This window comes from Dipteris shenzhenensis, chromosome 4 (genome assembly GCF_047967505.1).
Source record: "Dipteris shenzhenensis isolate YYH24624 ecotype China chromosome 4, Dip_SZ_1.0, whole genome shotgun sequence".
NCBI classification, from domain to species: domain Eukaryota; kingdom Viridiplantae; phylum Streptophyta; class Polypodiopsida; order Gleicheniales; family Dipteridaceae; genus Dipteris; species Dipteris shenzhenensis.
The window spans coordinates 43,097,760-43,169,848 of NC_141599.1; the positions used below are offsets into that span (position 1 = coordinate 43,097,760).

At 42.6% G+C, this 72,089-nt stretch overlaps 1 protein-coding gene across 2 annotated transcripts; it reads left to right on the forward strand.

Moving 5' to 3' along the window:
• Positions 1-16,553: 16,553 nt before the first annotated feature.
• Positions 16,554-51,188, forward strand: LOC147902902 (uncharacterized). 2 transcript variants are annotated; one of them, XM_087374157.1, is made up of 4 exons: positions 16,554-17,382; positions 34,405-34,576; positions 50,340-50,386; positions 50,479-51,188. In XM_087374157.1, the coding sequence occupies exons 1-4, from the start codon at positions 16,784-16,786 to the stop codon at positions 50,792-50,794; spliced, it is 1,134 nt and encodes a 377-aa protein (XP_087230283.1). In that variant the 5' UTR covers positions 16,554-16,783; the 3' UTR covers positions 50,795-51,188. The 2 variants fall into 2 exon arrangements, with proteins under 2 accessions (XP_087230283.1, XP_087230284.1); XM_087374158.1 differs by having other exon boundaries at positions 34,405-34,513.
• The last annotated feature ends 20,901 nt before the right edge of the window (positions 51,189-72,089 follow it).

The window sequence follows — 72,089 nt, forward strand, 5'->3', positions numbered from 1 at the left end:
CTTCAAGCAAATGGAATTGATGCAAAAAACTTGAATTTATCAAAGAACATGTTATGTTCTCAATGTTACAAACATATTGAAAATGAGAAAATGCCTTTGTTGTCTTTAAAGACCATGAAGATGGCTATGAAAAAAACCTTCACCAACCAGCTTAATGACATTGAGGCATGCTTGATCTCAATTCGAATACCTTTTGCTCAAATAAGAGAGCTAAATTATGAAGGGCAATATGGTTTGCATGGGAGTGTTGTTAATTTTTTTGCGATGTTGATAGAGCTCAACAAGTGCTACCAAGATTATGTTTTTGCCGATGTTGATAGAGCTCAACAAATGCTTGATCTCAATTCGAATACCTTTTGCTCAAATAAGAGAGCTAAATTATGAAGGGCAATATGGTTTGCATGGGAGTGTTGTTAATGTTTTTGCCGATGTTGATAGAGCTCAACAAGTGCTAGCATATAAGCATAGCTACATGAGTGGCATAGTGCGACCGATTACCACAATGCTAGCACTATCAGAATCTCCACTATACAAACAGTAGAAAGTAAAAATGAACACATTGTGGGAAAATCATATAAAATCCTATCAAATGAAAGAAAAAGAGCATGAAGAAAATGAAGAAGAAAACATTGAAGGCCATGAGAATGACTTCTTGGACACAGACACTTTGGTCCATGGAATATATACTAGCCAACAAACCCTCATGAGGATTGATGGACCATGGTGCTCAAAGTCATAAGGCCCCCATTATGAGGAGAAACCATGTGTAAGCTGGATGATCTCGACTTGCATGTCAAATGAGGTCCATCTTATGATGGAATAAAGGACCTATGAGGGCCTAGCCTATGAGTTAGGTAGGGCAAGTAACCTGGTAGCAACTTGATCTAAACTGCATCGAGTGGGGACTTGGGACATTTATCAGGGGGCCCAATCAATGGTCCTTGACCGTGGAAGAAAAAAGAAATTACATGTCCTAATAGATGGATCCTGACTTGCTTTTTGGCTCCAACCCAGTCTATAGATATGCAAATTAGCAAACCAAAAGGTTGACCTCGCTACACACAAGGAAAAAGCTCACAAAATTTATGTGCACATAAGGAGAAAGCTCACCAATTTTGTGTGCAAATACGGAAAAAGCTCACCAATTTTTTGCCTCCTAAAAACAAAAGCTCGCCTTACTAAAAAAAGCTCGCCTAGAAAAGCTTGGCAAAAAACTTGTCCCATATAAATGCCTTGAGAAGTTCTTTTTTAAAACAATAATTAGAGAAGGCCAAAGTCCATAGTTCCTTGATGAGAATGTCCCTACCTCTTATGTCTTGAGCTTTAAAAAGAATTTCCCTCTATGTTGCTTTCCCTCTTGTGCACCAAATTCAAAGTTCCTTGATAGAATCTCTGTACCTCTGGCTCATGAAATAGTGCTTTAACACTTTATCGAAGCCTTTTTGCTTTTGTTTCTTCGAGATTTGGCCCACACTTTTTGGCAGATTCCCACATGTTATGCACCCATTTCACACTTTGTTTTCATTTGAAGTCCTGTTTCCTCCAAGGATTTGAAGTCATGTCTTCTTATTGATACTAGACCAACCTACTAAAATGCGAATGAGAATTAAAAATGTGGTCTAGTGAGAGATGAGTCCGAAGGCTAGAAAATCGGGGATATGTGAAATGTTTAAAGGCCGAGGAACTTATCAAAAGAAGCATTTTTTTTCAAATAAAGACATTCAACCCTAGGATATGATGAGTCAAGATTAAAGTGCTAAGCAAATCCATCCCATCGGATTGATGAAAAAGCCTATATTGGGTAGCAACAACACTTTTTTTGGGGAAAGTGGCTCTCATCATCTGAATCATACTTTTGAAATGAGATTCGGTAGTCACCACTTGGGTACATATGGGCATTTTATGCTCAGCCACTAGAATATGCAATTCCAAACTTCCTTCTTGGCAATATTTATTAGTATTATCGGGAGGGGTCACGCCCCATCACTTCTTTCAAGGAAATATTTGAAGCCACACTTTTGGGCAATGGAAGTGAAGACACCGTCATCATTTTGATGCCCTGAGAATGGGTCAGGTTAGACATGGTGATTATCGATTGAAAGATCCCTGGTGGAGTTTGTAGTAAAAGGAACTTTATGGTGGATTACTTCCTGAGTACCATAACAACGTACCATAACTTTATGGTGGATTACTTCCTGAGTACCATAAATTATGCTCTACTCAAATGAAATACAATTCCAATTGTTGGGGAAGGAGAAGAGATACAACACCAAAAAAGGAGGGGATGAAAATTTTCTTGGGGGGAGGCAAGAGAAGAAGAAGTTTGGGCTGCCACACTACAGAGAGCTTCCTTTTCTTCCCGATCAAGGAGATAAAAGTCAAAGATTGCATTGGAAATACCAAAGTTGTGTTTTAGTTTCACATGGACAGGGGGTACTCCATTAATTGGATAGAGCTTATTCACAAGGTTGAGAAGTAGAATTCAAGGTCACAAGTATCTTGGCAATCAATATCAGGAAGTGAAGAGAGTAATAGAAAATTGGGTTGGTATTTCTTGGAAACAAGGAGAGAAATCTAATATTTAAATGAGGAAATAGTAAAGGTGAATTTTATTTGTCTAGGCTTGTCTCACAAAGTCTAGCAATTTTTAGTAAAATTATAGACATTGAAACAAGACGAGATACATTGGATACCAATTGGTGGTATAGGAAGATTGGCATTCACAGCCCGCAGATCCTAGCTTAATTAGTGATTGAAAACATTGATGTTGCACAACATTCTTTATAATTACTAAAATATTATAACTTACTTTTCTGAAACAAGTTATGGTAATAGCCCAACCAAAGACTAGTTTGGAGACCCATCACCATGTGTGGGTTTAAATTATAAATCCCATCAAATAAGAGCCATACAATTGTCCCAAAAAATATTTTGTAAAACAATTATGAATAAAACTAAAGTAAATTGGTCAAAAGAGTTTGGCCTATAACTCCTTCATAACCAATGACCATAACATTGCCAGTGAAGTGTATGCCAGAGATTTCCTGATCTACTTCATGCAATATTGCCTCTATTTCACGTGGTCTGACACTACGCCTAAGAATTGTATTAGCACTTATGTGACATATCTTTTTATATGATCTAGAATGTTTGAATTTGTAGGGTGAGCTTTTTGCATCAATTGATGCTGGATAGATGATTGCCTAGGACTCTGATATATATGAACTAGAACATATCAATGTACCATAACGAGACAAAGTTTGGAATCTTAGCTTTGACTTCAAAAGGTCCACATGTAGGATATTCTCCATGAAAAGGTCCAACTTCTCTCTACTCTACAGTTGGGAGAAGTAGTCCACAATGACGTGCATGGAACCTAGAGCATGCACAACAATAAAATCAAATTCTTATAGGAGTAACATCCAACATGCTAACTTTCCAATAAGATTCTGCATGTTAAATAGATACAACAATGACAGATGGTCCATATGAAACACAAACATGTTGCCATGGAGGTAGTGCTAAATAAATTATTATGAGGACCTCTCTTCCAATGGTATAGTAGCTTCTTTCTGCCATTGATAGGTCCAACTATCATAATGAATTGGTTGGTATTATTTTGGCTATTGTTCTTGCATTAGCACACTACTAATTACAATGTTAGAAGCATCAACAAAGAATGGAAAGGCTTCATCCAATATGGTGGTTCGAAAATAGGGGTGCTAGCACATTCACTAGAGGCATCAAAAGGACAAGTCATATGATTTTAACCAAACTAGAGGAACCTTGTTGAATTGTTTGTTGAGTGATTCCAGCATGCTAGTGAGGTATCATAGCATTTGACTATGCAGGCCCATATGGCCAAGGCAAATGGCATATGCTAATCCTCAAGCTCTCTCCTACATCTCGACTTGCTATTATAGTACATGAACTATTAACCATTGTAGTGACGGTTAACATGTGCCCCTTCTTGCTCATAATCCATCCCTAGATTGTGTCTACCACTGCCTAATATTAGACTTTAGGGCATTGTTCATGATCCTATATATTCAAGGTCCTATGGGAGATGTGGTAAAATGGATGGAGAAACTTCCAAAAATGCATCTCGAACATATCTTTGAAGGTCTAAATATGGTGACCATGAATATTTTGGACACGTACATAGATCTGCATGACTTGAGGGAATAAGGGTCCCTCATTCAAGTTGAAAATTATCTCAAGCCATTGGATGATGTCCTTCTGCAGTGGGTCTAGTGTAGGTATGTCCATGAGGAAAATGATTAGCAATCAGAAGAAGTGCATCATGGCTACGATTGTAGGATCAAGGACTAAGGCGAAGGTATTTTTGAATTTCTCCATCTGAGTTGCCAAGGGAAAGGATGAGCCAACTTTCAAAAAACCAAACTTTGGAAAGTTGTAGGCTATGTTAAGATCTACTACCCACATTTGCTCAAAATTTGGCCAGCTCCATCGGTGGCATAGAGGCATACAGGTGGGGTTGATCCACCGTTCTAGATCCATGCAACAATACATCCTCCAAAATGTTGCACACTTCGAAAAGGGGATCCTCCAATGTGTGTGTGGAACATCTATGTCCAATCGCTCAAGACCAATGAGGCTCGAGTTTGCATCATAGATTGGTACATACCCTGTGACAATAAATGGTCAAAGAAGGTTCTCTTTCCACTTCACAGATATCATCTAGAGTCATGACTGGTGTATCATCAACTGTGCAGTGATGTGCATAACGGTCTAGTGCTCTATGCTAGAGGCTTCAGTGAGAGTGTCTACCCATGAGAACACTGTAAAAGAGCTGCCACTGGGGGGCTTATGTTAAACAATCAAAACCAAGTCATGTTAGAAGAATTGTGTGCCAAGGATCAAGTTGTACTAAAGTGATGACAAATGAATGTCGGACGTAGCCAAGAGATTGTACAAGGCTGATGTGTATATGTGCAGGAACCAATGCCAGAAAATAGTCAATGAAAATGACTATACAAGGGTGGCATGCAAATGTGCAATGATCTTGAATCCGAGAAGAAAGATCACTCTGCCAAGTGTCACACTGAAGTGTTGAACTTCCAAATGCCAAAAGAACTAAACTGGTGTTAGATGTGTGAATGTGTACAACCGATGATAGAATGAAATCGGATTGATGCCGCTTGGAACTAATCGGGTGATATGGCGATGGATTACTTAGCTTGGTGGAGTTGAATCTCCTCTAAAGCTATCATAATCTACGAGTAGACTACATGTAGAAGCACAAAATGTAGAATTGAATTTTAACTGGATTCATTTTATGTGATGTGTATGTTGTAGTGGATCAAGAGGTGGTTTTGATGACGAGGATTTAATGAGACTGACATGTGGAAATGTCAAAAGTCAAATATGAGGTACTCAAAGTGCAGAGCATGATCTAGAAATCGTTTTTTCTTTTCAGACCACCGCAAAGTTCCCCTTGGATCAAAAGTTGTGGCTCTTGGAAGGATGGCCAAATAAGAGGGTGATCAAAATGATAAGGTGTCCTATGGTGGCATGGTAGTCTGACGTCACATGCAGAAATGCCTTGTGTTCGTGAAGAGGCAACTGTGCCTAGCTTGCATTCTACTTAGGTGTCATGCTGATGTGGCATATGACATGGCACTGCCATATGTCATGATGACTGGGGAATATATTCATAGCAATGTGCAATGTCTATGACATATACATGAAACTTTGTTAGGAAGATTAATGGTGTAATCACGTACTCAGTCAATCCACGTCCAACATATGAGTGTTACTCCTCCTATAAGAAAGAGTTTAGTTTGCGCATGCGAACATTTTTTCTTAAGTTGTTCAACACAAGTTTTTAGAAGAAAAGTATTTCTAAGCCCACCCAATCTCATTATAAAGACACCCAATAGCATTTGTGATCCATATGAAAGTATCTTTATGGGCTTTGAATATTTCCATCATGAAAGGAAGTTTGTAGAATTCTGGAGAGATAGAGAAAGAATGGCACATACTTTCAATAGTGAGCTCAATATCCATGATACTTCTATTCTCCAAGCTGAAATCCTGACTACTCTTTCTTTCATATGCCAAGTCATGGGCAAAGTCATGGTAGACAAATGCTATGTTATTCGAGGATTTATCCATGCCATGCATTAACAAATCATTTTTGAGAATTTTTAAGCTATCCCATAGCTCCAATTCATTCCACATAGCCAATTCCAAGTAAGAAAAGCCTTAGGACTTGCTACACAACTAAGAGAAAAAAGTTGCTTGAGCTCTCATGGTACCATGAATAGACAAAAGGAACCACCAATTGCACATATGAGCTACAAGAACAAGATGAAGAATTGTGCAAATTGCTAGTAGCTACAAACAATCTATGGGCAATGAAAAGGGCACTTCATAATGCTTGGATAGTAGCAAAACCAAGAAAATCAATGCAAACAAAGGTGGGTTGGTCTGTAGGAAATGGTTCATAAGAGGGAAGGAGCTGAGCAAGCAGGGTGGCGAGGAAGATGAAGAGACTAGAGGCAAAGTAGGATGGGAAAGTAGTAGTTCAATTTTAATTGCTAGTCATCTTCTCATTGTAGTTAATCTTTATGTAGCTCATCCTTGGCAATTCTATTATTTTATAACCATGTGGGTGCGGGTTAGTAGCAGTGACTACGAGGGGTGTGTGCGAGTAGGTTAGTTGCAATAGCTGACCGTTCGGTTCTCAACCGTTATCTTGTGCGCATGCTATTACTAGCATTTTGACTGCTTTATATGAGTTCTTGTTATGAGAGGTACATCTTACATAGTGTTATGGTGATCTTTCTTCTTCCTTGTTCTTTGTGTTTTTTGTAGATGATGCACTTTGTGTTCATCTTGTATACCTCGTAGTGTCTGTGCAGTATAGTGGCACTACACATTGGTGATCATGATGCACATTCTTACTATGCACACAATGGAAGTCGTGATCTGGCGAGTGGCCCATTGTCTGTAGGGTTGTCCGTTTCCATGTTATCCTCTCCTTGTTGCAATTGCAGAGGAACATCGCATGGTGGGTTGTGGGAAATTCGACACACTCATGCAAAGGCTTAGGAGGAGATTGCAACAGTGAGACGTCACATTCGAGAATTTCAAGCTAAGCTCCATCTGATGTGAACAGAGCCATAACACCCTACTCACGGTGAGGAGAGAGCAAAGACTATACCCTGACCAACCTCATTTGGTGGTCTTGAGAGCAGATTCTGCACTTGCTGTCCACATAGTAAGCATGCATGCGAACACTTTTGTAGGGTCCTCTTGATCCCTTGACATTAACAACAAGGATACATTTGTGGGGGTTAAAGGTCACTGTGCCTTTACCTCGGTTATGTACAATACTCAAACACATATATAAATGAATAAAAAAGAAGATTAGGATGTTTTGCACCCACCAAAAATGTGTGTGGCTCTATGTTTCTCTCTCTCCCTCTTCCGTTTTGCTTCTGTTGAGCGCACTCTCAAGTTGTATCAGAGCATGGGTGATCTAGCTGAGCGTGCATGAATGCTTGGAAGCTTAGCAGCTCTATGGGAGGAAGGAGAAGCTCTGTGGGAAGCTTTGTGGGTGACTTTACTTGCATCCAAGTGCGCAGAGACCTTGAAGGAACCTTTGGAAAAGTCACTTTGGTTTTGCGAAGTGATTTTGAGAGCCTGTCAAGTGTTTTCAAAGAAAAAGTCATTTTTTAAGCTTTTCCCTATTCCGCGTTCGATGACAGAGACTCCGTATTGACTTGTAGAGGCAACCATTGCCTGCTTTTGGTGTCCATTTCACTTCAGGAGCTTGAAAACACCTTCATTCTTGAATTTGGGATCATTTCATTGGATTTCTGACTCACTGTGTCAGTTTCAACGTTTTTCTGCCCGAGTGTTGGAACTCAAGTTTGGAGCAACCATTTGCAGATCTGTCAGTTCTAGTTGACTTAGGAGGTCCTAAAACTTCTATGTTGCTCATCATTCGCACTCTGGTGGAGTTTGCAAATAGTTCAATTTCCAAAAACGTTTTTCAGTCCGCGTGTTGGACCCAGTGATTGGGACCACGGTTTCTAAAACCGTCTGTCCCATTGTATTTCACACGCCTAAAAACCCTTACCTGTTAGTTCTTGCACGATTCGGTGGAGTATTTTCAGCGTTATAGATCTCTATGTATTTGATTTTGTCTCTCTATTATGCATTTTTCATTCTAAGGTTTTGAAACCTTAGATTTATGTCACATGGCAGTGGATAAGTGTTGACTCCCATTTCTCACTCATCGGTTGGGATTTTGGAGTTTCAGCAGAAGAGAGATATTTGCAAATTTCTTGCTGAGTCCAATTATGCAATGGTGCCCATGTTTTGAGGCATCTCATGTTCTATTTTCAGTAGCGGTCATTGCCATGGGACCATGATTTCTTGAGCATACCTTATGCATATCACTCTGGTTGTAGTTTGAGCCATGTGCGCTCATTTGTGGTGTGCATTGGGTTGCAGTGGATGATTTATAGGCCATTTAGATGCATTGCGATCCTTATTGGATGCGCTGATAGGCCAAGATTTCCTTATGGGATGCTATTTTTTTATGGACGCTTTGCACATGGATGTTATTTTATGCCGAGGGACAGCCATTTGACACATTGCAGGTGATGCACTGATAGTGTTATGCCCTCTTGGATGAGATATTTTTGATGCATATGCCCATGGATGGTGTTAATGCTTGAGCCATTTGGCACTTATTGGCATTTTGGATTGCCATTGTAGTTGGCATTTTCTTTTGGGCCAAATTTGCTCATATGGATGCATAGTACATGCACATGAGTCAGCTGTATCTTTTGATGCTTTGAGCTTTGAGTTTTGGTGATATTTCACTCTATTGTGGCATACACATTTGGGTGCACCTGGTATTTGGTGTGATTCTCTCTTACAGGCACTAGCATTTGGGATTTTGCTTTATTTGCATCATGGCGTCCTCTTCCATGTCTGAAAAGGAGTTTTTCAGCATTAAAAAGTTTGATGGGACAAACTTTTCTTTGTGGAAAGAATAGATAAGAGATGTGCTTATTCAAAAGAAGCATATAAAACCCTTGCAAGTGATTGCAGCTAAGCGTACAGCTATGTCCACAGATGAATGGAATGAGTTGGATGCATTGGCAAAGTCTACCATTAGACTTCATCTTGGGGACACAGTTTATTTCACAGTAGTCATTGAAAAGACTATGAAAGCTTTATGGAAAAAGCTGTGTGCTACATATGAGAAAGAGACTGCCTCAAACAAAGTATATCTCATGAAGAGATTGTTTGAGCTACACATGAAGGAGGGAGTATTCATAGCTTTGCACTTGAATGAATTTAATATCATTTTTAGTTAGCTTCAAGCTCAAAAGTTGAATTTCGATGCGGAAATGAGGGCAATATTTCTTTTATGCTCATTACCATCCTCATGGGATACTTTCTGTACTGCTATCAGTAACTCTGCACCTGGTGGAGTATTGAACTTTGATGATGTGGTTGGTAGCTTGTTGGCCGAGGAGATTAGATGCAAGTTAATGGAAGGCAACAAACAGGATGCAGCCTTAAATGTGCAAAGGGGCAGATCACAATCCAAGGGGAAGTTTCAAGAAAGAGGAAAGTCCCGTAGCAAGTCTAGGGCACAGAACATTAAGTGTCACTATTGTGGCAAGAAGGGCCACATGAAAAAGGATTGCTACAAGCTTAAAAGAGAGCAAAAGGATAAGAAAAAGATTGCAAATTGGGGTGCAAATCAGAAGGAAGAGAGTCCAAAGGAGGACAAAGGAAAAGTGAAGATCGAGGAGATCAATGCAGTCACACATGATAGTGATAATGGCATTCTCTTCATGTTTAGTTTATTTGCAGAGTTGCTTACCATTTCAGATGATGCATATTCCCAGGATTGGATTTTGGATTCTGGTGCTTCATTCCATGTTACTCCCCATAGGGAATGGTTCTCCACTTATGACAGTGGAAAGATAGGTTGTGTGCATCTTGGAAATGACTATGCATGTGACATAGTGGGAGTAGGTGACATAAAGTTTTCTTTTGCAAATGGATCTGCATTTATTTTAAAAAATGTGAGACATGTGCCTAAGCTGACCAAGAGTCTCATTTCAACAGGTCAACTAGATGATGCTGGTTTTTAGACTGTCTTTGGTTCTGGGAGTTGGAAAATTCAAAAGGGCTCTATGCTTTTGGCTAGGGGTGCCAAGTGTGGGACTTTGTATCCCTTGCATGTATCAGGGGTGTTTGATCATGTTGTTGCAATAACCAAGCAGCCAAGCACTTCTTTATGGCATTGTCGGTTGGGCCATATGAGCCAAAATGTGATGAAACTCTTATGCCGTTTGGGTTATGTACCGCATTTAATTTTCTCTGATTTTGAATTTTGTGAGCACTGTCTCTATGGGAAGCAGACTAAATCAGCCCATAAAAGAAGGGGAAAGAAAGAGTTTGAAAAGCTTGATTTGGATGAATTGATGCCTGTGGTGTGATGTATGCCACAGAATTGCCAAACCCCAACACAAAGACTTCAATCCCCTAACCACATTAATGGCACAACAACCCTTTGAAAAATGGGGAATTGACTTTATAGGACCCCTACATCCTGCTACTAAAGAGACACAAGTCCAACACATGATTGTGGCAACATGTTATTTCATTAAATGGGTTGAGACAAAAGTGGTACACAAAGCAGATGAAGTGCTACCAAGTCCCTGTATGAAAATGTGATCACACGATATCGTTGCTTTGAAAGAGAACTCCCTACGATCTCCAAGAGAATGGGCAAGAAGAATCTACCAAGAATCATAGGTCGTCAATGAAGTGATCCAAGAACTTCTTTCAAGATTCACAGTTGTACATTGAAAGAGAAATTCCTATGATCTCCAGGAAAATGGCAAGTAGAATCTACCAATAAAGCCCTCTATAGTATTCTCACAAAGATAGTGGAACCCAAAGGCTTTGACTAGGTGAAAAAGCTCAACTTTGCCTTACGGGCCTATAGAACCACTTTTAAGGTTAGCATATGTTTTGCTCTATCCCAACTACTATATGGTTTGGAGTAATAGTCCCATTAGAATTCATTATCCCTAGTCTACGAATGGCAGTATAGGAGCGCTTTGGTGATAAAGAATCCCTGGAATTATGACTAGAAGCATAGCACCTACTATGAAATGACAGTAGACAAAGAAAGGCATGGTTTGATATGAATCTCAAGAGTAAGGAGATTAATGAAGGTAACCTTGTCTTGCTCTACAATGCCAAAGTCTACAAGGGAAAATTAAAGTATCAAGGCCAAGGACCTTATAAAGTCTAGAAGATCAACCCCATTGGCATTGTACTCCTAGAAAGTTTGGATGGAGTGCAATTCAAATCGATGATCAATGGAAATAGACTCAAGTGCTACTATGACAACTCACAACTCATCCATGATAACTTGCATGCCAACATTGACAAAATAAAAGATTTGGAAACCCCAAATCTCCCTTAGTTAGGACTAGATTGTTACACTCGCACTCATTAGCATATGTTTGTGTTTGTAGATGTAGGTAGACCAATCATGCCTTAGATGTGGTAGCTCAAAAGCCCAGCACTCTCAAGGAGGCCATGCAGTTGGCTGAGTTATATGAACCCCAATACAAGAAAAAAAATTTTACAAGTAAAGCCTCAGAGCAAAAGTCATGAGGCAGCCAAGTAAAAAGTTACATATCAAGCTAGAGGAGGATCAAACACAACATCCTCCAGCTTCAAATTATTGCTCTGTAAAAACTAATGCAGTGATGAAACCACACCATCAATAAAAACCAGTTGTTTTTTGCCCTTGTGATTCTTCTTGATATAGGCTAGTACCCAAAATTTCTAAATCACAAGGTCAAAAACGTGTTGTAACATGGGATGAAAAGATTCCAGTAAAAAAGGCACTTCTGCATCCTGAACAGAAGAAGACTCTGGCACAGGCATCAGAGGCAAAGGAACTAGATCAAAATGGATGCAAGACCAAAAAAAATGCCAAAACTAAAGAAGATTTGACGAAAGAGTCCACAGTCTTAGTAATGAGACACCCACCAAAGTTTACAGCCAACCAAAGCAATCGCAAAAGCATTTGTGGTGTAGAGTGATAGCTTTGAGGAGAATTAAATGCATGAAATGGAAGTTGAACTTTCCAATGACACAAAAGCTTTCTTAGAGCAAAGGAACTTGGAGCTTGTTTGAGTGCATACAATCCCTGAAGCAAACACCTACCATGACCACATACATCAACTAATTTCTCCACTCTTATCACTCTAAGGATGCATAGGTTGACAAACATGGCACCATTACTGCAAATTAGAGTCCACTCAATAGTATACTACACAGTATAGTGATCCAAAGGGCCTTTTCACATCCAGCTAAAGGGAAAAAACACCCCAAAAAAGGCATGTCGTTGCCAAATTTCTCAAAATCCATCCTCTCCTTGCCAAGGGCACCAAGTTCCATAAGCATGAAATACCACTTTGCACAATCATTGACCCTAGACTCAAGGAAGCAGCTACATTCCTATCCACAATCTTGGAGGTCAAGTGTGGCAAGAATTGCTCCCTTCCACTCAGCACATTTGTTTTGCTCAATAGGCAAGTGAAACAAGACTAGATCCAGCATTTGATCATGTCCTTCACAAAGAAACTCGATGGTTCATCTGGCCAAAAATGTAAAATTCCTCACATATTGGTAGTAATCATTAGTAAAGAGGTGCAAGAAAAGGAAATGACTCCATCCCTATCGTCACAACCACTTGAGGATCTAGACATTCTCTTGTCACGCTAGTGTAGGAGCCATCACAGTCTTCTCCTCATGACACATTGCCCAATAAGATGGCCCATGAAGGCCTAGCTATGATGGAGGTCGAACATGAAGAATTGCCCCAAGAGATGCTACAGCTCCGTGCATAATTGCAACCAATAGATCTCCATCAATAGCAGAGCAGCAAGAGCCAGAGGCTACATCAATGGTACAAGCCCCACCCATCAGCATCATGCCAGTAAATGAGCCACAAGGGGATCTAGTCCAAGATCCATAACACAACTACTATACCCAAGTGTCAGACCTACCAACAGAGCAAACCCCCCACCAATACTGCAAGGTCATTAGGATGGATGCATGGGCACCAATTGTATCAACAATTTTGCCAAACCTCATCATCATGTGCTATGCTCCATCATCAAGCCAACCAGATTCTTCAAATGCCAAAACTATTCACTAGCTTGGCCAAGGAGGAGCATGCCCAAGATTTGGTACGACAAGTTGTTGGCAGACATCAAGAACAATTCCACAGAATTACAATAGAGGTCATGACACTTTAGGCCCAAATAGCTAACAAGAGGTTGAAGAAGTGAGCATGAACCAAGCTCTCCAAGATCAAAAGAAAATAGTCCTAGATATGACTTCGAACCTCCACCAGAGCCAAATACAACTGACAACAACACTTCACGTTGCAACGATCCTACAGACATACATGCTCAGCAAGCCTTGCAACACGCACTTTTGGCATTGAGGAGCTTACACGGGAATGCCAACTATTAAAAGACCACTACTTTCCAACTCCTTTCCAATAGTTTTGAGGCAACCACTACTCAAGCTCTTGGCCCAATGGTCAAATCCCAATGAAGCCATTCCTCAACAAGAATAGGTCACCTTGTAGATGAAAAAGCTTAAGGGTGCATCTACATCCATCTACCATAAGTATAAGGAAAAGTTTGATGAGCTACACTCCCATAAGGTAAGCATCTCAAATCTTGAACTCCAATTGCTAGTGCAAACCAATGAGGCAATAAATGACATAACAAAGGAAGTTCCACTATGGTGCAAGATTGTGTTTACAAAGAGCTTGTTCTTGCTCTACAAGCAGAACATAATATCAGAGCACGTGCACTCATCCAATGGAAAAAGCTCTATATCAAGGTCATATCTTCTCATCCAAACATAAAATGGGAATTTTCCATAGAGATAGAAACTCTGCGCAAAATTTGCCAAGACTCGTCAAAAGAAGAATAAATTATTTTTTGCTTGTCCACACACAACGGGTTATGCCTCATGGGCAATCCTCCCCTCAGCGTCATTGGTGGTTTGTTTCCATTTCTATAAAAGCCATCACTCTTACCCACAAGGCATGGCCTGTCCAACATCCCACCCTTCACTAATGATCCCATCTAACAAAAAAAAAAGAAGTGCCAGAGGATGACATGGCCTATTGCACATCTAACTTGGCATACCTAACCACTCTCTCTACGCCAATATCATAACCTTACTTTTCCTTATTGCTACCACCATCTTAACCTTTCCTGACCTCCAGTCAAATCTCTACTCCCTTCATTGTCGCTTTGCTCATGCCTCTCACCACTTCCAACTCACCCAACTATCACAAACTTACCAGCCCCTCACTCCTAACTTCTTCCCTACCCTTGCTAATACTACCCCCGAGGATTACCAAGTTGCTCCCTAGTTCTACCCCCCCCCCCCCCCCCCCCCGCGATACCTTCCCACAAATAACACTCCATATTATTCCTCGTGTCCTTAAATTCTCTCTATGCACCACCGTGGCCTTTGATGCCGCTTGAGATGCCATTAGTAGAAATGGACCCGATCTTTGATTTTGATCTAGATAATCTGAACTGCACTCCCATGACGGATTCCAATGATGGGTATGATTATGATGTAATACCACTTTTAAGTAAACCCATCAAGGATTTCTGGAACAAATATACAAATATGAAAACTTGAGGTAGATGGACTTTGCACAACTTCCAAGTCAAGCTCTTTGATGTGAAGTTATTGAATGAATACCTTTGTGCACTTCCCTTAGAACCCATCCCAAGTTCTATGCAGTTCCATGCTTCCACTCCATGTATAGATGGTATATATTAAAATTGTTCTGATATCCCTTTAGATACATTGACAATATTTGTTTGGCTAATGTACCAAATCAATTTTATTTTTTTCTACAAGAGGTCTATCCATTTATCCTCTCAATTTCATGGAGATGTGGCTAACACCTCTACTTTTTGCCAACTCAACAATGGATCTATTCTTGGGACCGAAGCAAGCTTTCTTAACATGGAGATTATCATTACTCTAGTACTTGATGGCTCCTTTGTTATACATAAATATGATGATTTCCTCCCTTTTAAGGTTACTAGATTTATCAAAGGTGACAGTAAAAGATCATCAAAATTGTGTTGTGGGTATTTGTACTCGGATAATTCCTATCATCTATAGTTGTAATAGTATGAGGCAAGCTGCTTACTATATCCGTAAGCTTTCCAGGTTCTTCACTAAAAATTGATGCAATAGTCTACAACTAAAAAGATTTGTAAATATTTTGAGTGTATAGTAATTTTGTATTTGGATTCTACCCACGTACATTTCTAGAATTTAGAGTAGCCCTTCAAAGAGAGGGCAAGCATACCTCTCCTTGAGAACACCAAAAATCCCCCCGAGTAGAGGACCCTGAAGGCCTTATGACATTATGACATTTTTGTGGGAAATGGAAAATTTAATGCCAAGGTGGCATGTGATTCCCCTACCTTTTCTTCCACAAAACCAATGACCTCTTGAGGTCAGTGCTTGAGGTCAGTGGTTTTGTGGGGAAAAAGACATTGAGAAGCATTTTGAGGATTGAAAATGACATAACATCCACGTTTCCCCAAACATTGTAATATGCATATATTTTTTCGAATTGTGTTGTTCCTTTTATTAAGTGTTGAATAGTGCTCCATACGGGGTGACCAATATGAGGTCCTTGGTCTGACAAACTGATCTATGATGATCGATAGTCTACGAATGTCGCCCAATCTTGGTCGTTGATCATGATGGCAACATTTTTAAGGGGGGCTTAAAACATTTAATTATTTGGACTTGATACCTGTGGCCTTACCAAGCAAAGATCTAACCACCACCCCATCCAATGTTTTGTAACTCGTTGAGAAAATTTTGTTTTCATTGTGTGATATAACTAAAAGACACCCTAACCCTCGTTGATCATGATGACAACGTTTTTAAGGGGGCTTAAAACATTTATGTGGCCTCATAGAGCAAAGCTCTAACCACCAACCCATCCAATGTTTTGTAACTCGTTGAGAAAATTTTGTTTTTATTATGTGATATAACTAAAAAACACCCTAAACCTCGCAATCGAAACCCACCATCTGAGCCCGTCGATCAAGATTCCCTTGTCATCACTTGGCCCTGAGGGTGGTTAATAAAGGGGTAATGACACGGTGGGAAAAGGGTTTTCATGGGAAACACAAATTTCCCGTGTTGAATGTCATAATGATTAGTAAACTCTTGTCTGCAGTGTGGGAATAAATGATCACTATTAGCTTGGTCCACAAATTGTATAACGTGGAAGCTCTTGGTTAGTGGTTTTCCCTAGTATGTCAGTGCATCTTGTTTAGTAGCCCAAGGCTGAGCCAGAATTCCAAATTTTCCAAAAGCTGGCCTCAGGTTGGAATGCCCCGCAATTCTTGGAGCAATCCTCGAAGCTATTGTGAGGACACTCATTTTGATCGCTAGTAGTGCCCTATTGGCACTACTAACCAACGCGGGGAGGCTCTCTTAAATGCTTCACAAACTCTTTGCTCCCTAGTTTTGGACCACCAGCCAACTTGACCTCGAATTTCCACAAAAATACCTGATAATCTTAATCATACACCATGACGCTCAGATATGTAACACAAATGGAGTATAAAGTACACAGTTCTTAAGCTTGGCTTCACAAAGGACAGCAGAAACACAGAATAGAATGAGGAAGGAGAGGCAAGATTTGCCGTCAGGGGAAATGTTCATTATTGAAGAACGGCTTCCAAAACAAGAGAAGGCCAGGAAGCCAGACGAGAGTCAGGAAGGGTCCCAAGACGAACAGGAGCGGTCGACCCAGAAATCTTCAGATGGGAAGGTTAGTAAGCAGGGGCAAAGAAAGAGAAAAGTGAGAAAAGGCGTTTTGCAAAGTCCTACTCAGGAAGCGTTCGTTTTCAAGAAAGAGATGAACGATGAGGAGAATAGAGCAAATAAGAAAATTAAAAAGAAGCGGGGGGATCAGAAAATAGACGATGTTGATAACGTGCCGGATGTAAAAGGGTTTGCAGAGGAAAGTTTTGATATAAACGATACCGAACAGGAGCAGAGAAAGAGTAAAAAGACAGAGGAGGTTTCGCGGTCAGGTCTTAGTTTTACTGCTCAAGAAGCGCTCGCTTTGAAGGACGAGTCCGCTCAAGGTATAAATGAGACAAAGAGAAAAAAGAAAAGCACCCGGGATCGTTGGGGTCAAAAGGTACAGGACGCTGAAAATAGCGAAGATATAAAGGAGTGGAAAAATGAATACCAGGCTGCCTGTATTCCACGGTACGTATGCTGTGGATGCTGTAATTCCTTGCCACGGGCAACATGCGGATTAAGGATAAAAAATACAAGTCCGATGTAGCTCTAAAGATGTGTGCTATGGACCTGTGCACTCAGGTTGTGGAACAAACTGCTACTTAGGGGAGCAGCGTGCTTATGAAAACAAAACTTTGGTATACTGGGAAAAACCCGACTCATAGCCTTTCCTTTATGGCCTAAAATTTATGCATTTCAGTTTGGGAAACGAGAAATTGCACATTTCAACCCGTAAAAATAAACTAGTTTTGCGCAGTCCGCTTATTATTTGAATAGGAAGTTATTGTTTTGTTTTGAATCTTCATCATTAGGCTTGGGTCTTGTTGGGTATGTTGTGAATCTCTTCGAGCTCAAATACTATTGTAGTGTCCTGAAGTACACAAGGAATCTTTTGGAGGATCATGTTTGTTAGTTGATGTCGGTTCTGAGGCAATTAGATGCACACCTTGCCATATTGATCAACAAGTGATTCAATGTCATCTTCAGTTCGGATGACAGGTCAAATGTGGCATTCCAAGAAATAGGACTTGGAACTATTTCTTTTTGAGATGAGCTCATTCTCATTCCTGAAACGTATGTACTTCAGGAGAACATTAGAAAAGAATCCCTTAAAATGATGTGCAGGATGGTAATCTGTGAAGCAGACAATGTGTGTTGAGAGTTTACGATGGTTCTTGTTGTTGAGTCTTTTTGTCTTGACTTTTGTGTGGTAGGTTCTCCATGTTCTTTGGGCGGCCAAACTATATGTCCACTGGATGTATTGTTGACACATGGTGTTCACGAAGATATCATTGCTGCAATGATGGCAGAGAGGAGTCTATGAACTACACGGCCTCAATTCTTTGAATGGTTGGAACTTGCAAGCATGACGATGCTGCTTTCGAGGACATTTGCATCGTTGGGATCTGAGTTCATGTGTCCTGTGGGATTGGTTTTCATAGCATACTTTAAAAAATTGTCGATAGACCTATGTTCAATGTTATTTGAATGTTCATATGGTCAAGAGATGGACAATTGTGAAGCCATCTATGTGTTAAAGGATCTAATGGAGGCGTAGTCTCTAGATATAGAAATCCATACTTGCACTTGTGTGGTGCGGTTGGGTGCATACTAGCCTACATGTGTATTTGAGTTTTTTTTAACGAGATGGTAAAGTCTCTTCTATGGAAGTCCTCAGGCCAGCTCTCTGAATTGTACATTTACGGGGCGTGCGCGTCTGTTTAGTTCGATATCATATTGATGTCTTGCATCAATCCATGGCATTATGTGAGCATGCATTGATTCTCGACTTTGGATCTTGTATCTGATGATGTGATGGTTGACCTGTGTGAGTGCAGCGGAAACTGATCAGAAAAGAGAGAGCAAACCATACCACACACAAACTGAACTGAAAGAATGATAGAGACTGCAGGGAAAAGCCCTCTGCACTGGTGGACAAAACCTCCAAAATGAGATCTGAAAGGGGGGTTCTATATGTAGCTCCACCCCTTCCCTTAGTCGGCTGATCTAAGCAGGCTGACCACCTGCTCTAGGTGGGCCGATTGCATGCCCTAGATGGGCGGACTGCCTGCCCTAGATAGGCCGCCCAGGCATATCATAAAAAGGGCTGACCCCCTCTGCCATATAGTGGCTGAACAACTGGCCTAGGTGGCTGACCAGCAGGTCGGCCCACCTCTGCCAGCCACCCCACTGTTGGGGCCTGGTAATCCGACCAGCAGGTCGGGTTTGTTGCCCCAATGGGTGGCCACACAGACCCCCCTATATAGGCCTCACCAGGGCTCGAAAGGGCTGCCATGCGGCAGCTAAACAGCCGCGATCTGAACTACAGCCCTTCCTGGGAAAACCAGCCATCAATGCGTCTCCAAGGTCGCCTGTCCCTGATCCATGCTGTGAACTGAGCTACACTGGCTCACACAGATATGGTACCCCTTTGGCAAAGCACAACACCCTGGTAGAGCCTTTGGACTGGCAGGTCTGCTCCGGAAGAGGCTGGATACAACATCAAAATCCTGGCATAGGCACATGCCCAACTCTACTCTACACTATCCTCACTACCCTGGTAGAGCCTTTGGACTGGCAGGTCTGCTCCGGAAGAGGCTGGATACAACATCAAAATCCTGGCATAGGCACATGCCCAACTCTACTCTACAGTATCCTCACTGGGGGCTGGCACACCCACAACTGAGGCCCTCACTCTCTACCCTAACCATTGTACATTAGGAGTACATGCTACATAGGGCAGCTCTGGGGTCTTCGTAGCTCTCGGTGTCACATGGTGATATAGACTCCTTGCTAGGCAACCTTAGCCTCCCTTAAATGTAGGGTATTTTACCCCTCTTGGTACTTACAGCCATGTAATGAAACGTACCACGATGGCGCCCATTAAATGTTAGCGCCTTTGCATGCAAAATAAACTTTAGACTAATCCTAGTCACTGTGGGCATAACAAATTGTGCGCACATAACATAGGGAATACTCTGGTTGACTGAGGTCAACCCTCTTGAGTGTAATTAAGGGGCTTTGACCATAGGTCGAGGTGCCTTAATCAAAGCCAAGACTCTCCTGCCAGAATTGGGAATATCTTGGTTGACCGACGTCAACCCTTGGCCAAAGCCAAACTTTGTTGGCTGAAACCAACACTCTAGACCATAGTTAGCTCTGGTTAACTGCAGTTAACCCTCTTGAGCGTAATTAAGGGGCTTTGACCATAGGTCGAGGCGCCTTAATCAAAGCCAAGACTCTCCTGCCGGAATTGGGAATATCTTGGTTGACCGACGTCAACCCTTGGCCAAAGCCAAACTTTGTTTGCTAAAACCAACACTCTAGACCATAGTCAGCTCTGGTTAACCGCAGTTAACCCTCTTGGCCTAAGCTAAGTCTCCCTAACCAAGGTTAGGCTTACTTAATCAGGGTTAAGTATATTTGACCGAAGTCAATACTTTGACCAATAGAAACTAACTCTTTGACCATAATTAAATAAATAAAGAACTCCATAATTATGATCAAATAAAATGGTCTATTGGAACTTTGACTTCGAGTATTTACAACTTGGTGACAATTACCTGCCCTAGATGGGCCACCTAGGCATGGCATGAAAGGGGCTGCCCCCTCTGCCATATAGAACGATCAGCCTAAGTGGTAGACCAGCAAGTCAGCGGCCCACCTCTGCCAGCCACCCCATTGTTAGAGTCTTGTAATCTGATCAGTAGGTCGGGTTTGTTGCCCGAAGGGGTGAATACACAGACCCCCTATATAGGCCTCATCAGGGTGTCTCTAAAGGGCTGCCATGCGGCGGCAAGCAGGCCGGCAAGGGCCCTGAATCTGAACCACGACTCCTCCTGGGAACGCCTGCCATCAATGCACCTCCAAGGTGGCTTGTCCTTATGCCCACAAGGCCTCGATCCATGCAGTGAACTGAGCCACACTAGCCCACACAGGTCTGATCCCCCTCTAGTAAAGCACAACACCTTGGTAGAGCTTCTGGATAGGCAGATCTGCTCCAGAAGAGGTTGGATACAACACCTACACATCCTCACTAGGGGCGGGCACATGCCCAACCTTACTCTACACATCCTCACTGGGGACGGGCACACCTACAACCAAGGTCCTCACTCTCTACCCTAACCAACATCTAGACCTTGGCATAGGCACATGCCCAACTTTACTGTACACTATCCTCAATGGGGGCGGGCACACCTACAACCAAGGCCCTCTCTCTCTATCCTAACCATGGTACATTAGGAGGTGCTCAACTCTAATAGACCTTATATAGAAGCCTAATATGTCTTGACAAGAACTATTGTGTGTGACAAGGAATAGTACTGTGCATTCAATTGGACAGCCGTTCCACGTGGAGTTTCATTTCATTCTTGTGTCATCATTTCTATGTGATTGATCTCATATCATCTAGTGCTTGATACATCATTTGCGGTGCATGTGAGAAATCTATTAGGGAGCCCCCACTTGCCAACCATGTCTATTAGATCTTTCATGTTTCTATGATGCCATGAGGGAAACCAAAGAATTAAGCCCCGTATCTCAAACTTGAGAACTTGCCAACTTGCCTAATCTCCTCTTGCTCCAATATTTTGGATTCTAGCTTCTTTGTAGGGGTTGATCTCCTTTTGTAGAATGTTTGTTAGCAATGAGCATTGAGTTGCAATGATGATTGCTTGTTGGATTTGGTACATTAGGTCAAGGGATTGTCGGTCCAACCTAGTCCTTTGCTAGGACTATATGAGTGGAGGTTGTGCCTCCAACCCATCACACACTCACAAGCGACTCCACCCTTCATCACCTGAAGAGAGCAAGAGCGTTTAAGCAGTGTGCAGTGTGGCACATTGTTTTTTCACCTCAATAGTTGTGCAAGGAAGGCTACTGAAATCCAATAGTTGCACAACTCTCATCTCAAGAGTTGTGCAAGGAAGGCTACTGAAATCCAATAGTTGCACAACTCTCATCTCAAGAGTTGTGCAAGGAAGGCTACTGAAATCCAATAGAGGAGAGCGTGGTTTCTAGAATTTTACCTATCGTGGAGCTTTATTTTTGCCTGATTGGGTGGTGTGTATATATATCATGTGTCAACTATTCTTGGTTAAAGAATAGTGTACATATGATATATCGTGGAGCTTTATTTCTGCCTGATTGGGTTGTGTGTGTGTGTGTAGCTACTCTTTGATTTGTCCGCAATAGTGTCTCTTTGTGTCGTCACATCTCAATCAGATAGAGCCCAATGTAGACCTGGTCATGGAAGTGGATCAATAGTGAGAGTGGAGCAAAGCCGTGCCCCTTCTGAAAGAGGTAGTGGTATCGTCCCCGGATCTCATAGTAGGTTGGGCAGATACACGGATGTGCTTTTCTGTCTTGACCTCCCCCAACATGCATAACCTGCTGATCCGCTGCTTTTTGGGTACATTTGCAGCTCTCCTTGCCTCAATCCTCAGTTGATCGGACGAGACCCGCGCTTTTCTGTCTTGACCTCCCCCAACATGCATAACCTGCTGATCCGCTGCTTTCTGGGTATATCTGCAGCTCTCCTTGCCTCAATCCTCAGCTGATCGGATGAGACCCGCATCTGTCCAATAGCAATCCTCAGTGCATGTGAGACTCCTCTGTCCTCCAGGTACTTGGGGTCTGATGATGAGCCCATCCTCATACATACATACATACATACATACATACATGATCACTTCTTAAAAGTAAAAGCTTCCTTTTAAAGCAAAGAAGTCTATCTAAATAAGGAACACTTGATTTGTATTTTAACATCTCCCTCACTTGACCAGATAGGCTTAAACTCAATTTTGAAGTCTCTTGAAGTAATGGATTCTCTCCCTCATTTTGTGAGAATTTGGAAGCATCCAGTAGTAGCTTGGAAGTATGTAAAAACTTTAGAACAAAAGGCTTTCAACTATGGAGAGATAGGTAAAAGGCTTTCAGAGCATTCAAAATCTTCTATCCTTAGAGAACCTTGTTGTTGTAAAAGTAAGAGATTCCAAAGCTTTATTGATGCTGATTTAGGATATGTAGTCACAGCTGATACCTCAATTTTGCTTTCTAGTAACTTAAGAGACCTTTTCATGAAAGGCACGAAATTTCGATTGTACTCTTTTAAAGAGTCTTGCCTTTTAAAAGCTATTGATAAGGGAATCTCAAAGTTTGTTTTGCAATTAGAAGAATGTTTAGGAGTTCAAAATATCTTATCAGAATGGAAAGGGAAGATTTTGAAGAAAGTTGCTTTGAAACTAGAAGAAGTCCCTTCGGTTAATTGCTCAACGCAAAGTAACCATCTTTCTAAAGAAGATGAAACTCTTCTTCGAAAATTCCATAGGAATTTTGTCATTTCTTATCTGGACAAATGTTCCAATAATGTTTTTGTTTGCAAAAAGTTTTACTTAGAATGTCTTTTGAGAGAAGTGAACTTGTTTGCCAAAACTTACGCCCCTGTCTTAGTTTCTCAAAAGGATTTGATCTCAAAACATAAAAGTTTTTGCAAGTCTTTGGGGTTTGTTTGTAATCCAAGTATACCTTTTCTTTGTGCTGCTTGGAAGTTTTACAAAACTCCATAAAAGCCAAGATTTATTGCAGCTTCTTTGTGAGACTACTTTGACGGATGTCTCTAAATGGCTAAGCTACTGCTTCAAAGCCATGTTGCCTAGTGTCCATAAACTTTGGAGGGACTTATTAAAAGAGGTAGATGTCCCCTCGCACTCAAGCTGGATTTTAAATGACTCTGTAGGAGTGATTCCCGTTGTAAAATTTTTTAATTCCTCTTGAAGCATTCAGGAGGCTGACGGACTACAAGTGACGGGCGACAGGATGACGGGCTGAGGCGGCGAGGTGATGGGGCTATGAGTTGACAGGTTGTACGTGTGAAAGATCCAATATATGATCGCCACTAAGCCTAGTGCACACAAGATCAGCGGAAGAACTAAGGAGACTCAAAGCACATTGAATAAGACATGAGAGGGAGATAGCAAATCTATATCTCTTGCAATGTGTGTGTGGCCTCTTATATAGAGAGTGCCCTTTGAATAGTCAACCATGTGGGATCCTCTCATCCACATCTCTCCTTGTGGATATCCTTGATCCACATCTCCACATCATGTAGTCCATATCCTAAGGTGGCTACTTTAATTCTTTCCTATACCATACCTTAGCCTCTAATATGTGCTCATGGCACCATATCTCAACACCTCCCCTTGGTGCCATGATCCATTGGCTATTGCAAGGTGGTCAGATGTGAGTTTACATTCCATCACCTCCCCTTAGTGCATACCTTGCTACATAAGGTGGTCAAGTGTGGTTTTTACATGTCAATACCTCCCCTGGGTGCTTTCATAGCTACTTGTAGGTGGTCAGGTTTGATTTACAAGAATATAGGCTAAAGGTGGAAAGGATGTTGCTTCTCGATACATGTTGTCGATGGCGTTCTCTTCTTTGCTTGATGTAGCATGATGCATGATGCTTTGTTCTTCCTGTTCTTTTAATGCTTTATATATGGATGCCATGTTCTATGCTATGGTCATCTCATGCACTTGTGCTTCCGGCATGCTTTTTGCGTTCATGCGTTGCTTTAGCATTTGTTGCAAAGGTATTATTATGAGCTTTGTTTTGCCTCAATGGCAGTGTCTAATTGCTAACAATGATTATGATCTGACCGGTGCGTAGAGCTCGAAAAGGTGATAACTTTTTCTTTTTGGAGCAGGTGCAAATTCTTCATGGATTGGAAGTTACGGCTTGTCAAAGTTTTATGAAGAAGAGGGGGCCTTGATGATGTGGCATATGGATTCACATGTTGCTTGCAAACTTTTCTTGGCAAGGGGTTATTGTGCTGAGGTGGCCGTATGCCACGTGGCAATCTTCTAACTGAACTGAATTAACCCAAGTCTAAGCAAACTTAACCATGGTCCAAGCAACTGAACCTAACCCGACTAACTTAACCACCCCGGTTAATCTTAACCACATACTCAACCAAGGTTCAAAACATTAACTATGGTGATCTTTAATCTAACCATAGCTCTAACCCAAGATCATGGGCTTATCTGCCACGTGTCTTTACCATCGACTGCCACGTGTCCTAAGGTTACCACCTTAGAGAAGAAGGAAACGGAAGCTTTGAAGCTTCTCTGCAGACGACGGCGACGCGGTGAGGAGTTGGAGTTTTTGCGAAGCACGTTGGTGACGGACTGTCGGGATGGAGGCGCTGATAGATCCGAGAGATCCTGGAGCGGAAGGTGCTGCTCTGTCAAGCTATTGTCCTCTTTGCTACAAGGGATCGTTGGTTGTAGATGATTGGCGAAGGCAACCGCACAGAGTTCCAAATACTTTTGTCTACAATCATTCGACGGGAGACGTGAATGTAAATTAGTTGGGCCAGTATTCCGTCACGCTCCCCGTGTGGTGACGACGCCTTCAAGCATAGCGATGCCTTCACGTGCAGGTTCGTGTTTGACGGAGGTTCTTATGTGACGCAAGATGCCCGACGCTGATCAGCAGCCAAGGTCTAGAACCTTAGGCTGATGTGGCAGCCAGCGTGGCAGCCAAGGTGACGTGGCAAGCAAGGCACCAGCTGACGTGGCGCACACGTGGCAGAGGCAGTCTTGCCAGGTCAGCAGACACGTGGCACACAGGTGACGTGGCGGCCACACGTGCGAGCTGACGTGGCAGCCAGCTCAAGTGCTGATGTGGCATAGGCGCTGATGTGGCAGTGCACAGAAAATTGCTGATGTGCCATATGGACACGTGTTAGATGACGTGGCAGCCAGTCCCACAGATGACGTGACAGGACATGTGGTAGCTGACCTGGACTGCCAGCTAGACAGGTGGCTGAGGTGGCAGACCTGAGGTTAAGCTAACCCCAACAGAGTTAGTTCAACTCTGGTTTAGTTAGTCTGGCCTGACTTGACTCAACCAGACCAGTCTGGTCACTGTAACCAGACTGTGACCAGTCCAGTTGGTCCAGTTACAGACTAACCAGACCAGAACCAGTCAGTTTGGTTAGATTAACCGGTAGTTACCCATCTGGTTACTGTTTCCCCCCCCCCCCCCCAAAAAATAAAAAAAAAGACAGTTGCAGAGACTGTTTCTGCTAGCAGTTTTTACCTATCTGAGAGAGTATTTACTGTCAAGAAAAGCAGAAAAACAGAGAAATCAGAGATTTGCAGAAAAAGAATATGTCGCCTTTGTGCTCAGGAAAAGATGAGTCAGATGCATTCTGAATGTTTTTTTGCAACAGCCAGAAAAGGGGCATTATAGTTATTGATGCCTTGGCAACTTTGTGGGTTTATGCCTTGAGTTGACAGCCCAGTACTGGCATAAGTTATGAATGCAAGACACCTCTTGTTGAGGTAATTTTTCTCTTTGAAAAGCAAAGGCAACGTGCATCAGCTGCATACACAGTGTGTGTGAGAAACTTGCAGATCTCAGACGAGTTGTAAGAAAATGGCTCAATCACCTATCCAGTGGGATTCACAAGATAGGGATGCACATCCAAGACAGAGAAGTGTGCAACAAACTCAGCAAGAATTTGAGCAGATGGTACGCACTCGTATGGAAGAGATGGAAAATCTCAAAAGGGATCCAAGGGCTCAGCATTTGTTTCAAGCAGAAGCTATGTCTAATGCAGCATATGATGTGCCAATGCCAGAGGCACACTCTCGTGTACAGCCAGAGAAAGAGAGATCTCATAGGGGACGGTCTCATAGCAGGAAGAGATCGAGGCATCATCACCGATCTCCTAGTCCATCACTGCTACCTCGAGTTCGACTTCTGTATCTTCTTCTTTATCAGATAAACCATCAAGGAAAAGAAGGAAACACAAGAAGTCCAGGAAGAGTAAGTCTTCCAGAGAGACCAAGGAATTCAAAGAGGGAGGTAAATTTGTCAAGTTTATGACCTACAATGGACAGTATGGTCATACAGACAAAGCATTGCAGTTCATCAGGCAGTTTGATGCTGCATTCGGTACAGACAAGTTTTTAGAATCCTCCAAGTTAAGAATGGTTAGTTTGCACTTGACAGCGACAGCTAGTGCATGGTGGAGTGCACAGACCACAGATGGGTCAGCCCCAAAGAAGTGGAAGGACTTCAAGAAAGCCTTCTACCAGCAGTTTATGCCTAAACAGTTTAGAGATCATGTTCTTCAAGATTGGGACAGTTTGCATATGAATGCAGGAGATACAGTGGATGTGTACAACCAAAAGTTTTGGGATGCTTATTTGCAGGTTGCACCTTTCAAAAAGATCTCCAAAGGAACTCAAATGAGAAAGTACAGAGCAGGTCTTAGTCTAAGAATCCAGGTAGTAGTGAATGCTTTGGGGGCAAAGAACATTCAAGACCTTATGCATTCAGCTTCAGTAGCTAGTCTTGTGCCGTTACAAGATCCATCTACAGTACTATCCTTGCATGCAGGACGTGCTGAAAGAAGGAAAACTGATTTTTCAAAATTAGAAAAGAAAGAGTATCCCAAGGTTGAAAAGAAAGGGTTTTAGCCTTAGAAGCCGAGGGGTACTCAGTTTTTAAAGTCATATAAAGGCAAATCTCCATTCACCCCTGAACAGATAGCTGAATTCCGTAGAGATGGGAAATGCTTCAAGTGCAGCAAAGAGGGGCATGCGGCTGCCCAGTGCCCAGAAAAGCCTTCAACTTCGAAGGGAAAAGAGGCAGAGAAGCCACGGGGACCGCAAAAGCCAATGGCAGGAGGAATTCCTGATATACAGGGTCATGTTTCAAACCCAGAAGAACGAGAATTGCTGCTATCATGGGGCAAAGTCAGAGACCAACAAGCGCTAATTTTATTTGATCCAAGGGCTAGTGATAATTTCATATCAGAGGACCTAGCCCTGAGGCTGGGAATAAAGACGGAGGAGTTGGGCAGGGCTTTGGATGCCGATCAGATGTTCTGTGGGAATCCTGTGCCAGTCACTCCCTTGATAGGGAAGCTCCGTCTTCATGTATAGAGTTATGTGGATCAAGAAGACTTCTTCATTTCTCCACTAAAACATCATGATGTAGTCTTGGGAATGCCTTGGTTTCATGGCAAGGCAGTGAAGTTGACTCTTTCTGAAAGAGTCTGGAGTTTGTGCATAGGGGGAAAAACCAGCGTTTAGTTGCCAGGAATAAAGGGGAGACTATCCCCATTGTATCTGATGTTACATGTGGTAAAGCAATAATGTCTGCAATTTTCGCGTACATGGTTTTTGTAAAAGAAAAAGAAAATGATATGCATGCTGAAATGAACGATGCAGACAAAGATAAATTTCAGTTTCTTGTAAACTTTAAAGATTGCTTTTCCGATGCTTTGCCAGGGGAGTTACCCCCAGAGAGACAAAAAGATCATTAGATAGAGTTAATGCCTGGTAGTGAGCCACCAAACAGACCACCTTATAGAGTTAGTGCGACTCAGAGAGAGGAGATTATGGCTCAGGTACAGGACTTGCTGTCCAGAGGGTTGATTCAGCCCAGTTCTTCTCCTTTTTGTTCCCATGTACTGCTAGTATAGAAGAAAGATGGCTCCTTCCGTATGTGTGTCGATTACCGCGCACTGAACAAAATGACCATCAAGAATAGATTCCCTATTCCGCGCATTGATGATGTGCTGGATCAATTAAATGGAGCTTCAGTTTTCAGCAGGATAGACTTGAAGAGTGGCTATCATCAAGTCAGGATACAACCACAAGATGTGCATAAGACAGCTTTTCGCACTACATTCGGGTTGTATGAATACTTAGTGATGCCTTTTGGGTTGACAAATGCTCCAGCCACATTCAATAGAATGATGGATCGCATCTTCCGAAAGTACAAGCATTTCATGGGTACTTTCTTTGATGATATCCTAGTCTTTTCAAAGACAGAAGAAGAGCACAGGAAACATCTTGCTTTGGTATTTCAAGAACTTTGAAATCATCAACTTTTTACCAATAGCAAGAAAAGTGAATTTTTCTTGGAAGAGATCCATTATGTGGGGCATATAGTATCCAAGAATGGGATACAAATGGATCCTGCAAAGATCCGAGCCATCCAAGAATGGCCTGAGTTGAAAACTGTGCATGAAGTCCGTAGTTTTTTGGGACTTTGCTCCTATTATAGGAGATTTATCAGGCATTTTGCTGATATCGCAGCTCCATTACATGACCTTGCTAAGAAAAATGCAGCCTTCACATGGGGAATATCACAGAAGAAAGCATTCAATACACTCAAGGAGAAGTTGACTACAGAGCCTATTCTTGTAGTACCGGATCTTTATCAACCTTTTGATGTTGATTGCGATGCTTGTGGAGAGTGTGTTGGGGCTGCATTACATCAGAATGGACATGTGGTAGCCTACGAGAGTTGAAGATTGCGTGATGTTGAAAGATATCTGGGAATCTATGACAAAGAGTTATTGGCTGTAATTCATGCCATTCATACATGGAAGCACTATCTTTTGGGTGCATTTTTGACTGTTAAAACAGATCACCAAAGTCTAAGATACTTTTTGACTCAGACCAAGCTTTCCGAGAAGCATATGAAATGGGCAAACATGCTGTCAATGTATCATTTTCAGATTGTCCATACCCCAGGAATTTGGAACAGAGTGGCAGATGCCTTGTCCCGAAGACCCCAGGTCAATAATGTGACTATTGCTTATCATCAGGACCTAAAAGGCATGAGGGAGCAATATGCTAGTGATGCAGATTTTGGTGAGATTTTACAGCAAATGCAAGAGGGGCAATCCACCAGTCACTATTCCCTGAAAGATGGGTATCTAATGAAAGATGATTGCCTATGCATCACCCAGGAGATGAGGAAAAAGATTTTGGAGGAATGCCATGCACCTCCCTATGCTGGACACAGAGGAATTACAGCAACAACTCTAGCACTAGAGAGGTATTTCTTTTGGCCAGGGATGCGGAAAGATATACATCAGTCTGTTATTGAATGCATTACGTGTCAGAAAGTGAAGTATGATAGACGGAAGGCACCTGGCCTACTTATGCCTCTTCCCGTGCCTCAGGCACCATGGGAAAGTATTACAATGGACTTTATTTTTGATTTGCCAAGATCAAAGTCAGGGAATGATGGGATTTGGACTATCATTGATAGATTCAGCAAGCAAGCTCATTTCATTCCGGTTCGCAAAACCATAAAGGCAGATCATATGGCTAAGCTTTTCATGGCACAGATCTTTAAGCACCATGGTATGCCTAAGTCCATTGTTAGTGATCGAGATCCCAAAATGACCAGTCTGTTCTGGAGAGCTTTATTTGATAACATGGGGACGAATCTGAATTTTTCTTCTTCTTTCCATCCCCAGACAGATGGTCAAAGTGAAGTAGCAAATTCTACAGCATTGGATATGCTGAAATGCTACATGGGTGACCAAGGTTTAGATTGGGAAAAGTACCTATCATTGGTAGAGTTTGCTTACAATAATACAGTACACAGCTCTACAGGGAAAGCCCCCTTTGAGGTCATTTATGGGAAGGTGATTTTGCCACCTATCTTGAGGACTCTGTACGCAAAGGCCCTCAGGGCAAGGTATCTTGTAAAATTCAAGAATTATACGGCATTAGATGCCAAGTGGATGGACGAAGACATGTTATCTGATCATCCACAGCTTTTGGATGTTTACAAGGAAGCTTTTCAGTTGAGGTCAACTGAATAGAAGCCGAGGGGATGTCACCACAATGTAAATATCCTAAGTCAAAGTATAGTTGATCATTTATTTGATCATAATTAAAGAGTTTTATATGTGTTAATTAGTAATGTAGAAATTGACAAGTGGCTTGTTGCCAAGAAAGGGAGCCTGAGAGCTCATGTAATAATCATTCATTCACGTTTTGGATTTTTCATGTATGTACAGCGTCTACGTTGAACTCTTGTAACAGATTCTCTCTTCAAGAAATAAAATACCTTCGGGGGGGTCCAGCCCGATGATTGTCCTGGGCCCTAGTGAATTTGTTGAGAGAGGGAGAGAAATGAAAGAGTCTTTGCTGTATTTTACGTGGAGGGTTTTGGCTATCCTCTACGGGTAGATTACATTAGGTTTCATGGGGCATTGGCTCTTTCATTGATGGTGCTGCTGCTGCGTTGCTGGCCGATGGAGATAGCACCTCTGGAGTTCGTGTCTTAGCTTCCAAGGTCCATGATATTGCTGAGAAAATACCGATCAGTCGTTGGGTTGGAGATGGCACTATTCTCAGACTCAATCGTTGACTGCTCTATGCTTTGTTTCTTTCTCTCTTGGTCTTTGAAAGGAGTAGAGATCACTCCTTATACTCTCCCGAACTCTCTCACAACAACAAAAATCTCTCTTTAATGAGTTATACAACACTCATCTACGTAGCCTTTGTGGGCAACCTATGCTCTGATACCATGTGAAAGATCCAATATATGATCGCTACTAAGCCTAGTGCACACAAGATCAACGGAAGAACTAAGGAGGCTCAAAGCACACTGAATAAGACATGAGAGGGAGATAGCAAATCTATATCTCTTGCAATGTGTGTGTACTCAACAATACATGATAGGCCACTTATATAGAGAGTGCCCTTTGAATAGTCAACCATGAGGGATCCTCTCATCCACATCTCTCCTTGTGGATATCCTTGATCCACATCTCCACATCATGTAGTCCACATCCTAGGGTGGCTACTTTAAATCTTTCTTATACCATACCTTAGCCTCTAATATGTGCTCATGGCACCATATCTCAACAGTACGGCCGTCGAGAGGGAGAGGTACGGCCAACCGGAGGGAGAGGGAAGGAAAAGAAGGGAGGAGAGGGGGGGAAGGGGTGAGAGAGACGAGGGGTGAGAGAGAGAAGACGGGGAAGGGGTGTGTGTGTGTGTGTGTGAGAGAGAGAGAGAGAGAGAGAGAGAGAGAGAGAGAGAGAGATGTATTAACGTCTGCAGGAGGCCTCGCGGGCTATGAGACAAAGTACGTAGAAGAGAAACTCATACGAGCCTTAATGGGCTGGAGCAAAGGGCGTGTTAAGGCCTTTGCTGAGTACTAATCTATACGGATTTAATGAGCTCAGTCAAAGCAAATTGAGAGCTGGGACTCAGAAGCCAAAGACCGGCACCGTGGTGGCTCTCCGGTGAGTTGTGAAAATATCTGGGATCTACTTCTGTCGGGCTGTCTCCCGCTGTGGCGGGGGGCGTGGTCTCTGTGATCTCTGAACCCGCTGAGCTATGTCCAGAGTGATCCCTCATCACAGTCTTCATTGAGGAAATCTATGATAGGATGGACGCCAATAGAGTGTGCTCTAGCTGCTCTTCGTGTTGTGAGTGGTCTGTGCGTCCCCCTCTTGACGGCATCGTGTCGGCTCCCTCTGTTGGTCTAGGCTGCCCTCATATCAGCTAATCCTCCTCCTCTATCCTGCTGGGCCGTGGAGCTGACTCCAATGCATAGAAGTCTGCGATGCGTCGCTGTGCTAGGTTAGCCTCTGTAACATGTGGCTTGGTCACCTCCTTCTGCTCTTTGATCGATTGTAGTAGTGTCTCCCTATAGTGTGTGGGAGAGAGATTGCCAACAATTGAGAAAAGAGCATCGGGCAGCCAAATCATTCCCACACCTTTACCTCTTCCTTGGATTTGTTATATCTTTGATGAGAACTATTCTCCACCTAGGTCGTCATATTCCAATCACCCCTAACAAGGCATCCTTCCCTCGATTTGGGATACCAAGAAACCAATGACTAGAGCGTATGAAAAAGGAAATGGGACCCCCAATTATCCATTGTGGATGCTCAAGCTTTCGAAAAAGTGGCACTTTCAATGGGCACATTTCTTACCATCCCTCCTGTTGCCTTTACCAGCAACCAGAGCCTGGGTTCTATCGGACTGTAGGAAGGATTTACTAAATAGTGTTGATGTGAAGGTTCTTGGAGGGTTTGTTGTGGTCTTTAATAGTACGGTTTGGTCCCTTCCTAGACGCCTGGCACATATGCCATCATGGGGGGCATTTTGTTACATCTAGAGTGGACAAGGATGTTTCTACCCTTGGAGAATTCCTGATGTTGTCTTCGTTGGATCCGAATCTGAAATGAAGCTAGAGAACCGCAAGATTAATTTACCAAATCATGTTGCTGTGGTCTTTAAGTAAGGTTTGGTCCCTTCCTAGACGCAAGCTACATATGCCATCAGGAGAACATTTTGCCAACATCTTTCTAGAGTGGACAAGAGGCTTCTATCCCTGAGGCTCTAGTTCATCCCCTTGAGAGTAGGGGTCCGAAAGGCGAGAGCTTCCAATAATGTCTTCACTAAAGCCGAATCTGAAATCAAAGCTATTAGACTGGTGGTTATTGCTTCCCCTTTGAAAGGGATTGACACTTCTTTTGATTGGATACCGTTGGGGAAAATGAAGCGGCTCCTTCCCACCCCATAGAGTTTTCTCCTCCCATGGATACCTTGACGCCTGAGGTGGTGAAAAAGGAGAGAGTTCTTGACTATGGGGATAGGGTTCATTTAACCTCCCGACTTCAAGTGATTTGCTAGACTGCTTCCTCTTTCAAATCGGGCAGCTAAACAAAATATCAACGAAGGATGTTGCTAGGGGTTTACACTTTACTCTTGATAGGAATGAAGTTGGTTGATTGGTTTTACTTTCTTTTTGCAATGGAAATTATCTCCTCTGTGGGTGGTAACAGTTTTCTGCCTTAATGATGTATTGCTCGATTTTGGCACATAATCCCTATATAAGGTAGCCCTGCACGAGTTGCTCTCTACAAATCAAGCCCGGTTTCATCCTTTTGCAAGAAACTAAGTTAACTGATTTTTATTCCACATAGATTGCAAAAGTTTTTCTTGGTTGTTTTGGTTTCTATTCCAATCCGTTGTAGGGCGACAAAGGGGTTTGTGTTTTGATCCAACGACATTGGCAAGCCCCACTTCTGTGAAGGATTTGGGTGGTAGAGCCATGCTTTAAATGTCTCCAAAGAAGAAAATCTAGACTGGAGACTCAGTAGAAATGAACTTGTCAAGGGAAAACGAAGGGGTCTAGGGGATTGGAAGTACCATTGTCATTTAAAAGAAAGTGGGCATCGACATAGATGATCTCTTACCCGTTCCAACTTCCAATGCCACGAGTGCTAGGTAGAACCCTTTACCGATGAATTGTAAAGAATCGGCAGGCAGGGGAGAATGTAGGTCCAAGACAAACTGATTCTCTATGTCCTGAAACGTAGGAAGGCGAGATAAACACTGCACACAAAAATTAACGAAATGTGTCCATACGAGGGGTTTAGGTTATGTCTCTGCAATTCAATGAATGATAAAACCTATGAGTCTAGGGTTGAATTTCTAGAACTTACTTCCATATATTACAAGCATTGCTGCATAAAATAATTGTCTTGAAAAGAAGCATGTGATGGCTTGGACAGCAACACTGTGCACACACCCATACTAGCATTTTTTTCATTTCTTTTCTAAAAAATGCTGCCAGCATTTCTTAGGCTCAGCTTTCTATTTCTGTATCGTAATTGACACCATACTTTGTAATCTTATCTAGCAAGGAGGGCCAATGTGATATGAAGAAAATTTGTGTGAGTGGAATGCCGTACGACACAGCTGAAGAGGATATCTTAGAGTTCTTTGCTGAATGTGGTTCTATTGCTGAGGTAAATTGCAGCAGATTTTCCGACACTGCAAGATTTAAAGGTCTTGCGTTCATTACATTTAAGGTACCACAGCATTTATTTTGTTGTAAGACTCATTTCATCACAGTCAAGTAAACATAGCTTTTATTTGGTTGTGAGGCCGATTTCTCCTACATTGCTGATTTTGTTATGATTTTCAACACAAAGAGATTTGAAGTCAGCCGATTATTATGTACAAGGTATACATGATAATGGCATTTCTTGTGCCCAGTATTCAACTTTTTTGGTCTTTATTGTAGCCAATGTGATGCAATATTATTGTTGGGTTGAGGAGATGTGGTTAACATATAAACATTGTGACACGTCTACGTGGTGGATTGTGCAGTAAATGATTTACTGATGTATGTGGTTTATAATTGTTTGTGCCAGGGTAGCTCTTGGAAGTGCTTCCATGAGTTTAGAATTTAGATCAAGTTAGTCCATTGTTAAGATGAACCAGGTCATGAGATTGTTGCACCTTTAAGACTTTAAAAGACCCATGATGGTACCAACACATGAGCCCATAGAGGTATTCATAAGATTGACAATCCCCTTACATCAAGAATCGGAGATGGGTGCTAATTTTAGTATTGTGTTCTTGGGGCGGTGTGACATGAGAAGTCCCATGGGAAACTGATTTTTTACAACAAACCAATTAATGGAACTATCTCCCAGATTTGCTAGGCCCTAGCCTTGGTCCCTAATGCATCCATTAGCATGGAAACATACGTGTACTACATTGAGCAAGAGAGCCCTAAAAGGCCTCTAGGTCAAGATGTGACATGCTAAAAAGCACAAAAGGACATACACACTCCAATGAGGCTCATTTCATTAGCTGGCTATTCTGGAGCCATTGCAATCCCAAACTTTGCATCATTGTACGCACAATCACTCCCCCTCTCTCCTCTTTAAGGTAGCTATTACACTCGCCCTCAGATTGTAACCTAGAGTAATCCTGACGATCTCTCTCTCATCAACTTAAAAGGAAGGAATGCTTGACCAAAAACAGCACCAAACAGCAGGCATCTTTAAAAACACTTTAGTTGTCTTTTTCAATTGAAGCATCAGCATTGTATGAGTTACAAGATAAAGCAGAATCTGTTAATCATTAGGCAGTAACGTAAATAATCCTATGTATATCTAGTAATACAAATGGTTTTGAAAGAGAGAACTGCCCCATATCCCGATCAGGGGTAGGAAATTCAAGCAGATCACAATCAATCAGCACAATCATAAGATCATCTGCAGCAGGGAGGTCTAGTATTCAATTAGGAGTACACTCTCTTGGCAGCATACCTTCACCAGGAAGAAGAGTTGGAGCAGCATCTTGGCAGCCCGCTGAAGGTGCTTGCAGGCTGACTGATTTTTGTTGGTGCCCGACGGAGGTAGAAGAAAGCACTTCGAGGTGCCAGGGGTCCACATCTAGGCAGTACAGTGGCTGTCAGATGGTGGCACACTGAGCAGACTCTTTGTATCAGGTTTTGTCCATTTTGGAGCAATCTATTCATGTATTGGCTGTTCTATTCTTCTGTGCATTGTTCAAGATCTTATTGGGTGCGGGGTGTAAATGGAATGCGAGGGAGCAAACAACAGCTGAGAGTACATGAATACTTGCAAATGGATAATGAGAAAGTACAAGTGGTGGCCAATTTAGGCCCCAAACTCTTCAAGTGTCCGAGTGAGTATACTTCAGTTATTGCACGGTTATCATACATGGCAAAACGATGACCGTCAAAAAGAACTCTGAAGCCATTTTGTGGAGATGACTGAAATAGAAATCAGATTCTTCATCAAGTGTCACTGTATCACGTGACACTGATGTGACCAGCACCTCACCAATCCCTTTCACGGGATAAGCTGCATTGTTGGCACAAGTGACAATGCCCCCATGTGGAGCATCACTCTAGGACTGACATAGATATTTGCAAGAGGTAATGTGCTTAGAAGCACCGCTGTCAAAATACCCGGCAGACTTAGAATCTGAAATAGATAAAGCTGAAGCATGCATGTCCGGATTGTAGTGGCAGGTCACAACAAATGCTCACTCATCCTTAGCCAAGTTTGCTGCCTCATGAGGGTGATCATGGGCAGTGGGAACATGTGTGACAGGAAGACCATTATGCTGTTTTTTTTTTCTCTAGAGCAATGAGCTTCCAACATTCAGAGATGCCATGGCCGGGCTTCCTGCAATAATCACCACTCATATATTTCTTCTCGTCAATAGGAGACGAAGACGATGAGGTTGCTGTAATTTTTCTCCCCTTTGTCTTCATCCTTGTGGTCCGTGGCAAAGGCCTGATCTGCTGAGTAGAGGCAGTCCTCTTTCTATTTTGACGGCTACTCCAGGAGAACAAGCTGATTGAAAGAATAGTGGTTGGGTTTACCCATGGTGACTAGCCTCAATGTCCTAGCAAATCCTTGGTATGAGTTAGGGAGCCCATCAAGTGTTGTAGATGCTACATGTGAAGCTGGGGCAATCTCATCAACATTGATGAGTTGCTCTCTATAATCCTTAATTTATGTGAGGTAGGCATCCATGCTGTCTCCTTCGTTCACCTTAACACCATTGAGTTGCTTGCACATATAGGCAACCTTGGCCTCATTCTGAATTTGATAGAGGTTGGCCAAAATATCCCATGCAGCCTTGGCTGTCTTGCAAGACCGAGTGTGAGGTATAACCTCTCTTTTCAGCAATCGCTGCATGTGCCTGTCCATCTCTCTGATCTCAACGAATCTGTTCAGGTGTGGTTGGCATTGCAGCAGGCACTGCGGGAGTATTGGTAGATGAACCAAAAGTGGCAGTAGTAGTGGCTGCGGGTGCAGTAGATGCATGTGCTGAAGAGACAGGTCTAGTCTTTGATCTAGATACAATTCCCCAAAAGTTTGTGGACACCAACAGGTGTCGCACGAAGTACGACCACATGGGATAGTTGGTACCATCCTATCCTCAAGTGCAAGCATTCTAAATGACTCATGGTTTGCCATTGCAAAAGAAAACCCCAAAAGAAGAAGAGTGCCCTGCAAATGCTAAAGCCTCAAGGCTATTACTGCAAAGAGCTGGCTGCTCAAAGTATTTGACTGCTAGCTGCAAATGTCAAGAATTAAGTGCTAGCAATTTTGAAGTGTCAAGAATTAAGTGCTAGCAATCTCTTCAAATGTGAATGCTGAAAGTGGTGCTCAAACACTGAGCAAAATGCACAAGCTTGTCCCAAAAATCTTTTGTCCTAAAAACGGAGTGTCCTACCAATAAGCCATTCCTGTATGAATGGACCTGAAATTAATGTCCCCAAAGTACAAGAGCCAATGCAAGACAACGGGAGCAAAAGCCCCAAATTCTGCAAGCTGAGTGTGTAAAATTGAGGGGACATTGTCTTACCAGGTAATTTGAGAGCTGAAGAAGGAAAATTTGGCAAAAGCCCCAATTGTTGAAGAGGGCAAATGTGCCAAAAAGTGGGCAAATCTAAAAAATCCTCAAAATGTGACCAAATAAACCAATGTCACTACAAATTCGAGCAAATGTGACTCAAAAGCCTCAAATATTACCCGTTAGGCAAGGCCACTGCAAAAATCAGCAAACCTGGCAAAAGCCCCAAATCTTGAGAGGGCAAATATGCCCAAAACAGCGCAAGTATGTAAAAGCCCCAAATTTCACGGCAATTTTGCAAATGTGACTGCAATAAGCTGCAAATCTGCAAATTTCCAGCAATCTGCTTGCAAATGTGACATAGAAGCCTCGAAATCTAGAGCAAAGTCACCTCAATGTCACTGCAATATGTGCTAATGTGACATAAAAGAGGATGAAAAGCTCCAAATCCAACCGTGCCATGCAAGTATGAGTCAAGAAGGAGCAAATCCCAGCCAAATGCAGCTAGAGCTGGTTGAATGACTTTAAAAGTCCAATTCTGAGTAGAAAAACCCAAATGACTTTAAAAGGCTGCTGGAAGGTCGTCACCGGATTGAACTGGAGCAAATGTTGTGGCTGCAACAAAGAGCTGAAGTGAGGCAAATCCGAGGTGAATGTCGTGGGATAGGTGTAGGTTGTAGCTTGCAGGTGGGATAGCGAGGAGGCTGAAACGGCAAAAATTATTTTGCAAAAAACGCCCAATGCCTGAGGCATACACTTCATCGCACATCGGGAGCCGTATCAACATTAGTATAGTTGTACGGACAGGTCCGTACAGCCGTATCAACATTAGTATAGTTGTACGGACAGGTCCTACAGCGACTTTGATAGGTCATTTGGAAGTGCACAGGTGCTGCGCCTGTCATCTAGAGCGAAAAAGGCAATGAAATGAGGCTGAAATCACCAAAAAGGCTGCTGGAAGGACACCGGATTGAACTGGAGCAAATGTTGTGGCTGCAACGAAGAGCTGAAGCGAGGCAAAATCCGAGGTGAATGTCGTGGGATAGGTGTAGGTTGTAGCTTGCAGGTGGGATAGCGAGGAGGCTGAAACGGCAAAAATTATTTTGTAAAAAACGCTCAATGCCTGAGGCATAGACTTCATCACACATCGGGTCGGCTCCCGTCATAACTTGCTGTGTTCAATTCCTTGACAGAAAGGTGGGCTGAGCAATGAGCACCTAGGGGGGCAGGTAGGAGCAAGAGAGCCTGCCCTGATTCTGCAGTTGGGTGCGGGGAGCAATGGAGTGCAAATGAAATGCGAGGGAGCAGACAACAGTTGAGAGAACACGATGTACTTAGATTCTAACTGGCCTACAAGGCCATAGTCTTCCGCTGTGGGAGTGTTGGCCACAGCAAGCAACCTCCATATGTTATTCTAGCATATGTTACATCCTGAGCTAATCCTAGTTGGCTTGTACCTAACTTGAGTGTCACTAAATATAGCCTGAGAGGTTGAGGCTATATAGGTGGCTCGACCCTAATTGGTGGCTATCAATCGTTGTGGTGCTTGGATGATTCAATGTTATCGTGTTCAATTAGACTTCAACATGACCCACCTTTGTGAACAAAACAGAAAAAAGAACAATGGTACTTAAAAATATACATAGAAAACCTCAACCCAGGAATCTATTCTTGCTAGGATGAGCTCTTGATTTTATTTTGATAATGTAGAAAAGGTGAAAGGGGGCAGATGTAGGAAGGGTGATTGAACAGTGAGAGAGAGAGAGAAGGGGGGGGTGGGGGGGGTAGGGTAGGTAGGTAGGGAGTGGATGGAGGTGAAGAAGCATAGGGAGCCGTAGACTAGATAAGAGAGGCACATCTCAAAATGCATCGACCTGGAGGGAAATAGGGCCTATATAGTCCCCCTCTATTATCTCCTTTTAGCCCTCTCAACTTCCCTTTTTGGCCCTAGGGCTATCCCTGACTAGGCTTGTGTTCTCCCTTTATTACAACCATCTCTTTCCATAAAAAATTTCCTGAAAATTACACGTGGCTGTCCTACAAGGGTGCCAGAACAGTAAAGCGCTGCTGATCAGCCTGGCAAAAGATGGGGGTGCTCCTGCATAGTGCGTTCTAGATGCGATGATTGTTCATCCTCCTGTGGTGCCTTCCGCTTCATGAGGTACTCAATGCATACCTTGGTATGGAGTTAAGGTCTTGCACATGCACCCTCTACTTACCCAGTGCAATTTAAAAGGGGGTGTTGAGGATGGTATAAATTGCACCATATCCTAATGGCAGGAGGGGCAAACCCTAATCCTAACCCTAACCCTAAGGGGTTCTCATGTATATATTCATGATTATGTTCAATACAACATAGTGTACAAGTAGCTGTATCGTGTGACATCCTCTCTCTCTCTCTCACTCACTACCCACTTTATTAGGCAAGCGTCAGGAAGACTTGAAAAGGCCTCACGAGTGCCTCCCTAGCTCCCCTCAAATCTCCACAACTATATTCAATAGTAAAGAAAGACAACCTCCATGTTTGTAGGCAAATTCATGGAGGGCACAAGAGGGGGGAAGCATGGGAGGTGGCGAGGGAGACGCTCCTTGGCTGCGTGGCATTCTAGGGAGCACTCTTAATTTTACATTCTGCTCTAAGACTCCTGTATTTCATGCTCAGGCACGCATTGAGGTGCAACATCACTTTATATGTTTAAAGATACTAAGCAATGGAATTCCCTGCATCACCCTTTGCATTATTTGATTGCTGTCTAATAGCAAGCCCTAGCCCGACCAACCCATGATGCAAAATTTAAGTTATAATGTTGCCTTTATCCTAACGAACTAATATTACAGAATGTGCACACTAGCACACAAACTAGTCTGCAAGGCCATTTGAGGAGGAATTGAGACACATTGAGAGGGTTGGAGAGGTTGATTTGGCTAAATCGATCAATTGCAAGAAATCGTTGGGACTCTTCTATCCGTGTCTCATAAGGAAGCTCAAAATTGGCTTGAAACCTTTATCCAATCATAGAGGCCTATAAATTTTTGTAGAATTATCATACCATGGGTAGATGCTCCTTTAAAAAGAACCTTACAATGAGGTAAGTTTTGCTGAAAATGCAGCAACGATCACCAAGATACATGTATTTTAATGACGAGGAGTCAAAACTGTCATAGAAACAATATGTCATACAAGACCAATAGCTTTACTACTGGGTTTAACAAGAGCAACTAGAGAGTCAAAACATCAAACGAAACACATTGAACTGAGCTTTGCACTAATACAAGTTTCATAGAAAAAAGACCAATGAGTAGGAGATTATGACTATTATACCGCCAGGGGATAAAGCTCTCACTAAAAATTCATTGTCATACACAAAGACTCATATCTTTTTATTCACTACAAAACTATAGGCTGAGCATATCAAGGGATGTCTCTTGAAGAGAGCCTCACAATGATACAAGGTTATGAGAATTTTAACCAAATTGTCGCCCAAAACTGCCCTCTTCTAGCTTGATTGCAACTGAGCACAATCTCCATCAATAATGCAGAGCCCAGAAAGAACACTTAGGAGGGAGAAATGTGCCCTTATAGTCGTTTGGGAAACAAGTTCTCTATATAAGTCTACTGAGTGTCCGAGTGGATGCCAAAATGGAGCAAAGAAGAAGGAAACGAGATGTAGTCGCGTATAAGAGAATGCAAAGTGAACAATATTGCCATAAGAGAAACGGCGTCACTCAAATCCACCCAATCAGTGCAATTAAGAGAGAGAGAGAGAGAGAGAGAGAGAGAGAGAGAGAGAGAGTATTCTTTAACGTTAAGGCACTTGTCAAAAGCCAAAAGATGTCTTGTTAGACGTCAATTCGTGGGATCAAACACACACACATCACGACATGAACACAAGCTTCAACCACGAAGACCCGTGGGTGTTTTACAAAACTTGATACGGGAAGATGGCTTATGTGTGTGTGTGTGTGTGAGAGAGAGAGAGAGAGAGAGAGAGAGAGAGAGAGAGAGAGGAAGAAGAAGAAGAAGAAGAAGAAAGATATATTAACGTCTGCAGGAGACCTCACGGGCCTATGAGACAAAGGTGCAAAACCAAAAGTAACTCATACAACTTGCTATGGGCTGAGGCAAAGTGCTCACTAAGGCCCTAGCTGAGAGCTAAAAAGCTAAAATGCTAAACTGGTGAACAACATAGCAAAGTAGCAGACAACGAAAAAACAAAATAGTATCAGTTGCTCAGAGCTAATGTTTCGAGAGCACGCACAGGCTCCACATATCCAGGTGCCAAGGTGACTCTTTGATGGGATGTGAGGAGCTCATGTAGCTATGCCTGTCGAGCTCTCTCTCGGGGTGGCGGAGGACGTGGTCTCCTGGAGCTCTCTGTTTCTGATGGCCCATGGCGAGGGTGATGCCTCGTCTCTGGCGGTCTCCTTTGAGGAGGGCTGAGATAGACCGGACCTTGATTGTGCGTGCTCTGGTCTCTCTCCATGCCGTGTGTGAAGTGTGCGCCTCTCATCTGGTAGCATCTTGGTGGTGACTGCAGATCAAGGATGCTCTCATCTCATCAAGCTCCTTTCCCTCGGCCTCCCAAACGGCCGACTCAGATGCATAGAAGTCTGTGACACGTGTCTGTGCTTGGTTGATCTCAATGACCTGTGGTCTCGTCTCTTGATGTTCTCTAGTCTGTTGCATCAGTATATCTCTGTGTCGCTGCATCTCAATCAGATAGAGTCCAATACAAACCTGATTGGGCAAGTGGATCAGCTGTGTAAGCGGACCAAAACCAAGTCCCTCCTCAAAGGGGCAGTGATATCGCCCTCGGATCTCATAGTATATTGGGCAGGCACACAGAAAGTGCTCCTTTGTCTCGACCTCCCCCATCGGGCATAGTCTACAGATCCTCTGCTCTGTGGGTACGATCTTCAGTGCATGTGAGACTCTCCTATCCTCGAGATACTGAGGTCTGATGACGAGACCATACTCCGAGACCCTCATGAAATGGTCATGGTAGAACTGGATCTTGGTGGGGAACTCTTGGTCTCCCCCCCAAGCCTGAGACGTATGAAGCTGGCGGAGGTCCAATTGTATGATGCAGTTGATCTCATCTCGTGGGATCCTCTCGGGTGGTGCATCCATACTGTACTGAAAGGGAGAAGCCTGTCCATTGAATGTTGTGGCTACCAAACCATGTGGATATTTGTGCATACCATGTTGTATCAACACCACTCTACGAGTGGCCTAGATGACTCCAGTGCTAGCCTCGGTAACCTCCACTAAGGTAAGGCCCAGGCTCGGTGAAGGAATGTCACTGTCTGAACGATGGCATTAATCTGGATAGGGTCATGGCGAACTCTGCCGGTATGGCCGTCGGTCTCACCAGGGTGTCAAAAAGCCAACCCTTTGTCGTAGGGTCTTGGAAGTGTGCCTGGAAACATTGCCTCTCTAGTCGGGCCAGGTCACCCGCCCTCGCGTAAGTCGTGTTGTAGTTGCATGTGTCATCGTGAAACCTAGCCCGGTGAATACTACCCCAAAATATGTGTAAGACTGCACTATCTCCACTGGCTCATTTTGGTATGTGAAACTATGGCGACAAGACACTGCTTGCGAGGGGTTGAAGATCATAACCTTGGTCTTTCGAAGGTTGACTGTCAAGTCTCTCTCTCTCTACAGAATATCTCACGAGCCTCTAGGTGTTTTTGCAAATCCTCTGCAGAGGAAGATATGAGAACTATGTCATCTGCGTACAGTAGTATCTGCACCATCAGGTCAGCCAGGAGTGAGCCCTCTCCACCTAGACGATCTATAAAGGATGTAATCTCATCAATATAGAGCTCAAAGAGAGTCAGTGAGAGTGGACAACCCTGCTTCACTCCGATAGTGTTCTCAACCTAATCCAATAGACCACCCGGGGCACGGACTCTCCCTCTGACGGACTCATATAGACTCATCACTCCCCAAATCATTATCTCTGGGAGCTGCAACTCCTGTAGCCTCCTGATCAAGTGGGAGCGTGGTACAGTGTCAAATGCCTTACGAAAGTCGACAAAGCAAATGTAGTCTTTCTAGTGCCTCGACTTTGTCTCCTCAATGATAGCCCTCAAGGTGAAGATGTGGTCTAGGGTGTGAAGAGTAGAAATTGGTTCCTTCGGCTCCCTATAGGTGAGAAGATCAGCTAGTTGGGCTCTCATAGAATCCTCTCTTAAGAAGGTAAATTCAAAATCTTGCAAATTGAGCATCCACTTAGTAATCCTTCAAGTATTTGAAGCTTTCATAACTTGAGGAAGAAATTGATTACTGATCAAGATCACGAAGGGCTTAGTTAATAAATATGATTTCCATTTCTTAGTGGCGAAGACAAGATCACAAAGAGCTTAGTCAACAATTATGATTTCCATTTCTTAGTGGCAAAGACAAGACACCAAACCAACTGCTCCACCTCATGCCAATCTAGCTCAATGACTCCCATAGAATGGCTAATGTAATAAATTGGTCTCATGTATGAATTGCCCTTCCCCTTCTGCATCAACATGGCACCCATGACATGCTTACCCACACTCAGATTGACATAAAAGGGATGATCCCAGTCAGGAGGCATCAATATCGGCAAAGTGCTCAGCTTGTCCTTAATAGCTTGAAAGGCAGTGAAAGTGGTTTTCTTTTGATCTTCTTGAGCTATTTGTATCTGAAAGTAGCCGGAATACCCATCATAAACACTATAGCACTCATGACCTGCCACCTCATCAAGAATCTCGTCTTGGAAAGGAACATGATAATGATCCCACTTAGTCGATGCATTGAGTGGACAATAATCCACACAAATCCTCCACTTGCCATGCAACAACAATAACAGACCCTTTTCCATTGCCTTTCTGTGACACAATGCTTGATGATGTGCTTGGTTAAAGCCATTGAAGGTGTTAGGAGTATAACAATCGGGCCTGGAGAACCCTTGTGGATGTGCGAAGCATCATCAATCTCGTACGGCATATTGGTAATTTAATACCAGGTGGAGGGTGATCCGGTAAGATAGTCATTCATCTCGTAACTTCATTGGCATGAAGTCCACCACATGCACTAGCTTCCGACATCCTATCACTGCATGTGACTATGATGGATACTGAAGATCCATGGCCATGCTGAAGATGGCAAAGAGAGAGACCGTGCTGAAGAGGGTAACAAAAGACCATATTGAAGATGGTAAACATAGGCCATGTTGGAGATGGCAAACCAAGACCGTACTGAAGACGGTAGATCACACTGAAGGTGATAGAGCCACGCTGAAGGTGACAAATCGCACGGAAGGCGATGGATCACACTAAAGGCGATAAGAGCTCTGATGTCCGGAAAGGGTCACACTGAAGTTAACAAGTGCTATATTGGAGATAGCAATGCATGGTGATCAGCCATTAAAAGAGAGTACTCTGAATTGCTGTTGATGAAGATGTGCACATGATAGCGGAAGATGCCCGGCCCGGATATGAGGTCCTGTCAAAAGAACTCACATAGAAGGATACATACGTGTGGTCAGTAAAAATTAAATCTCAAGAAAGTAAAAATAAGGATTAAAAAATATGGCATTGAGAAAGAGCCATTGTTACATTTGGCTGATTGCCACTTGTCGTGTGTTCATGGAGTGCATGCCACCTACATGAAGCGGATTTTGGAGTCGGTGAACTTCATGATTCATAGTGGAATTCTCTCCTAGCTGTGAGCTCAGATCTCGGCCTGATTGATGATCGAAGCATGGCGGTTCTCAAGGCATCTCCTGCTGGTTTTCTCCTATAAGATGGCTAGTTGTATTCAACTGAAGCTAGTAGTGTGTATTCAGATGTGTGTGTGAGTTGTAGCTTTGATGTAAGACTCCAACAAGCTCAGTAGAGCTGATGAGGTTGTATGAATAAAGCTGATCATGTTTTCAATCGTGTTCTCAGTTTCATATGAGCCCTTGAATTTTATTGTCACTTCATGTTCGGTTTAGCTGTCCATACAACGATTAGGTCTGCATTAAACTAAGAGTGGAGTTTTCGAGAGGTTTGGGATCAAGTTGTATCCCTCCCGCTCTGTGTTTTTTTTGGGGGGTTGTCCGCGGAGGTTTGGGATTGAGCCTGCTCTCCCCCTCTGCTGTAATGATCAGGTTTTTTTTTTTTGAAGGATTACATTACGTTTCAGTGAGTAAATACAGGATCCTTGTCCAATTTAATAGAGCTTTGATCATCGCTAAAAAAAGATATTTTTGAATAAATTCAACATCATTCAAGATCCCCCTCAATCTGACAGCCTCAGGCTGCGTTATTTGATACATTAGTCCCTAGTATGGCCTTGTAGGCTAGTGTTAGTTAATTTACTGGCACATTAGCACTATTAGTTCATTTGGATGAAGTCAAACTAGCCTCAAAGTGATGAGTTATCAATTCAGTTGTACTTCGTGCACTCTTGTGCTGCTACAAAATGATACAGCTCGTTTTTGACGTTCTAGGTGCTGTACTTCTGCTCCAGTCTTCCAAGCAAGCTAACAGTGGTATAAGATTGGAGCTGAGATCTGGTCCCAGGCTTTCGCCTACATCTATAGCCCCTGTCTGCAGCTCCCACAGGTCTTCCCTGTTGTGGACTGGTTGCCACTGTTGCTGATGCTGGTTACAGCAAATACAGACACTTTTTCCAGGCTTCCGCCTCTCTGGTGTACTCTTCCACTGCGCAGTCTCTCTGTTGCAGCCTTCCCAGCCCTGCTATTGCAGTCTTTGCTGGAGCAGCTTCCTTGAGCATTCTGCATCCCTCAGCTAGTCGACTTTCTCCAGCATTTGCAAACAGAGTCTTGCTGCAGTTTTTCCCAGTAACAGTCACACAAAGGGCATATTTTTTGATAGGTGAAGAACGTGTCTGCTTGCACTGTCTGTACAGTCCGAATGGGCTGTATGGACTCTGTGAGGAGCACCTTACAGTGCCCTGCATTCTGTTCACTGGAAACTGCTGCAGTCATTTGTCAGCTTGGAGGTTCTGCAAAGGAGCTTTGTGGAAGTCATTTCTTGCAGGAGTTTTGCTTCATACAGAAGCTACAGTTGATTTTCTGCAGGAGAAAGCTTGCATTTGCTGCATTTTTTTGTGCAGGCCATTTTTGCAGAGTATTTGGGCCTGCTTTGCCCTTTTTGTACTGGCATACTTTGCCCTTTGCAGATTGGGGCTCTTGTTCCCTTTGCTTTGCAATACGCCCACATGCCTTGGGGTTTGTTTGCAGGTCATCTGTGCAGGCAGCACATCTTTTGGTTCTTACATATTGTGCAGGCCATGGACCTTGTGTGGTCAAAATCTGACATTTGGACTCGCCTTAGTGCACTCATTTGATTTAGTCAATTTTCTTTGGGTTCTTTGTATTTGTGCTTTATCTGCAATGTCAAACAATGACCTTTTTGGCATGCTTGCTACCGAAGACAAGCTTGATGGCACCAACTACTTGATGTGGTCATACATGACGCATTACGTTTTGGAGGCCAAAGACTTGTGGAACATCATTGCAGATTTTCAGGTGAGACGTCCATCACAGGGACATGCTCCTGTCACGACGATGGGTGGTGGTAATGTTGTTGATTCTTCATCTTCTGTCACTGCTGCCTCAATGCCTCCGACTCAGGAACAGGGCAGATGGGGCAGAAGAGATGATGCTTGGAATAAGTTGGCCTCATTGTATTGGATGCGCAATGAAGCACGGGTTGCATATTTGCAGAAGCAATGGATGAAGGGGAAAGCATGGATGCCTTTCTGACTAAGGTCAAGGACTTCAAAGAGCAATTGGCCAACATTGATGAGTTTGTGCCAAACGTTCAGGTTGGGATCATGATGCTGAGTGGACTTCCTGACTCATATCAAGGGTTTGCGACCACGTTGCGGTACCATGATAACTGTTATTAGCTGGTCACTCTATTTTGCAGGAAGAGCAAAGCCATGCTAATCCGAATGCCTTTATCTCAGGTGAAGGCTTTTGCTACCCATCATAAAGGTAAAGCAAAAACAGCAAATCCTAGTGGTAAACCCAAGAATAATTGTGGTAGTACTTTGGATGCCAACAAGAATGGAGAAAAGAAAAAGTAGCGGTGCAATTATTGTAGGAAACCAGCTCATGATATCTCTGAATGCCGAAAGCACATAGGAAGCAGCAGCAGTCTAGCCTTGAAATTATTGATGCTTCAGCTTCTCATGAGAAGGATGAAATGTTGCTCACCATGATTGGGCTTTTGACAAAGGCTAGATATAGACAACGCCTATGAGGAGGGTCGACTTGGAGCCCCCCATCATCAACAAGTGCAAGATGCACAAGCGGCTCTTCAACATATCGGGTAGGGGCTCATAATTGTACCATAATCTTGTGCCACATTAGCTGGACAAACTCATCCATGAGACATGTCATGGGATTTTGGACGTGTTATCATCCATCATAGCCCGAGGTTCATTTATGGCGTGTCATATGACAAGGTGTTCCCAGCATGTTATCATCCATCATAGCCCGTGGTTCATTTTGATGGTGTGTCATATGACAAGGCACCCATTCTGGGTCCACGTTCCCCCAACCCAAAACGGTCCTTTTCAGGTATCAGACGTTCCTGTTTCTTTGCGAGGCACTGAATGAAGCCAAGCAAAGGTATTGCACATATGATCAGGAATCGTATGCCCTTGTGCAAGCATTGAAGCAATGGAGTTATTACTTGTAACCCAAAGAGTTCGTTGTGCATATGGACCATTAAACACTTAGCCTATAAAGCCAAGAGAAACTATAGTCGAGGCATGCCAAATGGATGCCAAATGGGCAAGCTTTTTGCAGGAATATCATTTGTAGTCAACTATAAACTGAGAGTCATGAATAAAGTGGTTGATGCATTGAGGAGATGACGGGCATTGTTACTCACCATAAGAGCAAATTGACTGGTTTCCAATTGATGCAGGAGCTTTATGCTCAAGGTAAAGACTTTGGAGAAGCCTACAAGGCTTGTGTGAACTAAGCATGGTAGAGGCAAAATTTTGCCAACAGTACTTGGTTTAAGATGGGCTTTTGTTTAAGGGGAAGCTGTTCTGCATTCCAAAAGGCTCAATGCAGGAGTGGATCCTTAGGGATCAAAACTAAGTTGGAATGGAAGGGCACTTTGGACGGTACGAGACCTTGCAACTTGTACAAAGCAAGTATTTTGATCCTGATCGACTTCTCAAATCAGTAATTTTGTGGGAGATGTGCTCATGCAGGAGTATATCAGCCCCTACCCGTGCCATAGAAGCCGTGAGAAGACGTGAGCATGGACTTTATCTTGGGCCTACCAAGAATCATGAAGGGAAATGTAGCATCATGGTTGTGGTTAAAAGGTTCAAGAAGATGGACCATTTTATTGCTTGCAAGGAGACGAATTATTTTTCAAGCACTGTTTAATCAGGATCTCTCATTTATCAAATATCTTTTGAACATTTGTACAAATCAAAGGGGGAGGAAAGGACAGAAAGAAACAAAACAGCCTTAAATTAGATTGGATGCAGGGAATAATAGACTAGGGGTTCTAACTACTATTAAAAAAAGGAAAAACAAGTACAGACAAAAAACTAAGTTTTTACACAAATTCTAAATTATAACTAACAACGGAAAAAAGGGATTCCAAGCAGGAAAATGGAAACAGGTAAGAGGAGCCAAGCGATAGTGAGTGAAAGAAGGCTGGGCATTAGTACCGTTTAACCATTTGATCGCATCCACTAAAGATGTCCCTTTAACCTTTACAAAATTAGAGCAGGCCTGGTCTCCATGGACCTTAGTTCTATCTTATAGCAAGGCTACAAGTTAAGCTATACTCAAAGGTAAGCACATCCCAAAGGTATGAATGACTTTCCTAAGGCGGAGAGTATTCTAATGAAAGATAATGTGTAGAAACCCTGTGGAAATTCACTGAAAATCTTGTTTGTCTTGTTATAATGTGGGCTAAGCGTGCTATACTTCTCATTTAGGTTCTTAGGAGTCCTGCATCAAGATGAAAGATACTGACGATTGTGTGGGGAAAGAACAATGGAAAAAAGGGATTGCAAACAGTAAAATTAAAACAGGTAAGAGGAGCCAAGGTATGATAGTGAGCGAAAGAAGGCTGGGACAGTAGTACTGTTTGACCATTTGATCACATCCACTAAAGATGTCCCTTTAACCTCCACAGAATTAGAGCAGGCCTGTCCCCCATGGACCTTAGTTCTATCTTAAAGAAAGTCTACAAGTTATGCCATACTCAAAGGCAAACACATCCCAAAGGCATGAATGACTTTCCTAAGGTGGAGAGTATTCTAATGAAAGATCAATGTATAGAAACCCTGTGGAAATTCACTTAAAATCTTGTTTGTCTTGTTATAATGTGGGCTAAGTGTGCTATACTTCTCATTTAGGATCTTACGAGTCCTGCATCAAGATGAAAGATGCTGACAATTGTGTGTGGATGCAGACAGAGGCTGCTGCAAGAAAAGCGCTTGCTCTGGATGGAGCTGAAATGTAAGTGCATATGGTTGTTTCGTTTCTGGCCTCATTTGTCCTTCATTGTTGTAATTTTTTTTTAAAATTTCTTTGGTCTGTATGTGCTACAGGGGTGGACGATTTATCAAAATTGAGCAAATTAAGGAAAAAAGAGTGCTTCGAGATCCACCAAAGAAGATAGAAGGTTGCTTATCGGCATACATTGGTAATCTTACCTGGGATGTCCAGAAGATAGACATCAAGAAGTTCTTCAAAAACTGTAATATTAATTCCGTTCGCTTGGCCGTTAACCGTAACACTGGTGAGTTTCAAGGCTATGGGCATGTTGATTTTGCTGATGAGGCGTCGCTTGAAAGAGGTATCAAGTTGAACCAGAAACAGCTGCTTGGGAGGCCTATAAAAGTTGCTTATGCTGTGTCCAAGTGAGTTGGAAGCAAGCTTGGAGTTGAAGGAAAGAGCAATCAAGTAGTACAACCTTTTGCCATAGAGAAGAGCTGCTGTGCTTGTGCTTTTCGTTGACTCATAAGTCATCTCTGTCCTAGAAATGCTGAATTCCAGTTACAAATTCAGCAGGGCATAACTTACACTGTATTTCAGTTAGAGGCAATACGTCAAGGGCAAAACTTACTCCGCTTGGCATTTAAACAGCAGTGTAAAACTCGTGATGATCAAGAACATTGCATATTGAAGGCATCTGATCTGAAAAGTTCACGTTCAAGATAATGTAGACTTTCTGGATGGTAAGGAGATGTGGGGCCAATTTCTGTACATTGAGCCTTGGTTGAATTGCAAAGCATTCATGTTTTTTCTTTGGTACTAAGATGACTTCTTCAGCAACTTAATCTGAGATTTGTGTGATGAGGCTGAAAGTTACATGGAAATATTCGTATGTATTGGCTTTTGTAGGCTGCAGATGCCCTGAAATCTCTTAGGAGTTTGAAATTTGTGTGCAAATTGGCCTAAGAAGTTGTTCAATTCATTCATTGTAGGATGACTTGGCATCATAGTTTTTTAATTAATTGTTTTCTATTGCTTCTCTACCCAAATGTTAGTCTGCTTTCAGTTAAGAAACTATAATAAAAAGGTTTGAGCTGATTGTAAGTGCTGTGAAATTATTTTGACTTCCACATGCTCAAATTGTTTTGCTTTACTTGTTTTCTTGCTTTCTTGAGACATTGCAACCCACACCCACACCCACACCCACACCCACACCCACACCCACACCCACAACCCTGTGCACGTGCATGTATGTACGTATGTATGCATGTGTGTGCATGCAAATTATATTCTTATACATATATATATGCACGCATGTCCATGCACAAAATTGAGCCATCCATATAGATAAACTCCGAAGTGATATCTCAAATGAGAATAAAGTAGGTAAACATGAAAATAGATATTTGAATCGTCTAAAAGGTTAAAACCCAACATATATTAGGGATTGGGCTACCTTCATGATGAGACAATGAATTATTAAAATAATGCATTGTTTTGTTTGCCAGTCATTAATTATTAGAAGTGCTGCAGTTTTTAGTTGTGGTGTAAGCATTCACTACTTTGGACTTGTGCAACTTGCATTTTACTTGATGTAGAAAAAATACCTTAGCTCTAAATGATTAGCAAAATGTTGAATCTATTGCGATCCTAGAACCTGTCCTCTTAAAATCTAACATGGAATCTTTGAGAAGTAAAATGGAGAGAGAGAGAGAGAGAGAGAGAGAGATGTTCTATGGATTATATGGTCTTGAAGAGAGAGAGAGAGAGAGAGAGAGAGAGGTGTTCTATGGATTATATCGTCTTGAATGTTTTGATGCGTTTAGTATTGTGTCAAACGCAAAAGAAGGGGGCATCTAGTGAGTATCAATATGGTAAGAAATGGTTGATAAACATGCCTCGCAAATAAGACCATATGGAGACTCATGCGTACTAGCATTGCTCATGTGCCTCAAGTGCAAGTTGCATAGATAATGAAAGGATCCTCCATGATAGTCTTTGTTTTATCTAGTTGAGTTGTTTGACTCGATTTGATAGGTATGATTTGGAATGAGACGTGATAGCATCATGACATATAGCCTCTTAAAACTAGTCCAGTTATCCTCTCTAACATCCATTGCCCAAGAGGTCAAAATAGGAAATCAAAGGAGTGATTTTGTGTGCACGTGTTGAAAATGTTCTTGGAACATTGGCTCTCCAATCTTGACATTGAAGCAATGTCCTCTAGTGAAGAATCATCCATCCTACCATATTGCAATAAAGATACACTAGTGTCAAAGTATACATAGAGGAGCTTGTGAAAATACACTCAAGTATACATAGGATCTGACTATCTTGACTAGCTCATTTGCAAGTTTGCAAGCCTTACGTTGATGTTATGAGTGTTGTTAGTGTTGAGGGTCATAGCCTTTGTTTTACCAAGGTTGACCTACATGTCTCTACTCTCACAAAAGGTCTGCAAAGTTGTCAAAGGTGCTTGGAGTCCCTATGTTCGAGATCAACTATATCATGGACATATAGTAAATAGATATGATAGATTGTGCGAGAATTGATCCTTGACCTCCTAGTGTGTCCACAATTGAGGCCATTCTCATTGATGTAAGACCAAAGAGAGTGGGTGAGAGGGGGCACCTTGGCTTCACCGCAATAATAGATGTCAGAACATCTGAGACAATAATCAATAAAGGAATTGAACCCACACACGGAGACACACACAGACACGTGCGCACGCATGCGTGCTTGCCTGCCTGCTCGCCTGCTTGCACGTCTGCCCACCTGCATGCATGCACGCGCGGACACACGCGCGCACACACACACACACACACACACTTGGGAATCCTTGGGGCTGCCAGCACTTTGATTGTCCATGAGAAGATTGTGGACCTTTTTCTCATGGTTACTTTGAAAACCAAGTGAGAGAATGTGGCAAAGTTTATCAACTACTGTATTACACCTTGCAGTACTTTCATAGATGGGAACTTCCCCACTTATAGCGTAATTTCCTATGGTTGAGAAGAGGTGGATTGCACCATAGTGATTGGAATTTAAGTAACCACCCTATGGAAAGATTAGATTACACAAAAAGGTGACCCCTTCTATAATACTTACAACTAAGGTTTTGTCCAAATATTGGTTTTTATTATGTGTTTTGTTGGTTGGGAAATAAATTATAATCATGGACATGCCATGAAGGTTTGGTTTGGTTAAAATGTTTTTAAACTAAAAGTTGACGTACATTTCTTTGTCTACAGATGATACTTTAGATCTTGATGTTGAGCTTGTTAGATATCAATGCTCCACTCTCGTGTAACTACGCGGGAACTAGCTAACTCTACTTGTAAGCCCCTCATATGAGGAGAAGGCATTTGAGTAGCTTGGTTATTCAGTAGGTCCTGGTTTGGACACTAGATGGGGGCCATGTGTGGCCTGATGGCTGGATGGAGTTGGCACACTGCCAACTAGGCTACATGCAACTGCGGGAAGGCATCCCATGACTGACCACACTGAGGATAGATGGAGCATTTCCTAGGGCAGCCCACTCTCGGGTTGCGAGGCCCGTTTGGAGTCCCAGATGATCCTGGATGGTTGTGGGCCGAACGGGGACCATAGGATAGTTGCTCTATTTTGCACACTGGTTCTATCGTCTAGTCGGTGGCCTATTTCGGGACCGATCCCTAGTCGGCCGTTTTGGGCAGACTGGGTCGGTCACCCAATTGGGTCTAACCAAGTATGACTGGTGGCTATATAAGAGCAAGCCCGTGAAGCCCATTTCATCACTGGCTACAGCAACCCTGATTCCTTAGCATCTAGCCTCCGTCCTCTACTATTTCTAGCATGCCATCGAAGCTTCTTTCACAGGAGCGCACGGCTGGGAGGCAGCGCCATCTATTTTATCAGTTCTACAGTAATCAAAGTTTTGATTCTCCATACTATCTACTTTTCTCTCTTGTGTACGAGATCCTGTTATCTGTTGAGTACAGACGTTGTATTGTTTTCTTACATGGTATCGAGCCTGGACTCTAGCAAGAAGATTTGGTAGTGTGTTTCTGTTTGCGAGCAGATTGTGAGAGATGGCCCAGCCCGTAAGACTGCGAATCCCACCGTTCGGCGAAAGCGAAAAGTTGGACGGCTCTAACTATCCACTCTGGAAGTTCAAGATGAAGACCATCCTAAGCGCATATGAGCTTTGGGACATGACTACTGGGGTGGACGTGAGGCCGGTTGCGAGACCGGATCCAGCCAATGAATGCAGGACAACAGATAGTATCAACTGCGGATGAGATTCTCGTGTGGACAAGAAGAAATGCAGATGCGGTATGTTCTATTGTTTTCAGTGTAAGTGATTCCGTCATGGCGTTAATTCAACATGTCACCACAACGGAGGAGGCGTGGACAGTCTTGAAAAATCAGTATGAGACCACGAATCAGACGTGGATTCAGAATCTGGAGACTCAACTCGCGAACGAGAAATTTTCTGAGTCTAAAGCGGCAGAGAAGTTCATCACCAGGGTGAAGAATCTGCGCGATCAGATGACTGTGATTGGCATCACCATCACTAGCGAGAATCTAGCACGAAGGTGCATACGGATTCTACCACCAAAGTACGACAGTCTTGTTACGGCACTGAATACGCAGAATATAAATCCGCCCCTCAACTTTGAGGATTTCAGTGCGATGCTTCTGGAGAGGAGATGCGTCAAAAGACGAGGACTGGAGAAGATTCGGCTTTCTACGCTGGATCAAAGAAAGGTAAGGGTAAGGACTCTGGTAACCCATCTTCTTCTGATGATAAAAAGAGAAAGAAGAAGATCAAGTGCTTCTATTGCAACAAGGCAGGGCACAAGCAGAATGAGTGCCAAAAGAAGATTGCAGGTGAGAAGAACGGAGTAAAGAAAGAGTCCAGCAACAACGCGCAGGTAGTACCAATAGAGCTATTCATAGCAATTGAGGAGATTTGCATGGAGGCAGTTCATGTACCTACGGATGAACCTTGGATCATTGACAGTGGTGCATCACGCCACATGACCAGTCAGAAGGATTGGTATACCTCTCTACAGCCGGTAGGGAATGACATCCTGGTAGCAGTTGGCAATGATGCAAAATGTCCAGCAAAAGGAAAAGGTACAATGGCTCTCAAGTCAGATGGAGTTGTAAAATAGTTGTCCGATGTTCTTTATGTGCCAGATATCAAGAGGAACTTGTTGTCCGTTCCTGTGATCACGGATCGGGACCTCAAAGTTCAATTCAATAAGAATGGCACACAAATTCTGGATCTTCAAGGGAAGGTCATTGGGAAAGGTACACGGCGCAACAACATCTACGAACTCTTAGCTTTCAGTGTTCAAGCCAATGTGAAGAACACTAAGCTGTGGCATGAGAGGTTTGGTCATCTAAACCTTAGTTCTTTGAAGGAGATGCATAAAAGTGGAATGATTGCAGACCTACCAGAAATTTCAGATCTGCCCGATGTATGTGAAGCTTGCATGATGGGCAAGCAGCATTGGCAGCCCTTTGCTAAAGAGGCCAGCAGGGCAAAGGCTCCTTTAGAGCTCGTTCACATGGACCTTTGGGTGGTTCCTACTACTTCATGACACTGATCGACGACTACAATAGAAGGGTATGGATATACTTCCTGAAGACTAAAGACGAGGCTTTTAGTAAGTTCAAGGAATGGCATGTAAGAAACAGGGAAGAAGGTGAAGAAGTTGAGATCAGACAGAGGTGGAGAGTTCACATCAACTGAATTCGAGAGTTACTACAAAAGTCATGGGATCAAGAGGCAGAAACCCCTGCAACATACATCACAGCAAAATGGAGTAGCAGAACGCAAGATGCACGTCATCTGTGACATGGGCAGGAGTATGATGAAAGGGAAAGATTTGCCAAAGACTTTCTGGGCTAAAGCATGTAACACGGCAGTTTACATTCTGAATCGTAGCTACATAAAGGCTGTGAATGGGATGACTCCACTGCAGGCCTTTTCTGGTAAGAAACCTTCAGCTGCACATTTTAGAGTTTTTGGATGTGACTGCTTTGTGCATGTCCCTGATGCTAAGAGGACCAAATGGGAACTGAAGAGCCGGAAGTGTATTTTCTTGGGCTACAGTGAAGAGGCGAAGGGTTACCGTCTCTATAACCCTGTTACCAAGAAGGTAATAGTAAGTCGCGATGTGGTCTTCTCAGAACAGTCGCATTAATTGGAGGAGGATGCTTCCTTCCCAGACAACCAGGACCAGGATATCCATCCAGTACCACCACCAACAGCAGACCGAACTCCCCCAACGGTGCTTGGGAGGATTCAAGATAAAGAAGATGAAGAAGAGCCTATAGAACCACAACGGCAATGGCCATTCTCAAAGTGGGTAAAGTAGCTTTTGGACGGTAGAGAACCTTCAGCCAATGAGGAGGAACCATTCGAACACCGCCGGTCCAAGAGAATAGAGGAGCAAAGAAGGGCGCAGGAACACTTGGTCAACTACGCTTTGATGACAGAGGTGATCCGTGCTGATGAACCCAAGTGTCTTGAAGAGGCACAGGGTGATAATAGGTGGATGGAGGCTATGCAGTATGGCTCCATAATGAAGAACAACACTTGGGACCTTGTGGATCGACCACCAAAATGCAAGGTAATGGGCACCAAGTGGGTGTACAAGACCAAGTACAAGTCCGATGGCACGTTGGATAAGTACAAGGCTCGGCTCGTGGCAAAAGGATTCGCACAAGTACATGGTTTTGATTATCAAGATACTTTGGCTCCCACAGCTCGACTAACCACAATTTGCAGTGTTTTGGCTTTAGCTGCCCACAGGGAAGTTGGCCCGTTTTTCAGATGGATGTAAAATCCGCCTTTCTGAATGGGGATCTCAAGGAGGAGGTATACGTGGAACAACCACCGGGTTTTGTGATCCTCGGTTTAGAAGGTAAAGTCTATAAACTGAAGAAGGCACTTTACGGGCTGAAACAGGCCCCACAAGCATGGTACCAACGAATTGATGCCTACTTTCTACAAAACGGGTTCAGGAGGAGCCCATCAGATGCAAATTTGTATATCTTCAGAGAAGGAGGTAGGTGTATGATCGTGGTCCTTTATGTGGACGACCTTGTCATAACATGGAACCATGAAGAGAAGATCTCTCAGACAAAGCATTTGCTAGGAAGAGAGTTTGAAATGACAGTGATGCATTTCTGTTTGGGGATTGAAGTTTGGTAAGAGCCAAAACAGATCTTCAATTCACAACTGAAGTATGCTAGAGAGATACTGAAGGCATTTGGCATGGCTGAGTGCAAGACAGTTGGTACCCCTATGGAGGTTGACGTGAAGCTCTCAAACAAGGATTCATCACCACTGGTGGATGAAGCGAAGTACAAAAGGCTTGTGGGCAGTTTGATTTACTTGTGCAACACGCGGCCAGACATCAGCTTTGCGACTGGTGTACTAAGTAGGTTTTCCAATAAGCCCCGGGAGAACCATTGGAGGGTAGGGATGTGGGTGCTGAAATACATCAAAGGCACACTTGATTATGGCATCATCTATACCAAGGGCAACATCTTGACTGGATTCTGTGACTCAGATTGGGCAGGAGACGTTGACAACAGGAGATCACTGACAGGTTACTGTTTCTCACTTGGATCTAGAGCTATGTCATGGGTCAGTAAGAAGCAACCCACAGTTGCTCTTTCTTCTACCAAGGCTAAGTACAAATCAGCATGCTTTGCTTCTTGCGAGGCAGTGTGGTTGAGGAGGATTTTGGGGGACATGGGTGTAGTGCAGAATAAGCCTACGCAGTTATCATGTGACATTCAGAGATGCATGGCGATTGCAAAGAACCCTATGTTCCACGCTCGCACAAAACACATTGAGATTCAATATCACTTTGTACGTGAGCTCATCATGGATGGAAAGGTCGACTTGGCCGAAAAAGTAAGTTCACTTGTGGGTGGACATTGATAAGGGAGGGTGTTAGATATCAATGCTCCACTCTCGTGTAACTACGCAGGAACCAGCTAACTCTACTTGTAAGCCCCCCATATGAGGAGAAGGCATTTGAGTAGCTCGATTATCCGGTAGGTCCTGGTTTGGACACCAGATGGGGGCCATGTGTGGCCTGATGGCTGGACGGAGTTGGCACACTGCCAACTAGGCTACATGCAAGTGCGGGAAGACATCCCATGACTGACCGCACTGAGGGTAGATGGAGCATTTCTTGGGGTAGCCCACTCTCGGGTTGCGGGACCCGTTTGGAGTCCCAGATGATCCCGGATGGCTGTGGGCCGAACGGCAACTGCAGGTCAGTTGCTCTATTTTGAGCACTGGTTCTATTGTCTAGTTGGTGGCCTATTTTGGGACCGAGACCCCCAGTCAACCATTTTGGGCGGACTAGGTCGGTCACCCAATTGGGTCTAACCGACTATGACTGGTGGCTATATAAGAGCAAGCCCGTGAAGCCCATTTCATCACTGGCTACAGCAACCCTGATTCCTTAGCATCCAGCCTCCGTCCTCTACTGTTTCCAACACGCCATCGAAGCTTCTTTCACAGGAGTGCACGGCTGGGAGGCAGCACCATCTATTGTATCAGTTCTACAGTAATCAAGATTTTGATTCTCCATACTATCTACTTTTCTCTCTTGCGTACGAGATCCTGTTATCTGTTGAGCACAGATGTTGTATTGTTTTCTTACAGAGCTTGATGTTGTGTTGCTATGGCTTGTTGAAGAATAAGTTTGTTATATTTTTCCTTGTTTGTAGTGATGTGTTTGTGAGGTAAATCATTATCTAATGTTGGCTCATATTTGCTATAAGGCATGTACAAAGTGTAAAGCTCTCTGTAGTAATTTTTTGGATTAGTGAATTGATTGTAGTTGTTGAAACGAATGATTTTTGTGTAGTAATTTTCTGGATTAGTGAATTGATTGTAGTTGTTGAAACGAATGAATTTTGTGTTTTTGATTTCTCTTGTATTTTGAGGTTGAATATCCACTAGCAAATGTTGCAAGACAAATATGTAAGATAGTGGAGTCACGTTTGAGGTACTTGGAGATTATGTCTTCAAAATATATGTCTATGCTTTCAAGAGGAAGTTTTTCTAGTTGTTCTTGCCTTTTGAGCAAAATTGTTCGATTGTTTGTTGTGTTTGTATTTATATATTGGAATTGGCGTGTGGAGCTTGTTAATGGTAAAGAGAGAACAAGGTATACTACGTGTTGGGAACTTATGTGTTGAGTGTTCAAGATTGCATTTTCGACTTTACGAATACATTCATTTGGTGCAGCATTTGAGTTGATTTTGAAGATAAAACTATTGTTGTAGCTCCCTCGGAGGGCTTTGCCCCATTGAGCATTTTCAAAGACAAATTTTGTGAGGAGCTTGCCTACCCAAAACTATTCTATGGTAATGAACGTAACTAGAACATTCCAATGCATACTTCATACCAAGACATTGCTTCTTGGGAACTTGTCAATGTGGATCGTCGATTTGCACTATCAATCGAAAACATTTTTTTCAAAACAATGAAAGTTCTTGTGAAGCAAGTACTTTCATCTTCTTGGGTTCGCATGCAAAAAGCACAAACAAAGGGAAGAACATTATAAGTGAAGGATGCAATCTTGGACGCAAATATTGAGAAACTCTTGAAGTCAAACATTGGGTATAAAGATTTTGCGCACCTTTGTACTCAGCACACTACAAATATTCACTCAAGAAAGATATATTTGCAATGATAAGGCAATTAGGGCCTCCAACTTTCTTTGTAACATTGTCTTTAGCAAAAAGATTGTGGAAACCTCTTTTAGATTGTTTGCAGAAGCTTAATCCAAGTACAACAACTGAACAAGAAGAAAATGCAAATGTACAAATAAGACAACTCATACGCTCAGATCCAGTAACCACAGCACAATATTACGTTCACAAATTCCAAGCTCTTAAACATCTTCTTAAGAAAGATAGTACCATCCTAGGGAAAATTAATTATTTCTTTTTTGTAACAGAATTCTAAAATAGAGGAAGCCAACACAACCATGGCCTAATTTGGATTGAAAATGCACCTATATATGGGGTATCAACAAATGAAGAGGTTGTGGCTTTTGTAGATAGGTACATTTCATGCGACATATCTTTATTTCAACTTGAAGAAAAACACATTCAAACACACAAACATCGCAAAACATGCTTTAAAAGAAAGAAAAAATGTAGGTTTGGCTTTCCAAGACCACCAATGGCAAAAACATGTATACTCTTACCAATTAAGAATCACAATAAACTTCATGCCCTCAAAAGCAACATGAAAAACATACAACTTGTTCTAAGCAATCAATCTGCGTTGTTGTTGTTGGACTACAACTCCTTATTAAAAGTAGTTGGTCTTAGTGATCAAGAATACATCTCAACACTTCAAGCATCAATTTCACAATCAACTATATTCTTAAATGCATTGAGCAGACCTAACACTTTCAACACTATATAAGAGTCCCATTGAAGCCTATCCGTAGGCATGCAAATTGAGGGCATTATGTAGATGCCAGATGGATACCATGTGAAGCTTTGATACAATCTTACTACCTTGAAAAATTTAAATGCATTGCTGTGAATCCTTGACATACTTAAGGACTTTGAAAACATTACAAGAACCCTTTAATGAATCTTCTTGGGTTGATGCATACGGTGACTCACTTTTTGATACTACTTTGTTGCCTAGCCATAGCCAAGAGGTAGCTTTTGCACCCTAAACCACACAAAAAAAATTTCCTTGACAACAACCCTTTCTACATAAAATAATCCACTAAAAGGTCAACTTTTATATACATCATTTTTAAGTAAAACTGACCATCTAGGCTTGTAGACCACTACCGTTCCAATAATTTTGACTATAAACACGACTATGTTTCACTTCATGGCAGGAACATTATGGCCCAAAGGAGCTCTTTGGCCACATAGCCAGAGGTGGCTTTCGCATGGCGAAAGCCACTAGAAGAGTTGTATGGCAATAGCTATGAGCTTGGCTATGGCTAGACAACTCTTCCAATGGCCATAACTTTCCCACCATGAAGAAAAACATAGTCATGTTTATATCAAAACAATAGTGGTCTACAAGCCTAGATGGTCCATATTGCTTAAAACTAACGTATTTAAAATTTGCTTTTTTAGGGGAGCACTTTATGTAGAAATGCAGCTTCAAGGCCATACACCAATTGAAAAGATGTGTTCCCTATACTGACCTTGAGTGTGGTTCTGTATGTCCATAAGGCTGCATTCAGTTTCTCTGCCCAATCAGAACGTTGTGGTTCTAGTACCGTGGTGAGGATAATGCATATTATTTTGTTGGTGGATTCGGCCTCCTCTCCATTCCCTTAGGGGTAGTAGGGTGTGCTTTTTCTATGGATTACCATGAAGCCAGACAAGAGTTCTTGGATTACCTCATTGACAAAATGTGTGCCTCTATCCGACACAATTTCAATGGGGCATTCGAATCGGGTGATCACATTTTCATATAAGAATCTTGCCGTGCTTCTGGCATCTGCCTTTCTGACTACTTTAGCTTCAGCCCATTTTGTAAAGTAATCAGTGGCCATAACGATGTAGTGTGCCTGTGTTCCTTTTGCTACTAGATGTATGGGACCCACATAGTCAATCCCCCATTTTTCAAATGTTGGGTATTTCCTACAGCTTTCGTAGGAAGAGCAGGGTATTCTCAATATGTAGGGTTCCAAGGCTTTTTGTCACCTACAGATATATTGGGGTTGGCGTTTGTAGTATACGTGTAGCTTAGGACCTCGATTTGTGTTCCAATGAGAGACGTAGGCTTAAGTGTGGTAAGCAAACATAGTGCACGCATGTGTAAAAGGAACGTGTATCATTATGGTTGCGGTAATGAAGACTTTTGTCTTCATTGGGGGTTGCAGGGTTTAGGAGGAGTTGAGTTAGGAGGAGGTTACAGGGTTTAGAAGGAGGTTCCAGGGTTTAGAGGAGGTTTCAGGGTTAGAAGGAGGTTCCAAGGTTTAGAAGAGGTTCCAGGGTTAGAAGGAGTTCCAAGGTTTAGAAGAGGTTCTAGGGTTAGAAGGAGTTCCAAGGTTTAGAAGGAGGTTCCAAAGTTTAGAGTAGAGTACATGGTGGAGAACTCGTCTCCCTCATAGATCATGGAGGTTAAGGGTTGAGGAACAAAGGGTTTAGGGGCAGCATAGGAGTGGGAGAGGAAGAAGGTGTAAGAGCATGGGGGAAAGAAGAGAGAGGAGGGAGGAGGAGGAGAGGAAGGAAGAGGAGGAGGAGGGAGGAGGAGAAGGGAGGAGGAGGGAGGAGGAGGAGAAGGGAGGAGGAGGGAGAGGATGGGTTGCAAGGTTGGAGGAGAGGGGAGGAGGAGTTGCAAGGTTAGGACATGCTATTGGACGTGGAGTGCAAGGAAGCATGGACACTTGAGACAATTGATTGGAATACCAAAGTAGAACTAAACACAATGCCCCAAAGAGTGTGGGCTTCATTCCATTATGGGGTATTTATACAAGTTGGAGAGATTCTCTCTCTGCATGTAGAAATTGTACGACATTCTCTCTCTACATGTAGAACTCGCATGTAGGAGTTGCATGTAGAACTCGCATGTAGGAGTTGCATGTAGGAGTTGTATGTAGAACTCGCATGCAGAACTTGCATGTAGAACTCGCATCATGTTAGAACTCGCATGAGATTGGGTGGCATGTAGAACTCGCATGTAGGAGTTGCATGTAGGAGTTACATGTAGGACTTGTATGTAGAACTCACATGTAAAACTCGCATGTGGGAGTTGCATGTAGAAATCGAATGTAGAACTTGCATGTAGAAGTTGCATGTAGAAATCGTATGTAGAACTTGCATGTAGAACACGCAAGTTGGATTTCTAAGAGGGATTATTTCTAGTCTCATGTAAGTACAAGTAGAGCTTTGCCACTACTCTACACACACATTCTGTTCTACCTAAGTCCATGTTGGCACAGAGACAACACCCAAAGCCACCACTTTTGTAAAAGATTTGACCTTTTTTTTGTTCATACTAGGTAAAATTCAATGCTATAATTTTTTGTCAATAGCACATCATCTCCTTCTGTCGTGTTCCATCAATAACCACAGCTTATATGGTTTGTCGATCCATTGAATGGCAAACTTTTGGAGTAGCCCTAAATAGAGCTCAAGTGAAACAAGCATGGGGATTGTGGCAGCATCTTGTAGGGTCCTTTGAGATTTGAATGCATACTTTTTGAGCAGCCCTACACAAAACGTGATCAGAATGAGCAAGTGATTTTGGTGGATGAGCTAGGGCTGGCCCTTGTTTTTTGAGAACATTGAACAAAGCAAATACTAAGCTACAAGGTAGGCGATGCAAGATATGGAGCTGCCCCATAGCTATGCTAACACACTATGGATCTCACCTCCACTAGGACCTAAGAGAGAAAGATGAGAGAGAGAGAGAGGAGGGGGGGGGGAGAGGACACGCGGGTTAATGGAAGCGTCCTTTGTAGGACATGTGGAACCAAAGGAGTAAGCCTAGTGGTAAGCAGTGGGCATGGGGAGGGTTCTAGAGAGTTTTGTTTGAGAAGATGGTGGTAAGTGGAAACTCAATGAGTAATTCACATAGCATGAAGACTGGTGGATTGGGTGGTACAAGAAATTGAGCCCTCTACAATATGTTGGTATTAGGACTTAAAGGAAGAAAGGTTCGATGGGCTAAAATTAATGGAAGAATTTATCTTCAATTAACATGTCAGAAGGGAAATTCAATGTAATAGCAAATTGCCTAATTCAAATGCCAATGGTTAGTGAATTGGGTTTTACTCAATTCATAACAATTTGCTAGAGTCCCTAAAAGGAAAATGTAAGCATGATCCTTACTTTTCCAAAATATGGGAAGCAATTATTGAGAGGGATCCAATAGGTTGAGGAGCTTTCCTTTAGGAGTATGATGCCAACACGCCATAGGTTGATGATAAGAGAATCTATTGAAAAAAATATAAAATGTAAAATGGATACCTGCTCTATAAAGGTAGAGTATGTCTCCAAGATAATAATGACATAAGGTGCCAAATTATTTTTGAGTGTCATGATAGTCCTAATGTAGCACACCTAAGAATCCAAAGGCATATGCATTTCTGTAAAAATAATTCTTTAAGCTTGGAATACATACATCCAAGATTATGTGTTGAGGCTCAAAAATGCTAGATCAATAAAGTTGAGCGTCTTAAGGTAGGTGGTTTACTACAATTTGGAGATCCCCTCCAGCAATGGGAAAGCATCTCCATATACTTTATTGTTGGATTGCTTAGGACACATGCCTCTGTGTGGGTTATTCTAGATTATTTGGCCAAGTCATTTTATTCTAACTAATGAATAGGTCGAAGCTTGAATTAGTTATAATATTTGTGGATTATATGGGCTACTAGTTGGTATTGTTAGTGACCCCAAGATAGCAAGTTCATTTTTGGAGGGCTATTTTTTTAGGTTGGAAAATACCTAGAATAATAGCATTGTGGACCATCCACCTGCCTAAAGTGATGGTTAAATTGAAAGGGATTAGGTCATTTAGGATCTCCTTCAAGCATATGTGAGTAAAAGGCAAACTAATTAGGAGCAGTATTTAGCCATATGAGAATTTATAGATGATAATGCCATACATTCAATGCTATGTTTTAGTCCATTCATGATGATATATGGATTTCAACCTATTGCTCCGATTGAAGTGGGACTCAAAAAAGAGAAGATTAACTTTCTTGAAGATATGCATCAAATCTTAAGCTAGCCAAGGAGAGCATTAGAAAGGCTCAAGTACAAGTACAAACATAGAGTATGTTTCAATATATTACGGTGGTATGGTTCCATATGTTATGGTGGTGGAAGTTATGGTTCTATCCTTCATGATTTGTTTTGAAATATTTTGATGAGGGCTCTAGTGGTAGTACAAGCTATGGTAAGGGGAGTGGATCAAGTGGAACCTGTGGGGGTTAAAGGTCACTGTGCCTTTACCCCCGGTTATGTACAATACTTAAACACATATATAAATGAATGAAAAAGAAGATTAGGGCGGTTCTGCACCCACCAAACTTGTGTGGCTCTCTATCTCTCTCTCTCCTTCTTCCGTTCTTGATTCCGTTGAGAGTACTCTCAACTGGTATCAGAGCCCGGGTGATCTAGCTAAGCGTGCGTGAATGCTTGAAGCTCAGTAGCTCTGTGGGAGGAAGGAGAAGCTTTGTGGGAAGCTTTGTGGGTGACTTTACTTGCATTCGAGTGTGCAGAGACCTTGGAGGAACCTTTCGAAAAGTCACTTTGGCTTTGCGAAGTGGTTTTGAGAGCCTGTTAAGAGCTTTCAAAGAAAAAGTCGTTTTTTGAGTTTTTCCCTGTTCCGTTCGATGACAGAGACTCCGTATTGACTTGTAGAGGCAACTATTGCTTGCTTTTGGTGTCCACTTCACTTCAGGAGCTTGGAAACACCTTCATTCTTGAATCTGGGATCATTTCATTGGATTTCTGACTCACTGTGTCAGTTCTTGCGTTTTTTGCCCGGGTGTTGGAACTCAAGTTTGGAGCAACCATTTGCAGATCTGTCAGTTCCGATGGACTCAGGAGGTCCTAAAACTTCTATGTTGCTCATCATTTGCACTTCGGTGGAGTTTACAAACAGCTTTGTTTCCAAAAACGTTTTTCAGTCCGTGTTGGACCCAGTGATTGAGACCACGGTTTCCAAAACCGCCGTCTGTCCCATTGCATTCCGGACGCCCAAAAATCCCTACCTATCAGTTCTTGTGTGATTCGGTGGAGGATTTTCAGAGTTATAAATCTCTATGTATTCGATTTCGTCTCTCTGTTATGCATTTTTCATTCTAAGGTTTTGAAACCTTAGATTTATGCCACATGGCAGTGGATAAGTGTTGACTCCCATTTCTCACTCATCGGTTGGAATTTTGGAGTTCTGGCAGAAGAGAGATATTTGTAGATTTTCTTGCTGATTCCGATTATGCAATGGCGCCCATGTTTTGAGGCATCTCAGGTTCTATTTTCAGTAGCGCTCATTACCGTGGGACTATGATTTCTTGAGCATACCTTATGCAGATCACTCTGGTTGCAGTTTGAGCAGTGTGCGCTCATTCGTGGTGTGCATTGGGTTGCAGTGGATGATTTATAGGCCATTTGGATGCATTGCGGTCCTTATTGGATGTGCTGCTAGGCCCAAATTGCCTTGTGGGATGCTATTTTTATGGACGCTTTGCACATGGATGCTATTTTAAGCTGAGGGACAGCTTTGACACATTGCAGGTGATGCACTGATAGTGCTATGCTCTCTTGGATGAGATATTATTGATGCATATGCCAGTGGAAGGTGTTTATGCTTGAGTCATTTGGCACTTATTGGCATTTTCTTTTGGGCCAGATTTGCTCATATGGATGCATAGTATATGCACATGAGTCAGATGCATCTTTTGATGCTTTGAGCTTTGAATTTTGGTGATATTTCACTCTATTGTGGCATACACATTTGGGTGCACCTAGTATTTGGTGTGATTCTCTCTTGCAGGCACTAGCATTTGGGATTTTGTTTCATTTGCATCATGGCATCCTCTTCCACGTCTGAAAAGGAGTTTTTCAGCATTAAAAAGTTTGATGGGACAAACTTTTCTTTGTGGAAAGAACAAATAAGGGATGTGCTTATTCAAAAGAAGCAGATTAAACCCTTGGCAGGGATTGAAGCTAAGCCTGCAAATATGTCTGAGGATGATTGGAATGAGTTGGATGCATTAGCAAAGTCTACTATTAGACTTCATCTTGCAGAGTCAGTTTATTTCACAGTAGTAAATGAGCAGACTACGGAAGATTTGTGGAAGAAACTGTGTGCCACTTATGAGAAGGAAACTGCCTCTAATAAAGTTTACCTCATGAAGAGGTTGTTTGAGCTGCAGATGAAGGAAGGGGTCTCCATTGCTTCTCACTTGAATGAATTCAATATTATTTTCAGCCAGCTTCAGGCTCAGAAGATGAATTTTGATGCGGAGACTAAGGCAATATTTCTCTTATGTTCATTGCCATCCTCATGGGATACCTTCCGTACAGCTGTTAGTAACTCTGCACCTAGTGGAGTACTGAAATTTGATGATGTTGTGGGTAGCTTGTTGGCCGAGGAGATTAGACGAAAGTCTATGGATGGCAACAAGCAAGATACAGCCTTAAATGTGCAAAGGGGTAGATCACAGTTCAGGGGGAAGTCCCAAGAAAGAGGGAAGTCTCGTAGCAAATCCAGGGCATGGAACATTGAGTGTTACCATTGTGGCAAGAAGGGCCATATGAAAAAGGATTGCTACAAGCTGAAAAGAGAGCAAAAGAATAAGAAAAAGAATGCAAATTGGGGTGCAAATCAAAAGGAAGAGAGTCCAAGGGAGGACAAAGGAAAAGTGAAGATCGAGGAGATCAATGCAGTCACACATGATAGTGACAATGACGTTCTCTTCATGTCTAGTTTATCTGCAGAGTTGCTTACCACTTCAGATGATGCATATTCCCAGGATTGGATTTTGGATTCTGGTGCTTCATTCCATGTTACTCCCCATAGGGAATGGTTCTCCACTTATGATAGTGGAAAGACAGGTTGTGTGCATCTTGGAAATGACTATGCATGTGACATAGTGGGAGCAGGTGACATAAAGTTTTCTTTTGCAAATGGGTCTGCATTTGTTTTGAAACATGTGAGACATGTGCCTAAGCTGACCAAGAGTCTTATTTCAGTGGGTCAGCTAGATGATGCTGGTTTTCACACCACTTTTGGCTTTCAGAGTTGGAAAATTCAAAAGGGCTCTATGCTTTTGGCCAGGGTTGCCAAGTGTGGGACTTTGTATCCCTTACATGTATCAGGGGTATTTGATCATGTTGTTGCAATAACCGAGCAGCCAAGCACTTCTTTGTGGCATTGCAGGTTGGGGCACATGAGCCAGAATGGAATGAAACTCTTATGCCGTTTGGGTTATGTACCGCATTTGAGTTTCTTTGATTTTGAATTTTGTGAGCATTGTCTCTATGGGAAGCAGACTAAATCAGCCCATAAAAGAAGGGGAAAGAAAGAGTTTGAAATGCTTGATTTGGTGCATTCAGACGTATGTGGTCCCATGCCTACACGGTCATTAGGCGGGGCTGAATACTATGTGACATTCATTGATGATGCAACTAGGAAAGTGTGGGCTTATGCTATAGCTCGGAAGAGTGATGTGTTCCAGGTATTTCAGAAATGGCTGGCCTTGGTTGAGAATCAGTCAGGTAGAATGCTTAAATGCATACGGACTGACAATGGTGGAGAGTATCTCTCTCATGACTTTTAGCATTTCTATGATACACGTGGGATTAAGAGGGAGCTCACATCCCCTCATACTCTAGAGCAAAATCCAGTTGCAGAAAAGATGAACCGTACCATTCAAGAAAGGTTGTAATGCATGCTTTCCAATGCAAGTCTTTCTGGTGGTTTTTGGGCTGAGGCAATGAAGACTGCAGTGCATGTGATCAATAGATCACCTAGTAAGAGTTTGGATGGTGGTATTCCTGAAGACGCATGGAGTGGCAAGAAGCCCTCTTACTCTCATTTGCGTATATTTGGGTGTGAGGCATATGCACATGTGTCAAAAGAGCTTCGAAAGAAGCTAGATCCTAAGTCTAGGAAATGCATCTTTCTGGGTTATGGTGAAAGTGGAGAGATGGGCTATCGTCTCTGGGATCCAGAAGCAAAGAAGATCATACGCAGCCATGATGTGGTCTTCAATGAGAAGAAGATGCATAAGGCACCCATGAGGGATGTGGAAATGAGGAGAATCACTTTCCAGGATGTGAATCCACCTACATATGTTGATAGACAGCAAGCTGTCCATGCACCAAATGTGCAAGAAATGGTACAACCAAGTACTCCCACAGGTATACAATCAAGGGTAGATGATGGATCATCTATTGATGGAAATGATGAGTCAAATGTGGCTGATATGCAAGTGGGACAGCAATCTGAAATGCCCTTGAGAAGATCATCTAGAGTGTCTAGACCGCCTGATAGGTTTGTTCCAGGGGTAGACTATGTGATGCTTACTGATTGCGGGGAGCCTTCTTGCTACAAGGAGGCTATGATGCGTGAGGATCAACGCAAGTGGGAGTATGCTATGCAATCAGAGATGAGTTCACTTATGAAGAATAAGACTTGGGACTTGGTTTCTTTGCCACATGGAAAGAAAGCATTGCCATGTAAATGGGTCTACAAAATGAAGGTCACAGGTGATGATGTGCCTAGGTACAAGGCCCGTTTGGTTGCTAAAGGGTTCAAGCAAGAGAAGGGTGTGGACTTTGATGAGATATTCTCTCTAGTTGTGAAGATGACCACACTTAGATGCATGCTTGGACTAGTGGCAGCAGAGGATATGGAGCTTATGCAGATGGATGTCAAGACAGCTTTCTTGCATGGGGATTTGCATGAGGAAATTTACATGGTGCAGCCGGAAGGCTTTGAAGAAAAGGGCAAAGAGCATTTAGTTTGCAAGCTGAAGAAGAGTCTCTATGGTCTTAAGCAAGCACCTAGAGAATGGTATCAGAAGTTTGATGCTTTCATTTGGTCCCAGGGTTTTAGAAGGAGTGAAATTGATCACTGCCTCTACACTAAAAGGGCTAAGGATAATAGCCTGATAATCCTGGCACTATATGTAGATGATATGCTATTGGCTAGCAAGAATACTTATGAGCTAGATGCATTAAAGGCCAAGTTGCATGAGGCCTTTGATATGAAGGATTTGGGACTTGCAGGTCATATTCTTGGTATGCGCATCACGCGTGATCGGAGTAGGAAACTCCTTTGGCTTTCACAAAAAGAGTATGTTACAAAAGTATTGCAGCGTTTCAATATGGAGGGGCGGAAGGCAGTGAGTACTCCATTGCCTCCATATGTGAAACTGAGTCATACAGATAGTCCCAAATCAGAAGAGGAGAGGGCCATGATGGCTAAGGTTCCTTATGCATCAGCGGTTGGGAGTCTTATGTATGCTATGATAGCTACTAGACCAGACATTGCATTTGCAGTGGGAGTTGTTAGCAGGTATATGGCTAATCCAGGAAAGAGGCATTGGGAGGCAGTTAAGTGCATCATGAGGTACATGAAGGGTACCAAGGAGATGTGCATCTGCTTTGGTAAAGGAGACATGCATGTACTTGGGTACACAGATTCAGACTATGCAGGGCATGTGGATAGTAGGAGATCCACTTCTGGTTATGTGTTCACCTTTGCAGGTGGTGCAGTGTCATGGATGTCTCGCGCACAAAAGTGCGTTGCTTTGTCTACCACAGAGGCTGAGTATGTTGCAGCCACAGAGGGTTGCAAGGAGGCTATATGGCTTGATCGGCTAGTGGGAGATTTGGGGATTCATACAGGTGTACCGACATTGCATAGTGATTCCATGAGTGCTATTCAGCTAGCACGGAATCCGGTCTTTCATGCAAAGACCAAACACATTGAGGTCAGGTACCATTTCATTAGGGAGGTACTTGAGGACAAGTGCATAGAGCTTGTCAAGGTTCATACAGATGATATCCCTGCAGATATGCTGACGAAGAGTCTACCTAGTCAGCGGTTTGAGTATTGTCGTGTATTGATGGGCATTGGATAGTATGCTCACTGGTTGTTCTCCCTTAAAGGCACATTGTCCTTTAAGTGGGAGGTTGTGGGGGTTAAAGGTCACTGTGCCTTTACCCCGGTTATGTACAATACTCAAACACATATATAAATGAATGAAAAAGAAGATTAGGGTGGTTCTGCACCCACCAAACTTGTGTGGCTCTCTATCTCTCTCTTTCCTTCTTCCGTTCTTGCTTCCGTTGAGAGCACTCTCAGAACCCATAGTGGTGATCATGGATTTATGAGTACAATTTCTACATGAGGATGATGTAATTTTGTTTATGGTAGACAAAGACAACTATATATATTAATTTTGGAGATAAGAAAAAAGACTCAAACTTACATGCTTAATGATGGTATTCACAAAATAAACCCATGGACACAACATTAGCATCCATAACACTCTAATCAGGTCCTTAACCATCTTTTGCAATTGAGAAACTCCACTCAACAATCAACATTCACCAATCGTCAAGAATTCACCACTCATTCTCTCACTTAGTAATGATAATCTTGGGCAACCCATATAAGAATACCCCATAGTAACTAGGAGAGAGAGTGGAGGGAGAAAGAGAGAGAGAGAGAGATGTGAACAAGCCAACTCTCTCTCAAAAAATTCACAAAAAACACTCAAATTTTTTCTCTCTCACAAGGAACTCAATCTCTCATATATAATGCCTCAATCAAAGGCATGAGAGGCTTTCATATTATGATTTATATGAAGAGGGAAAGGAGAAGAGTGAATATGACAAGGAGAGAGGGCATAGCTAGAGAGCACACCAAAAATGACTAACTGTATAGTAGATCAGTTTATCCTTTAGGGATAGAGTTAGAGTTTCCAACCCTATTTACTTTTTAGTCGTCATGTGTTTATTCTTATCCACATTATAAGACATGATGTGAGATGAATCCTCAACACAATCACAGTTGTGGATTCATCCTTTTGCTCACCATACTTAGCATGTGCCTTGGTCATAACATCTTTGTCACATTGGTGCATTGCAATTCAACCAACTTTTGTGTGTTGTAAATTTGGGCATGACCGTTTCCCCTCTGAATGTCTACCCTCATAACTCTTGTTGATCATCCTTT

Bases quoted from the DNA above. Each gene is read 5' to 3' on its own strand.
- LOC147902902 (XM_087374157.1), top strand. From the start codon at position 16,784: ATGAGGAAGGAGAGGCAAGATTTGCCGTCAGGGGAAATGTTCATTATT. The intron at 17,383-34,404 runs GTACGTATGCTG...AATCTTATCTAG, and splicing joins CAGGCTGCCTGTATTCCACG to CAAGGAGGGCCAATGTGATA. The intron at 34,577-50,339 runs GTACCACAGCAT...GTGTGGATGCAG, and splicing joins TTGCGTTCATTACATTTAAG to ACAGAGGCTGCTGCAAGAAA.